The 60,948-nt window shown below is 32.0% G+C and overlaps 5 protein-coding genes across 6 annotated transcripts; 3 read left to right on the top strand and 2 right to left on the bottom strand.

Annotated features, from left to right (window-relative positions):
* Nucleotides 1-351: 351 nt before the first annotated feature.
* PRHA (pathogenesis related homeodomain protein A) lies at nt 352-5,873 on the bottom strand. 2 transcript variants are annotated; one of them, XM_020372760.2, is made up of 11 exons: nt 5,417-5,873; nt 4,271-4,795; nt 3,779-3,944; nt 3,444-3,567; nt 3,236-3,348; nt 2,651-2,986; nt 2,000-2,233; nt 1,819-1,908; nt 1,611-1,661; nt 957-1,187; nt 352-747 (listed from the first exon to the last, which is right to left on the bottom strand). In XM_020372760.2, exons 2-11 carry the CDS (start codon nt 4,771-4,773, stop codon nt 481-483), a joined length of 2,115 nt encoding a protein of 704 aa, XP_020228349.1. In that variant the 5' UTR covers nt 4,774-4,795; nt 5,417-5,873; the 3' UTR covers nt 352-480. The 2 variants fall into 2 exon arrangements, with proteins under 2 accessions (XP_020228349.1, XP_029129380.1); XM_029273547.2 differs by lacking the exon at nt 5,417-5,873 and adding an exon at nt 5,355-5,378.
* Nucleotides 5,874-11,085: 5,212 nt separating this feature from the next.
* LOC109809644 (putative clathrin assembly protein At5g57200) lies at nt 11,086-17,104 on the top strand. Its single transcript, XM_020373010.3, has 15 exons — nt 11,086-11,265; nt 11,365-11,434; nt 11,640-11,737; nt 12,258-12,396; nt 12,501-12,634; nt 12,732-12,824; nt 13,751-13,801; nt 14,464-14,529; nt 14,618-14,683; nt 14,809-14,889; nt 14,973-15,044; nt 15,402-15,605; nt 15,694-15,772; nt 16,175-16,287; nt 16,583-17,104. The coding sequence occupies exons 1-15, from the start codon at nt 11,176-11,178 to the stop codon at nt 16,979-16,981; spliced, it is 1,755 nt and encodes a 584-aa protein (XP_020228599.1). The 5' UTR covers nt 11,086-11,175; the 3' UTR covers nt 16,982-17,104.
* A 5,385-nt stretch (nt 17,105-22,489) lies between these two features.
* Nucleotides 22,490-27,680, bottom strand: LOC109808891 (uncharacterized). Its single transcript, XM_020372062.3, has 5 exons — nt 27,003-27,680; nt 25,996-26,099; nt 25,409-25,585; nt 23,133-24,964; nt 22,490-22,984 (listed from the first exon to the last, which is right to left on the bottom strand). Exons 1-5 carry the CDS (start codon nt 27,245-27,247, stop codon nt 22,856-22,858), a joined length of 2,487 nt encoding a protein of 828 aa, XP_020227651.2. The 5' UTR covers nt 27,248-27,680; the 3' UTR covers nt 22,490-22,855.
* A 9,809-nt stretch (nt 27,681-37,489) lies between these two features.
* Nucleotides 37,490-43,350, top strand: LOC109808611 (subtilisin-like protease SBT2.5). Its single transcript, XM_020371666.3, has 12 exons — nt 37,490-37,809; nt 37,984-38,035; nt 38,174-38,387; nt 38,916-39,060; nt 39,163-39,557; nt 39,847-39,942; nt 40,027-40,099; nt 40,389-40,674; nt 41,046-41,371; nt 41,580-41,847; nt 42,211-42,492; nt 42,574-43,350. Exons 3-12 carry the CDS (start codon nt 38,212-38,214, stop codon nt 42,978-42,980), a joined length of 2,454 nt encoding a protein of 817 aa, XP_020227255.1. The 5' UTR covers nt 37,490-37,809; nt 37,984-38,035; nt 38,174-38,211; the 3' UTR covers nt 42,981-43,350.
* A 5,924-nt stretch (nt 43,351-49,274) lies between these two features.
* On the top strand, nt 49,275-59,163 carry LOC109809849 (oxysterol-binding protein-related protein 4B). The gene is made up of 7 exons (XM_020373253.3): nt 49,275-49,529; nt 52,515-52,699; nt 52,979-53,224; nt 53,513-53,609; nt 57,658-57,952; nt 58,186-58,288; nt 58,735-59,163. The coding sequence occupies exons 2-7, from the start codon at nt 52,526-52,528 to the stop codon at nt 58,984-58,986; spliced, it is 1,167 nt and encodes a 388-aa protein (XP_020228842.1). The 5' UTR covers nt 49,275-49,529; nt 52,515-52,525; the 3' UTR covers nt 58,987-59,163.
* Nucleotides 59,164-60,948: the final 1,785 nt, after the last annotated feature.

The following is a 60,948-nucleotide window of genomic DNA, read 5'->3' as shown; positions in this document are numbered from 1 at the left end:
GCCTTAGTTACCAAAGTTCCATCTTTAAATGGTGCATTCTACAATGCATCCAAAAGGCTTAGTACTCGAGCCACATATGAGTGCATCCATATGACCATTCGTTTGATTCGAAGCTAAGCATGAGCAGTAGTCAGTGGAACATTTCTTGTTCTATTTTGCATCGTTGCATGTTACATTCCTTATTGACTACACGAAATGGCACAAGTCTGTTAGTCAAAACCAGCTCCGTACGGTTTTATAATTATTTTTGCTATGTATGAAGGATTTGATCAAGTCAAAACGAAATGTCCCGTTTCTATGGAATAACAATAATGCGGAGAAAGTATCACTCACATTGAAGATAGTATAAGGTGATGTGATAAAGTATTGATTAGATTAATAACGTGAACTCCAAAACATCTGCTTTCTTTCAATAATACAGGCTGAGACAGGAAGCAACTACAAATCATGTGTTCCCCTGCTCTTTCGTGTAGTTATCATTCAACCTTTTTCCCTTAACACAGCTGTTGGTACATATACAATGGATGGTTCATTAGAATTAGGGGGTTCATTTGAACCCTCTACTCTGTAATTTTGAATTGCAGCTAATTTTTGCTTCATACTATCTATTTTAATCTTCAATTTGCTTAGTCTTTCAAATTCCATCTCTGCCGCCTGAGAGTCTCCTTCAAATTTAAAATTTACCAACCTCTTTCTTTTCTTCAACAGTTTCTTCAAGCTCACATCATCACTGATCTCCATAAAGTCCTGAAGGATAAAAAAAAGTGAAAACTAGTTAACTGAGGTCCTTCCTAATCCAAAAGAATTACAAGTGCAACAAATTATATTAATAAAAACTGCAAACAACATGGATGTTATTTGCCTTGCTAGCTTTCATATCATCATATGGTGTTTTACTACTACTCAAGCACATAAAGCATAAAGCATGCAGAACGTGACACTAATAGGAAAAGCACCTTGTTGCCATTTTCTCCTGGCGGTGGAGGAATTTCTGGTTGTCTTTTCTTGCTAGATGATTTTATTTTCTTTCTTCCAGTGACATTTTTAACATTCTTCTGGGAATGTGTCATTGTAATTTTCAAGGTCTTTGGTTTCAAAAGATCAGCATTCTCCTGATTTTGTAATCTGGAGTTCTTAGTAGAAGTGATACTTTGAAGCTGATCTGCTGCTCCTTCTGCTGCTTGATGCTGAACAAAATCCACTCGAATTAGAGTTCATTGCAAATTCCAAGGACTAGACAATTTCTGACTGTTTGACCCAGAAAGGAAGTCTTATCTACCAAAAATACTAGAGATTATTTTGTCCTCTCATAAAGGTAAGGAATTTTCATCATATAAATTCCAAGGCATCTGTCTTATTTTAAACATCAGGCAATGCTTATTAAATGATGTTAGTTATTGCAATTTAAAATTGTTGTTATTATTCAAGTCCAAGATTGACACCTGTTCGAGTTCAAATTTTACAAGCACATAAAGTTAAATTTAAACATTTTTATAAACAACTAGATGATGCGTAGAGCTACACGTTGGAGAATTTCTATGAAAACAAGAAAATGGAAGACAAAATAAAGTTGCATAAATTGGACAACGAGAGATCAAAATGCGGTTTACCTTTCTGTTTTTAAGTGCTAAGTAACGTGCATTTTTGAACCATTTGCTGACCTGCATTTTCTAGCAGAGGTTAATAACTGGAAGTTGAACAGATAGAGTTTCTAGACATGCTAAAAGACCAAAAGTAATTGGAGTAACTATGGGACCAAGGTACATATACAACTCCTAGGCAAATTCAAGTGAAGATAGACAAGAAGTAAGTCATCACCTTCTCAGTGTCAAGTCCCAGCTCTTTAGAAAGACCCTCTCGGGTAGACCTTGGAGGAAGTTCATTCTCAGCAAAAACTTGGCGAAGCTTCTGGCTCATTCCGTAAGAAAATGAAAGGGAGATAAATTAAAGAACACACAACTCTTTTATAGAGAAAATGACCAAGTGTTTCTAGTAGTACCTCAACTGCATCACGTGGAATCCTAAAACAATGCCTTCTGATATTTGCACTTGAAGAATCTTTTCTTGTAATGTTGTTATGCTCATAATTAGGGTGCTTATTCTCACTTTCGTGCAAAGTCATAAGAGAATCAACAGCATCAGACTCCTTTTCTCTCCGCTTTCTTTTGCCAGGACCCCAGTCTTCATCTTCACTCAACTGTTCATATGCAGGAGCATCCTTCCCAAACATTTCCTGAGAGATAACTCAAGTGAAACTTCTTTTGCATGATCTAAAATATTCTCAGATTAGGATAGGAAAAAAAAATCAGGAACTCTACTTTTTAATAGTATTTCCATGCTTTAAGATTATTTGTTGACATCACATGATTCACATCCAAGGTAAGTGATTCATCTATTTGGCAATACATGTTTTAAATCAGTACACTAAAAGCCTACAAAGGAGACAAACCCAATTCATTAACATAGATATCAAGATAGTCTTTCAAGTGAGGAAGACAACAGTGTTTGTAAGAAGATTGTTAAAATCATGGCCTTAAAGTTGAAGATAATTGGGTCATTAACTTGTAACTTCCATACCACCACTTTATTTGTAGCTATTAAAATTGAGGACTGCAATTTGCTTTTCTGAAAGACAACTTCATATACTTACATCATAAAGTTTTTTGTAGTCAACAGCTTTTCGCTGCCGACGCCCACAGGCTTTTTCCTCAGACTCATCAGAATCTATGCTGCTATTGACAGAAAAATATTCATGACTAAAACCATCTACTGGATAACATTCACCATCAGAAGAACACAGACTTGTAGAACTGCTTAAATCATCAGATACACCATCATCAGTTCCTTCTGTGTGGATATAGTGGCTGTCTTCTTTCCTCTCTGGGTCATAATCATCATCTTCAGAATCATCTGATGGCCATTCTTCTTCAGGATTCAATAATGCAGTCTCACCATCAGGTATAGCAGCCTCTTCTTTGAATACATCCTTAATTTATGGCAGAAAGGAATTATTAGTTGAACCAATAGGATTATATGGATTTGGGTTCTTTAAAGCAAAGCATATACTTTTTAGAGAACAGCTGATGAGAAAATCAAGGGAGAACATTCTCATATATATAGATGTTTTGATATGTTATACATGCGCTTGTATGTTATAAAATTCTAAATTGAAGATATATAGAGAGGGGTGAAAACAGAAAAATAGAAGGAGTACAAGATTATTTGGTTTAAATACCTGCCAAGTACTATGTAAGGAGAAGTGAGTTCCAAGATGAGCATTCATTGCCTCCAGTATTTCCATCTTACAGTCACAAAATTTACAAAACCAGCCCTGCTCTCCAGGAGGAACTGCAATTTATACGTAAACAATTCATTTCCTGAATGAGGTCAACACACAAGAAGTTGCAAATTGCATAACTTGAAAAGCATATTAGGGAACTCACTATTTTCTGTGTCTAAAGGAGGGTCTAGACATTTTTGATGAAAAGCACGCTTGCATGTACCATCACAAAGTATAATATCGTTATCAGGATGTTCTTCATGCATCTTGCACTTTGCACAAAATATCTAGATGTAGAAAAAAAACAGAAAAGTGAGCATACATACAGTTTTTAAAACATTGAGCCTTAAATTCAGAAAACGCATGATAAATCACTCTCCAATAGCAAAATAAGATAAGCTATTGTGAAGCAGGCTTGCAAGTTGCAAGTATTAAAATGGAAAGAATACAGAAACATTTAAATGCAATGAAGTATTCAAAGTGTTGATACTTGCTCACATTTCCATGGTAAATAGATCCATCCGGAGCAATGGCAGAATCTTCGATGCTACTCAATGAACCAAGAGAATCCAATTGGCGAATGGCATCACGAATACCAAGTCTACATTTTAAAATCTGCTTCCTTGCTCTTTGTAACTCCTTTTCTGGCCTAATCTTTTCTCGACTGTGAAAAGAATTTCCATCAATGCAAAAAAAAGATAATGATAAGCAACGGTGCTATTTGTCAAGGGCTAATGTTGGGTCAAACATGCTAATAATTGCTTTCAGATAAGAGCATACTGCATTGCTGCAAGCAGTTTCCACGAAAAATGTGAGCATAACAAAACCGTTCCAGTTTATAATCAACCACATACTACTTAAATAACAATCACAAAAATCAATTAAAAGGTAACAGCTCCTAACTTAATCAACTAAAAGGAAAAATATGCATCTTATTCACCTAACACTTGAAAAAAATAAAATAAAACTATCGGATAAGTTATCCCATACCTCTGACCTTTCCAACCTTCTCCAGAGTAAGCATCAATCAGGTTCTGCTCTAGTTTCATTTTGATTAAAAGATACCTTGTTCTCCTCTGAAAGCGCAAAGGATCATCAAGATCTACATTATTCCTTTGCCTTTTCTTCTTTCTCTTTCTCTTCATTTTTTGAAGCTTTACCACCCCATCTGCATCTTTCCCCTCTTTTCTGGAGCTAAGAGAAGTTTTTTTGCCTTGTAACTTTGAGGATGGCTTCTGTGAAGATTTTCTGTTTTTTGCAGGCAAATTTTTTCCAGTAATCAATTTCTTATGTGAAGAATCCTTACGCGGCCCTTTGACCTTGGAGGAAGAGTCGGTAACTCTCTTCCTCGATATGTCAGTGCCAACATTTTTTGTGTGAGATTTTGATACTACTTTCACTTTATCCTTCTTCCCTTTGCACTTCGTACCTGCCTTCAAATGACTGGATTTTTTAGATCCTTTGTTGTTTAATTTCTTCTCACTGTCCCCCATAACAATATGTTATGTGCCAATCCTGAAAATTCAGCACAAAGTGGAAAAAGTGACATTCAAATTACTTGTAAATTAATAATCTAGATTGAACTATTCATACACAACCACGAATTTCGTATACAACGATAGGACAGAAATTACACATAACAGTACAGATTAATGCTGCTTCGTTCTAATATAATTACTCATTAACCTTCGTAATATACAAAGAAGAAAAATGCTATCAAGTAAAATAATGAGTTGAGCACTACAATTGATCAAATACTCGAGATCAAGCCAGGATGGAACAGTGCCAAACAAACAGTGAGCATTACAAGGATAGTACTCACAGAAAGACCAGAAAGAACATTGAATCAAGAATTACAAGAAGAATTTAGCAAAACACAAACACAGACAAGAAGAAAAGTCAGGGTACGATGTTTAAGACCCTGATCACTCCAAACGTTATAGAATCGCAAATAAGTCATAATTAGTTATTCAAATCTAGAAAACAAACAATTGTGATCAGAAGAAGAACATAGACCAAACACCCCAAGTTGTAAAGAAACCAAAATAGGCCAAAACACGATGAGTAAAAAGACCTTGACTTTGAATCCAAATGTGAAACCCCACAAGATTTTGAGGCAAGAGAAAGAAAACCAACCTGAAACGAAAGAGGAATAAGGTGAAAGATCAGAACTTTGTAAGGCCCTGAAGGTGTGTGAACATGGGGGGAGTGCAAAAGTTGGAAGGATTAAAAAAGTGAAGTGTTGATTGGTTTGAATTTGAAATTGGGTCTGAGATTCCCAATGTTGATGGAACCTGTCGCCGCCAAATAGCTACCCCAAGCGCCACCAACGGTCAGCTTCTTGTTATGCTGCCATTCCCATTCTATCAATCTCTTTCTCTCTCTCTCTCTCTTTCTGTGGTTTTATTTTACAAGTAACAAGTAATTGTGGCAGAAACTGAAACGTACAAGGAATAAGATTGGTTTGGTGTTTGGGAAAATCAGATTCCTTGGTGAATCATAGGCACTGTTGGGAATTGTTTTTAGGCCAATGTGTGTGTCTCAACTCGTCAATGCAACATAGGAACCAAAAATGCTCCTTTGGTTATATACAACACAACTACAAGGAGAATGAATGAATCTTTATGTGATCTCCGAATACATTTAATTTAGCTTACCACAAAATCATTTTGCTTATTTATTTTACTGTCAGCCTATGCCTATGCTTCCTACAAATTGGTAAGTCCTAATCATACAAAAATTAAAACAGGATTAGGTAATAACATTTTTATTTTTCTCAATAGCCTTTTCTTTTATTTCATTTCTCCCTATGTTTTTTTAATGCATTAAACTAAGGAGCATTGATATTTTGACATCTGATCGTCTTATATATCTTACTAATGCTCAATTTAGTATGTCTTGCTTTGGATGAGTTTCTTTAAAGGTTTTTTTTTATAACATTTTTAAATAATCTTTTATAAATTAAAAATAATATTTTAAAGAAATTAGAGAAATTCTACAAATTCACTTAAACTTATATTTAAATTAATTTTAATTTATGAATAAATTTATTTCATTTTTCCTTGTAATTTTTCACTTCTACAAGTGTTTAAAGATAATTTTATTAAAACAAATTCCTTTTTTTTTTACTTATTTTTCTATTACATCATATCACTTATATATTTATCTTTTTTTATCTTTTTTTTATAAGAGTTTAATAGATAGATTAAGTGTAAAAAACACAATTTTGTAAATTAATCTCATCTCATTTAATATGAAGCAATAACTAATTTAGTCAACAATCAAATTTTAATTAATTGATATATAATTTTTTTTTGTAAAGAGGTACAATTCCCTCTTATCAAGTAGGATAAATTTTGAACCATTATATTTGATACAAACTCTTTTGATAATTAATATTAATCCAATAATTATATTTTATGATTACACTCATATCATGCATGTCAAATTTAAAATGATTTAAACTCTAAATATGTTATTTAACTATTTTTTCATATATTTTGATTATCATTTTATACATTAAAATAGAATGATATAATAAACTATAAAATAATTTAAGAATTATGTTCAATGTTATGTATTTAATCTAATCAGTAATTTCATTCAATAATAGTTGGTACAATATATCAACAATACATATTGATTAACCAACACCATAATATTATTATTGCTATCTAATCTCTTATAAAATCTATTTTAAAAATAAAATTATACCCTGATTTATATAAAATATTATTATTAAGCTATGATAATGATTCATTCTTCATTATCAATCTAAAAATACAAAGTATGTTTAAAAATAGGAAACACGGTCAAATTGTACTACATAGATGTCATGTCTACCGATGATGCATAGGATATGTCATCAATTTTAAAATATATGCGCGTTCACGCCAATTTTAAAAGTAGCTATAAGTCAATTTTTTTATTTTAAAAAAAAAATCTTGTTAATTATAGAACATATTAAATAGATATGTCACTCTAATTCGGCCATGTGATATTCGCATGATTTGGCTAAACCCTAAACAAGAAAAATCGTAAATCGTGTTGATTAGATTTAACTTCAGGTTTTCTTTAATTAATAAAATTGAAAACGGAAGCGAGTACTAAAATGTTAATATCTGCTCCTACTCTTGCTTAATAATATAATTAAAAAATTATCTTTATATATATAAATTAAAGTTAAAAATTTTTATATATAAAAATTTATATTATTATTTTTTTAAAAATTTTCTATATTTATTAGAAGAAAAAGGGCTAGGATCAGGGATAGTGATAGGGCGGAAAAACCTAAATCTCGTTAAAAATAAGAATGAGTATTCAAATTTTATTCTCAAAAAATGTTGAGAACGGAGATAGAAGCAATTTAAATTTACAGAACGAGACAGATAACATAAAACCCGTTCCAACTACGCCGTTGCCATGCCTAATATTAAGGTTAAGGAGGAGAGAATATGTGCAACTGAGGTGAGTAGTTCAGTTGATAAAGATTGAGTTCAAATCTGATCGTGGACGTGAGAACTTTGTAGGTAAGTGGTATATACTCTGTAAGTATTGTTCTTTGAAGTTTGAGATTTGTCTTTGATAAACTTTGAAATTCAAGTCACCTAATTTTTTTTTAATTGGATGCTGGGATAATACTTCAATTCCACTAAGTTTAGTTATATAGATATATCATCTTCAGCATGAAGTGTAACAGTTGTGATTCTAAACTGAATGAAATCGTACGTGTTTGAAACTTGAAACATGGAATACAACATTCATATTTATATCTATTACAAAGAAATAGTAATATTTGTATATTGATATGTGTAATTATTTTTATTTTTTAGTAGACTATTATATCTCTTAAAATATTAAAAAAATAATAATTTTTTATATTCTTTCTCAATAACTATTCACAATCATCTATTTTATTATCTCTTATTTTATTTTATTTTATTTTTATTTTTTTAAAAATTTAAAAGTTACAATTGTCTCTTTTTCCATACCAGCCTATTATAAATGAATACCAATATGAATAACTATTTTTTTGTCTTAAGTTTTCAGTGCACTATTATATCTATCAAATATTTAAAAAAAAAAATAATTTTTCATGTATTTTTTTAATAACCACTATATTTCGTTATCTCTTTTTTATTTTATAAAAATTTAAGAGAAAGAGTCTCTTTTTTCTCGCATAATCTATACTAATATATAAAAAAATAATTTTTTCAGTAACTACCTTGGTTTCCATTTTTTTTTACTATTATACCCTTTTATTCTAAAAAATTTTTAAAAATATTTTTTAATCAAATTTAATAACTTAAAACTAATGAATTAATCATAATACTAATTAGATCAATATACTTTTATTATTATTATTATTATTTTTTATTTTAATAGAGACATGAAGTACTTCGACCCCATTAGTGTGAATAAACTGAATTCTTTTGCCACAACTACCCTAATAATCTAACTTTTGTATGATGAAAAAAAAAATGAAGCCATATGGATAATGTTTTAATCGATGGTGCTTTAAGAATAAGGATCTGGCATCCTATAAAATTTTGAAAAATTTCAATGTACATCAGATCAAATATAAATATCAAAAAGTACAAGAAAATAATGAGAAGAGAATGATTTTTTTTTCATTGACATGTTTAACTTGAATCATGATTCGGAAACAGTCATTGCAGAGGAGTTTGGAGGCCTGATTATTGAATTATCGAATCAACAATGGAGATAACACACGAGAATATTATTATTATTTTTAATCTGACTTTATTCATTTTTCGTGGATATTTGGTTTTATAAATTCAATCACTCGTTATTATAGAACCTAAATCTTATATTTAATATATTATTTTGTGTTTAAATTTTTAAAGAATCTTTTAATTAAATTTTTAAATTAAAAAGTATAATTAAATCTTCTATCTTTTTATTTTCAATTTAATTCTTAAAATTAGAAATTTATTTACAAATCCATGGTATTTCATAAAATATTCCTAATAAATATAAATTAGAAATAAAATACTAATCTAATGTGATTGTCAAAGTATCCAAATATTAAATAAATTTTATGAAATTTTACAAATTATAAATAAATTTCTAATTACAATAAATAAATAACAAAAACATGAAATATAAAAGACTTAATTGTATTTTTTAAATTTAAGAACGTAATTGAAAATTTAAAAAAAAAATTCAAAGACTCATGATGTATTAACTTATTTTTAAATTAGTTTGATTTTTTTTTGGTACAACTTAATCTATTATGCTTCAGGTATTAATTTTTTCTTTACAAAAAGTAGCATCCTTATCAAATGTATTTTTTTAGTTCAATAAATAAGTACAATACTACATTAAGTTTATGTCTCTGAAAATATAAATAATCTTATTTTTTATTTTTGAAAGGCATAAACTTTGAAATATGCCTCATTAGTTTTGAAAGGAAATATATATTTAAGATATATTAATTGATTTAACTAAAAAAACAAAATTTTCAGTAAATTAATTATTTAAATCTTATAATAATAACTTGAGGTAATAGTTAATATGCTACATTATGCATGTATGGTAATCTTCTAATAACGTTTCAATTTAAGTTGTGGAAAGAAAGTTAAGATATATATATATATATATTATATTTATTTATTTATTTAAAAAAAGAAGTAAAGTACAACTTACCGCGAAACATGTAAAGTTTTTTGTTGAAGATCTAATGATCTCAAATGTGTTGTTAAAAATATGAAAAGATATTAGTTTAATATGTTATATGTGTATGTTTACAGTTACATGTGATGCCCTTGGCTTCAACCTTCTTCTACTGACCCCACTTTTTATTTTAAATGTCAGAATTCTGTTTTTTTTTTTTTTTTAATCTAAATTTGCTTTACGCTACTTAATATGGACTTTCAATCCATTGGGCCGAGACATAATACCCATCCCAAATTTTTAATTCAATAAATACATTTTGTCATAAGATAAAAATAAAAATAAAAATGGAGCATGCTACCAAAGCCAAACTTTAATCCAAAACAAATTGAAAGGCTAGTCCTATAAATGGAGATAATTAAATATAAAAGTAAATACTCTATACACTCACTCAATAATTTAAATATATAAAAATTTATTAGTTTTTATAATAACCACATTAAAAGTAATTCTAATAATATTTTGTAATTGATTAATAATGTAAACATTTTATATTGACATTTGACAATAAATAAAAACTGAAATAATTCTAAATGCTTTTACGGCTTTCTTCTATTAATCTTCTTATTTCTTTTGTACCATAAATATTGAATATGTTTCATTTTTTTTCAAGACATGAAATTCTTTTATAATTTTTTTTGTAAGGTAACACGAGGATTTGTGAAAGAATTAATTTGAAGATATAAAATTATTGTAGAAATTAAACTCCAAATGTAATTATTCCTTTACCAACTTGATATCAAATAATGTATGATAACCCACGCACTTCCTCAACCAAACTCTAGATGTAATTATAAAGTTAACATAACATTCTTGAAAAAACTATTTTTAAACAACCAAAAGGAGCACTAATTTTTTTTTTGTTGAGAAAATAAAAATTAATAATTTAACGAACCATGATGAGACAACGAAGGCGTAGTTGGATCTCACGTGTAAACACGATGAAATATGAACATCAATTGTGGTATTTTCATTTTCATGCAAAACAAAACGGAACCCGCATTTTTCTGTTTTATTGAAACCGTGGTCAAATATTAGTTAAATCTCAAAAGATGAAAATACGAAAATACCCTTGGGTCGTTGGTTCCCTCTTTTTGTTGTTGGAGAATGAGAGAGTGAGACAAAGAAGAAGAAGAAGAAGAACATCACCATTGTTCTTTCTTCTTTCTCTCTTTCCATCAAATTCAATAATTTGGTGAATGGGAACGTTCCACACCTTAAGGAAGGCTTACGGTGCTCTCAAAGACTCCACCACGGTTGGCCTAGCCAAGGTCAATAGCGAATACAAGGTACGTACGCTCCTACGTTATTCTATTTTCATGCATGTTTGATGTATCAACCTATTTTCTATTATATCTTTTCATGTTGTTCCTTTTTTTTCTTTTAAGGATTTGGATATTGCAATTGTCAAGGCTACCAGTCACGTAGAGTATCCTCCTAAGGAACGTCATGTTCGAAGTGAGTCCTCAAATTTTGTTCAATATGATGCTTTTTTTCATCGTGAAATTTGTTTCATTAATTTTCAATCTGTTATGTTTGGTTTAATTCAATCGATCTCAATGCTTGCATTGAAAAAAAAATGGAAATGAGATCATTCCCAATACAATAATGCATGTGAAATTGGGGTGATATTGATAACTTGTCTCTTTGCTCTTGGTTGTAGAAATATTCTATGCAACTTCAGTACACCAACCAAGGGCAGATGTGGCTTACTGCATACATACACTTGCCAAGAGGCTTTTAAAGACTCGGAATTGGATAGTAAGTCCTCTTAATACTTGTTTCAATGCACACTAACAAGCTAAATAATCTGAGCTCTTTCTATATTTTTTTCTTATTCATTTAACATATGGTAAAATATTATGTTTCTGAACAGTGTTTGGTAAAGATGTTGTTATGCTTACTTTCTTCTTGAAAATAAACAAAATTCAGCATAGAAAGGAATGGGAATGACATAATTGTCATGAATATTCAACTACCCTAAAAGCTTAAAGTTGTTTAGTGAAAACATGTGAATGGTTTTTATATTATATTTCTAATAATAAAGGGGGAATTTACCTCTTAAATATGAAATATAAAACTACAAATTGTGGCTCTAAGACAGATATGAAATGTCCTGTGTACATCCCTTGTGGAAAGGAACATTCTGGGGATAAATAATGCTTAGCTTCACTCTATCATCCATAAAGAGATAGGGATTAGGATTTGCCCACAATTTTGCTTAATAAAGACAAATTTTCAGATGTTGTTTTTAACTAAATAATGTCCTGCTACATGACAGGTTGCTATAAAGACATTAATTGTCATTCATAGGATATTGAGAGAAGGTGATCCTACTTTCAAAGAAGACCTTATAAACTATGCGCGCAAGGGACGTTTTCTTCAAATATCCAATTTCAAAGATAACTCAAGCCCTTTAGGTAGATTAGTTCCACAGATTATTTGTTGTTCAACTCTATCATATATATATATATATAGAATGACTTAGACTTTTTGGTTATCTAAATTAGATTTCTTTATGCAGCATGGGATTGTTCTGCATGGGTTCGAACTTATGCATTATTTTTAGAAGAAAGGCTTGAATGTTACAGAGTCCTTAAATATGATATTGAGGGTGAACGTTTAATAAAATTGGGATCGGCCAAGGCTTTATCTCAGGTGTGTGCTTTTCCTTTTAATTTTATTCATACATTAATTGTTCCATGCAACTTTTTATTAATACTTTTGGAAAATTAGTAACTTTGAGCTTTGATAGTTACATAGCAAAACACGAACTTTGACAAGTGAAGAGCTTTTAGAGCAGTTGCCTACACTTCAACAACTTCTATACCGCCTTGTTGGTTGTCAGGTAAGAATTTATGGAAAAAAATTAGATTTGGTATTTACATGCTCTAGAGTGACCACAATAAAATTTGTTTTTAGTAATATTAAAAAAAATGTCAAATTATGAATAAATATTATTAATATACTTTTATGACATTATATCAAATGTAAGATAAAATCTATGTAACTACATATTTTTAGTAATATTTTAACATATTAATGACAATATTTTAAAATGTTATTAAAGTGATATTTTTGTAACATTTTAAAAATGTTGCTAAAGTTTTGCAAATTAAACTTTATAAAATGCTAATTAATTTTAATTTAGATTGTATTACAACTTATACTTTATGTCCCTATTTACAAATCCTTTAAAGTTAAAGACATCATAAGTTAATCACTTCCAAATCTATATTACATATAAAAGTTTATTTATTTTAAGTTTCATCTTATGATTATATATACTTTTTATTTGTCATCTTTTTATTCGATGAAAAACTTTAATTTTAAAAAATAATTAGAGATTGAAAAGGTATATTCTTTTATGAGTCAATATTTTATTCAATGTAAGATTTAATTTTGGAAAACAATTACAAAAAAATAATATTGAAATAAGAAAATGTTACTCTATTTATAATATTTTCTTAAAAAAATGTTGCAATAACGTATTACCTTAATTTATTAATAACATTTTAATAAATATAAGTAGACAAATATTACTAAAGATGTTAAATATAGTAGTGGGTATGTTTGGATAAAAAAAAGTACTTTAAAAAGCTTTTTGTATTTAGAAAAACTTTTTTTAAAATAATTCTTAAAAACTCTTTTATTCTTGTATTTATTGTCATTATTATACTCCTAATCTGTTATTATGTCGTATCTATTGTCATTGAAATGACTTCATTTTTTTATTCCCTTAGATAACATTTCATTTGCTTTAATATCTTGCAGCCTGATGGATTGGCTTTCAACAATTATCTAATACAGTATGCACTGGCCTTGGTATGCTTATTTAATTTGTACTTGTCACATAATATATAGCACTTTGAAGCACTAACATAATATGTTTTTTTATCAATTGTAGGACTGAATAAAATTTGTAAAACATTTTTTCAAAAAAAGAAATAAGAGTAACCTGTTCATGTCATAATTGTGGATACCATATCCTCGTGAAAATCATATCCTTGTGAAATGATATATGCAAATCAAACAGCTTTAGATTTTACGATAGTCCATATAATTTTTGCTATTGATAACAATGGTATTCATTAAAGCAATGGCTTCTGCACTCCAAGTTGAAGAATACAGTAACTTAGTAAATTAGATTTGTCGAATTGCTACACTAATGAATTTATTTCCTATGATGCAAAATTGTTTTGCCTAATTCATCCTTATCTTGTGTTTTTCTTTCATTAAAAAATGACTTCTTTAAAATAAACTCTCATTTTAGAGAGAAATTTCAATTGGTGAAAAAATTAAAGTTAGTATTATTTGCATGTGAATGAAAAATTACAGATTTGTTAAAATCTACTCTCCTAACTAAAATAATAATTATAAAAAAAAAAAAAAAAACATTTTGACTTTGTTCTCTTCTAGGATTCCATTTACTGAGCATTGTATTATTTCTCTAACTTTATTTTTCCGCTTCTGGGAATATCATTCAGGTATTGAAAGAGAGCTTCAAAATATATTGTGCCTTGAATGACGGAATCATAAATCTTGTGGATGGGGTAACTTAACTTCTATCTCAGTTTAACATGTTATTTTGATTAATACTCCACTTGAACTTCAATTTGTACTAACTAATGAAAGTTGCAGTTCTTTGATATGACAAAATATGATGCAATGAAGGCGTTACAGATCTATAAAAGAGCTGGCCAACAGGTTTATGATGATGCTTTCCTTCATACTCATTCCTTTTGTTGTCCAATTTGAATTGATTCTTTTGCTTAATGATGATTTCCGAAAGGATCATACTTGTTGAATTCACTATCATTCTTACTGTGCAGGCCGAATATCTTGCTGACTTCTATGAATACTGCAAGCGATTGGACCTTGCTAGGAATTTTCAATTTCCTACCTTGAAACATGTTATTTCTTGCTCACTATAATAACAATATTTATTTTGATATCATATACAGTTTCTCACTAAGATCTTTCCTGCAATAAACAGCCACCTGCTTCTTTTCTTGCCACAATGAAAGAATACATTAAAGAAGCACCCCTTACTGCTACTAAGAGATTGGTATGAAAAAGTGATATTTGGGTTGTTCATGATTTGAATTATTTACCAAATCCATCTATTTTATAAAATTAGTTTGGTTAACTAAACCTTATTTGATAAAGTGGATTGACTAGATTTTTTTCAAAAAAATTGATCGTATTTTTTTAAATGGATGAATTTGATTATTCACTTTATATTTTTATAGTTTTTTAAAAAAAATTTGAATCAAACTGAAGTAAATTTTTTTTTGTAAAAATAAATTTACTTAACCGAACCGTTTTACATAGTACATTGACTTGGATTTTCTCAAAATGGTGTGATTTTTATAATTTGGTATTTGTATGCGATGATTCGTTGATAAATGTCATGCAACATCAGGAGTATCACAAAGATGACCAATCAGCTCAAAAAGAAGAAACGAAACCCAAAGAATCTGAAGAGAAGGCAGAAGCCGAAGCAAATAACAAACTAGATGAAGAAGTCAATGAGGAAGAACGTGAAGATAAAGAAGAAACACAACCTAAGGAAGAGGAAGCTGAACTTCCTCCTCTTATATCAACTGATACTATTGATGATTTGTTGGTGAGTTTTTGGTTGTGATAATGGTATGCATGTTTTGTTTGATATGTTGGTTTGACTAAATGTACAATATATTGGTCAACTTTTTCAGGGTCTACATGAAATAAATCCAAAAGCTCTGGAACTAGAAGAAAACAATGCTTTGGCTCTTGCAATTGTACCAGCCAGCGGTAAGGCCTTGAGTAATATTTAAGACACATTTATAGTGCATGCTTTTCTAGAGAATGGTGATTGCAATTTGCTTCAATAAGATATTCCTCATCGAGATAGTCTTCCAGAGGTTCAAAGAATCACAATTTAAAAAATTATACATTGAATTCCCAAATATAAACTGGTGAAGAAAACTTGTCACTAGCACTTATTTCACACAGATAATTTTATTAAAAATTCATAAGGATACATGTGTCATTTCCCATCCTTGCTCACATTATCCCATATAATATTACCAGGACTTGATCCAAATGAACTTGTATCAATTAACTCCTTTTTAAACCTCAATCATGCCCAATCATTTGGCTAACCATCCTTGTTGTTTCATACTTGATTCATTCTAAACTTGCAATTTTGTGTAGGAAATAACTCGAGCAATATTGCTTTGGCTGACATGAGCGGAACTTCTGGTTGGGAACTAGCACTGGTTACAACACCAAGTAACCATACAAGCCAAGCGATAGATCGCAAAATGGTTAGATTTTACTTGCTTGTCATGCTTAGTTTGAAGCTCATCTGTTATAAGAGAGACATGCTAACCAATATATGTTATTTACACACACTACAACCAGTATGAATATGTCAACTTGCATATTTATGCTATAGATACAATTTCACACACGTCAATAACAGGAGAGGTCAATATGAAAATGCCTACAAATTACATGTATCTACTGCTTACAATCTCATAAATGAGGCTATGGTTTGTCCTTTAAATCTAAAAGATAACAACGTTATTGTTTTTTTTTTGTCCTCTTTTGTTGAGATAGGCCGGTGGATTTGACAAGTTATTACTAGACAGTTTGTACGAAGATGAAAATGCGAGGAGACAACTCCAACTCCGAAATGCAGGCTATGGATATGGGAAAATGGATACACATAATCCATTCGAACATCATAATCAGCATGATCCATTTGCAATGTCCAACAACATAGCACCTCCACCCAATGTGCAAATGACATTCATGACTCAGCAGCAACAACAACAACAACAAATGATGTTCCAACAACAACAATATAACATGATGGTCCCTTACCAGTATCCACAGAATCAATACCCTCAACAAATGCCAATGATGGGTTCTTCTAATCCATTCAGTGATCCGTTACCCATGCCTAGCTATCCTTATAGTTCCATGCACCATCAAGGAAACTACCATTTAATGTAGAGTTCATCTTCTTTCTATCTTAATCTTCGCCTCTCCCCCAGTCCCCTGCCCAAAATGGATATATTCTTTGTTATTTTGAGTAGGATAACACTAATTTCCTAATCGAAATCTCATTCATTATTAGCCGGTGAATGTGACATGTACATTTTTAGTTTTAGATATAAATGACTCGTTTTTCATCGGGCGTTCTTGGGTGCACCCTTACAAGGTGCATTTGAAAAATAAAGGTACCCGAGCGATGGTCCACATTTTGAAACCGATTAATCAGCGATAAAACGCACCTCATTGATTGAGAAATAATGACAATATTGTTTTGTACGAGAAAAAAAAAAAAAAAAAAAAAAAACGAAATGATCTACGAGTGTCCTATGACTTTCGTGAAACACTGAAATTTATCTTTACCGTTTTTAACATTCACATAACCAATAATAGAAGTACATGTGTATTAATTCTTATTACATTCATTTATCTTGCCAGAAAAAACCTGGAAAACTGAAGTCAAAGCAAAAAAAAATCGTGTAGAAGACTATAACTAGAAATATACATACGTATATGCCTGTACCCATGTAGTACAGTGCCGGGTTTATTGTGTTTACTATCCCTTGAAAAAAAAAAGATGACACTGATTTTATTGATAGCAATCTCCTTCATTATTGATAAGTGAATGCGACACGTACATTTTTATTTGTAAATTGTAACTAACCAGAATTCACTTTTCATCGGGCATTCTTGGGTGCACCCTCACATCAAATGGAGCATTTGAAAATTGAAGATATTTGAGCAATGGTCCAAAGTTTGAAACCGAGTAATCAAGCATAAAACACGCCTCATTGACTCTTATCCAAGTTTAGTGATTCATTTATCTTATCATAACAACCTGGCTGCCTGAAGTCAACATGACTGCACAGTTCAGTACCCATTTAAAGAACCTTATAATCAGAGTCACGCAAGAACAGGTTTTCTGCCCCGCATACCAAAACTAAAATAATGACAAGTGACCAAGATAATAAGAGCAGATTAAACTGTAAAAACAAACTGAAACTAAATTAGAAAACCAAACTTATTCTCTCTCTTTCCTCCCTGCAAGCATGATTAAACCCTAAACAATAGAAGTCTTACTCCAGTAGGTGAGATCGGCTACATGAATTGCATAGCACCATTAGACACTGTTAAGATCAAATTCTCAAGAATATTATTCGTCATGATATCTCTTTAAACAATTTCTACGATGTCCTTCGTAGTCTCTCCCTCCCTTCCCCTTTGGAAAGCATTAAAAATTAGGCAATCTACTTTCCTCTGCAGTGCTTTTAGTGACCTTTACACATATTCAAACTATCTTAACATGTCTTTTCTTGTATGTCCACGTATTCATCTTAACATTCTTATTTCTACCGCTCTCACATTTTTCTCTTCTCCCTCTTATACAAATATTAATACGTTACAGAGCCAGAACTTTTGAATATATTTGTGTCCTCTGTCACAAGACCTTCCTGTTGAGGAGAGATAAGATGCAAGTTTTTATTATGCAAAGACTCACGATGATAAGTTTAAAGATCTATTAGTTTATATAACTCGCAGATCTTAAGATCCATCATGATGAGCTCATGCCAAAGAAAAAAACTGTATCTATCTCATTTCAATTATAACATGAGAGAATCCAAAATCCTATATCAACCTAGAGAGGATTTGAAAAATGTCACCAGCAAGTCGTCTAATGCTAAAACTGGACAAGACGAGACAGATTTATAATTTATACCTATTCTTCCTGTGAGTCTACTCAGACAAAGTTCTAGCACTTCTTTTTCTGTATTATTTGAATAGATCTATGAAAAATCTACCGCATTTCTTCAATTAAACATAAATCACCCCAATTCCCTCCTCCGCTAAAAGAACTATCCCACTAACAATTGAAAAGGCATGCCAGTTAGCTCCTATGCAGCCTTTATCGATGCTTCAATTATAAAAACTGAACAGAAACTACACAATGCTAAAATTGAAGCAACAGCGCCAAACTTGTTCCTCCTTATAAATCCAACTACAGTTATATGTACATGAACCCATATATTCATTGAATCGAGCAAATGCTTGGTCGTTCAGAAGAATGGTCAAAGAAAGTTTTTCTTTATTAGTCACATAAATACAGAATACATACATCACCCAATGTAAAAGGTCGAACATGACAACGCTGAAAATATTGGACCTAGAGGGGGTTATTTTAAGCGCTTGGTGTGGAAGAGCCAAACTATAAACACAAATAACTTAGAGAGAGCGAAAAACGTGAGAAGGGTTAATCGGAAAACAAGCAGTAGTTGACCTGTGAAGGAATTGGCATGTTCAAAGCTTGTGTCCCCCCAACCCCAAGGCTCTGAATTCTGAAAATGAAAAGATATGAAATAAGCGGAATGGAAAGAGAAAGATGAAATGATATGATGCATTAGCATTACATACCATGAGGATATTGTTCAACCTTCGTCATCTTCAGAGAGAGTGACGTTTTGAGAGGGAGTGAGAACCTTGAGTTGCAGAGTGACCTCGGAAGCAGGAGGGGATTGAGATTGAAGGAAGATGGAGAATTTGTTGGGGAAAGAGGAGGAAGGAGGTGGGACCCAGAAGGAGGAACCGGGGCGGAAGGGGAGCCAATCGGGTGTGGACTTCTTGACCATAACGCCGTGGGCGTGCTCCTCAAAGAACTTGAGACCGTCGATCTCGACCCAGTTGGATTTGATCGGTTGGGAAGATCGGTGGCGGTGGATGAGTAGGGTTAGGGGTTTGGTCTTAGCGTTGGAGATGAACCTGCCCATCGTATGCCACCCAACAACGCACAAACCAATCTCATCTTTTTCTTAATATATATATGTTCACCATTATATTACCCCTAAATGCTAAATGTTTTGAGGTGAATCGGTAACAAAGGACAAGACACATACAAAAGGAAACATAACAAACAATCATACCTATTATCATAAATAAATTAAATGAAAGGGAATTATTATTCCATAAAAACTAGTCTAAATATTACTGCTTCTTTTCAATTTTTCTTTTTCTTTTTCCCGAGTAATTTTATTTTCCTTAAAATTACTTTCAAATCATTCTCTTTCACTATCCCCCTTTCCTCTCACTGTTTTCTTTATTCAACTTTTTCCTAATTATAAAATTTTCAACTAATCAATTATTTTATTAGTTTTTAAATAATAGAGGCTCATAGAGTATTTAAATTTCACTAGTTATATTTAAAATTATTATTTTTAGTCCTTTTAGTTTATAAAAATTTTGTTTTAATCATCAAATCATCAATAACATGTAAAAGTGACAAATTTAAATAGTTATGCTAGCTGAATTTAATAAGATATATATATTTTATGATTTAAGATTTAAATAGATTTTATGTAATAATATTTAATAAATTTTTTAGCAAAATTTGAATATAATAACTAAAATAAGAACTTTTGAAATTACAAGAAACAAAACAATTAGTTTTAAATTTGAGAAATTAAATATTTTAAAGATTAAAAATATATTTAAATAAAAAATTATTTATGATGAATCGACTGTGTATAACCATTTAATCCAAACTTATAATATAATATAAGGTTGAATTTGTTTATTAAATCATGACAATATTAGTATAAGTGATTGAATATTTATATTTTTAATTAAAAATAAATTTAATTTCCAACTTTTATCGCAATTAAAGATATTATAACCCTAAATGGTCCAACGGATAGGTGAAGTTACACTCTTATAACGTAAAACAAGGTTAATTTTAATTATTGAGATTTTCTTTCTAAAATAAGAGGAAAATTTAACTTAAAAATAAGAATGTGTTTACCAAACGTGAATTTTTTTTTAGTTAAGTGTAAAAAAATTTTACATTGACAACCAATTAAATCTTTTAATTGTGTCATGTCACTATAAACACATTTATTTTTAACAGTGACATGACACAATTAAAAAATTTAATTAATTATAAGTGTAAAAATACTTTACATTGACAGTATATAAGTGATTAACTCAATTTTTTTTAAGGATATCGATTAGTTCTAATGAATTCAATACATCAAATAAATCCAAACTAAATCAATTAAATGATTTCAATTATATTTTATCGGATCTGACTCAAATTCAATCTTCAATATCTCATGTATCAAGTTTAGGCTTTATAAACCCAATGTCTCAAAATCCAAACCACTACTCTTATGAGTTTTCTTGCTATTTTGTAAATAGCGTGTTATGATATAATCATTTTTTTTTGCTATTTTGTAAATAGCGTGTTATGATATACTTTTTTGTGTGTGATTTACGCTGTTCTTTTAGTTAGTGCAAACCAACTACAGTGTACATCATTCTAATGACAAATTTAAATTTACATTTGAGACAAAGTTATGTATTTTTTATTTTATTTTTTTATTAAATTATATTTTTAGTCTCTTTATTTTTATTAATTTACAATTATGGTCCTCTATTTTAAAATAGAGACATTTAATTTCCTATTTTTAAAATAAAAAACTTTAGTTTAATTATCAAATTGATATTTGTTGTTGATTAAATTTTAACATTGATATGACATTTAATAATAAAAATTAAAAATAACATAAAATACCTCCGTTTATATTTATCCTAATAAGTAATTGATATTTATTTTATTAAGAAATTTTATTTAAATATTTTTTTTATCTTTAAATGTTATGTTACTAAGTGTTTCATCACTTAAATATAAGTAAACATTAAAATTTAACTATTATTAGATGTCAACTAAATAAGAAAACCAAAATTTTGCATTTTTGAAATTAGACAAATTAAATGTTTCTATTTTTTTTATGGCCCATGCAAACCAATGTTTAATTTGTGTTTGTAAGACATGATTTTTTTTAGACTAAACATTATTTAATACAAACAAAAATTAAATCTGAAAGTATTAAATCAAACTCCCATGTCATAAGACAAACCTTACAACCATTTGGTTAAAAGGTTTGGTTATATATCTCTACTTTAAAATAATAATAAAAAAATCAAAATTGTGCATCACAAAAATTGAGAAACAAAAATACAATTTAATTTATTTTTTTGTTTCAAAAAACAATTTTTTGCTTTTTGTATATAAGAGTCCAATTAACCTAAATCCTAAACTCTAAAACTAATATGATTAGATTGGTTTAATCAAATTGTTAAAAAAAATTTAACAAATTCAAACCAAATGTAATAAATTTGAACATATACAATGCAAAGATTGGCTTGGTTTGAATTTAGAAATTCGAAGCAAATGGAGCCGTGAACAGTGAATACCCCTAATAAATCTTGCCATTATCAAACATGCTTTATTCGTTTTTTACATTCAAATTTCCGTTGTATAACTAGAAATGCATAGGGTGATGGAATAGGGAAATAAAAAATATAAAATTGACATCTAAACTTGAATAACTGAATTCAATATAGTCTGGGACTGCTTCTGCAAAGCTGTTTTAAAATGCAAAGCAAGGTAGACAATGTAGTCAAGTAAAATCGAAATCATAAACAAGAATGAATCATCATAATTTATTTTATGGTAACTTGAATATTATTATTTACACATTCATATCTACAAAACTATGGTACTCAAGAGGTATAATAGAATTGAAGCAGAAGAAACTTTTTTTTTTCTTTTAACTAAAAGCTTAGGTGACTTGAATTCCAAATACTCATCGAAGATAGGACAAGTCTCAAGACTCAAAGATGGCTTATAGTAATACTTACATATTATTCATCAGCAAGATCTTCATAAAGATAATGAAAATTGAACTTACGTCCTTGTAAGATATGAATCCGCTCCTTCCCAACTTGACACTAAAGAATTGTAATTACAATATATATACAAGACAGGTCAATGTAAGATTCGGCTCACATCTCAGACAAAAGACTGCTTATTTTGCGGAGCTCCTTGAGAGCTGACATGGCAGTAACCTGCCTTTCAATGTTATCCAATGATGCTCCCTGGCCCTGGTTTTGTTGGAGAGCACACTCAATCACCTGCCACACAAAAACAAGTTCTTATGATAACATGTTTGAAACATTTCATGTAAATAAAACAGTGTTTTCTTCAATCATCAGATTATAACTTCAGTTCACTCACTAACTCATCATTCAATTTGAGAGTGACAATTAGAAAGAAGTTTACCTGGATATGCTCAAGCATTGCTTGCCCAATATTCCTCACTGTGCTCATCACATTTTGGTCTGCAGATTCCCCGTCGCAACTAACAGAACTACAATGTCCATTGACTGTAGAACAGGGTATTGTGTTACCTTGATTATTACAATCACTGTCAGGTTTTACAGCCTCAGAAGCATTGCTTCCTTTCTCTGACATACACTCGTCATTACTCCACCCGAACCTCCGTAGCCACTGAAATTTGTTCAATTTTCTCTCATTCGAGTGTGTGGTTGAATTTCCTGCAGAATTATTAATATCATTGCTCCTTGGTGTCTGAGATACATTCTCAGGATCATCAGAGATTGGAAGAAGTGAACCCATAGGACTACTAAATGCACATTCATCAATTCCATCAAGGGATAAGTTAGACCCATCATTACTTATCTCGGAGTCAATTTTTTGATCATGGGCCTCATTAGGAGGACTAGATGGGCAAGAAATAACAGATGAGTTGTCCTCACTGCTACATCTATCTTCGGGAGAATACTTGTTGCTGCATTCGGAGTTATCACACAGTTGCTCCTCTTCAACTATTGCAGACATATTATCACGACAGTGCGGTTTTTCATTATCTTCCTCTAAGCCAAGTTCCTTAGAGAGATCTTCTAACAAACTGCGCCTACCCGATGCTATGGATTCCTTTTTACCACTTTTAATCTTTGATGAAGAGGGGTCAGATGCTGTTCTTTTCAAACTAAACTTTACCTTATCTGTCCATCCCTTCTTCCGAGTTGGCACCTGTTTTTCTACTCCATCTTGCTTGAGTTCTTCAGCCTTGTGGAGAACCCTCCACTTTTCTTCCCAGTAGCTATCAGGTACTAAATTCAGAGGAGTTTTTGGTGAACTTGATTCAGATGAGAGGGTCCGAGATCTTTGCAAAACTGTTTTACCCTGGTTATGATACTCAACAAGTGAAGGCATTGTGGATGAAATCTCAGTACTTAATGCAAGAGCCTGCAAGGATTTAGCCTTCCTTATTAGTTTTCCAATGTCAGTGTCCTCAGGGAAGTTTAATAATCTCTGGAGACAAGTTGTAGGATTTTCAGCTGCAAGTAGTGAAGATCTTAAATGAAGCATCATTGCTACAGCCATAGCTGTGATAAATGCTCCACGAGACGAATGAAAGATCCTAAAACCAGAGTCTGCATTGTCGTCAGCGTGTTTTTCCACTTTACTGTTATCTGATGAAAATATTTCATCCCAGATTATCAAGAGGTTGCTGAGTGAAAATTCCCGTCCAAATAAAACTCGCAACCAGCGGAGAGCAAAGTACTGGGGTTCAACCCCAAGATCAACGAGATGGCCATGCAGAGATGAATCCACATGAGACAACAAATGATACAATGCAGCAGAAGCTTCAATTACAGGAGGCAAGCCAGTATGGGACCCAGGCACAGGGGAATAGGAGAAGAAATCAGCCATTGCAATTGACCCACGAGACCCATTCATTAGAGCATCAAACATACAGTAAGCATCATGTTCGACGAATTTCTCAGATAAAACAATGCCCAATTCACCTTCAGCCCCATATGCGTCACTTAGCAATACAATCTTCTGTATCTTAGGATCAAGCTCATCAAGACTCTTGATTTTCATTGACTTTCCATTGGAGTCAATTTCGTCCTTCATCAAGTCTGATTTTTTAAAATCAAAGCTGTAAGAAAGATCATTCTCTTGACAAATGAGGTCATCAAATCTGTCTGTGAAGTGATCTTCATAAAGCTTTCGAACTTCTGAAAGACACTCCACATCACATTGGAGAACATAAAGCACCGGAGCAAGTAATTCATGCATTCCTACAAAATATTTGATGAAAGAAGCCCAATAGTATCAGATCAACTATTTGCATCACATATATGACTATATTTGTAAAAATATCATATTACCTTCATTATTCATTTAACGCGGTAAATAATCAAAGTTTTTGGTAAAGTTTTATTATAGCTAAACGTAAAAAAATTTGATTCCTAAGAAATATATATAAATATTTCCAAAAATATTTATGACTAATCAAACATATTCTAGTTATTCCTAAAGAATTATGTGTATTAAAAAATTTTCCTTCTGCCAAACACACCTTAAAGATGAGTGTATCGTAACCAAAGTTTCTTACAAGGAGTTGGAAGGAAAAATAAGACAACCATCCCAATATGAGAAAACATATTTTAGACAAAGGTAAATTATCTTATATTCAACATATTGGCTGCAAATGTTGCTTGAGAGCAAATTGAGCAATGTACCTTGTCTATAACCACACTCTGGGTGTCTGAGACACCATAGTAATAAAATTCGTCTCAATATGCCTTGGCATCCTGGAGTCTGGAAGTAGTTGCCATGTTCTGGGTATAGACGCGATAAATCCTGATCAACCATCCTCTCCATCTCTGCATTGCGAAAAAAGCGACTCCATGTACTGTCTGCATGTAGAGGCCAATTGATATTATTGTCAACACAGATAGAGTTCAATGGAATGAGACAGAATTAGATAGACTACCAAGATATCTACTAATATCAGTAATATGCATTTCAAGGTTTTGAGGCAACATTATGACAAAATATGCAACAATTTACTTGCTTGTCTTTCTTATCTGCTTCATTTTCACCTCAACAGTTTTTGATTGCCAATATTTCTTTGCTTAACCTTTTCATGCGTTTGGTTGCCACTAAATGAGAACGGAGCATTCAAAATATCTAACTTGCTCTCTAGTCACTTAAAAAGAATTTATGAAAGTATATTGGCTAAATCAGGGATCTTTAACCATATATAGACTTAATATCTACATGTACTGTGCAAGGAATAGGCGCAAGAAAATATGCTTAGATTTACCTGGATTTTGTGAAAGTGGGTTATCCATGACAAGATTGGGTGAACTACTTCCATCCTTTGTAATATGAGGATCAACCAGGAGGCGCCCTCTCAAACTGGCATACCTGACAATATTATAAACAGTTCGTGTTAAATAAGATACAGCCCCTCAAAAAATTGTAATTGGCTGAACAAATATGCAATTGTTTTTAATGCACTACAATGACAGACATCAAGAAACACGTGGATTTAACAACTCAGTCCTGGCAACACTACAGATGACGTGCAAATAACCCTCAATGCCAAACGAAGAAACAGCTTAATTTTCTTTTCAGTTTAGCCAACGAAACAATACTTTGATATACGATGATATTGGTCTAAAATAGGGAACAAAAAGAAGATAGTATCCATTTTGACTTGAAGAATTCATCCCCAAAACTCATATGTAAGCATTCCCGAATGAAAATTGCCATGAGCATGGTAGTAAGGGGTCTAACTCAATTGGTTGGGCAAGAATACTGAGTTATTATAAACCACTTGTACCGAGTTCAATTTTTATCGATAAAAAAAATGAAATTGTCAAAAAATTCCTGTATTTTCTGTATAATTTATCCCCCATTATTTAAAAATAAAATAAAATTGCAAGGTGTGCTTCCCTTGTTATTATTGAGAGTTGAGGGAAAAAGTTGCATACAAACAAAAACAGTTATGTTATATCGTTAAGTTCATCATAAAGACCAAGGAAGTAATCTAAAATTTGGTACAGACGTATAGTATATTTCAATGAATGCAATGCAACATTCTAATTGTAAAAGGAAAGAATAACGGCAGAGACTAGAGAGATGGTTAGAAAGCAACAAACAAGGTGGCTTTGGCTCTAACACCTATCTGTGTCTATCAACAAAACTCTGAATAAGGCACCAAATTTGAGGAATACAATTATACAATGACCACAAATTGAAATAAAACCCCCCAAAAAAAGCAATGAAATTGAAAATAATAAGGTGTGATTATTGAGCTGGCCTTACCTCCTTCTAGAATTAGCCGTGGCACGACGAAGATCATCAATGGAAGAAGAAGAAGAAGAAGAAGAAGAAGAAGAAGTAGAAGAAGAAGAAGATGGCAACACCCCAAGATTTATTCGCCACTGCAAACCTCTAAGATCCCCAAATGGCCGACTCTCCGGCGCCGATCCCGGAGAAACGGCGCCGGAGCTTAAAGACGGCACCGACGACAATTCCGGCAAAGGCGGATCCATCAGAGCCGGCGGCATGTGTATCCGGCGACCCCCCACCGACCCAGATGCTCAAAAGCAACGAAATTTGTCCCAATTGCTTTCTGGAAAGCGAAAAATTGAAAATTTGAGCGGCGCAAGGCAAATGTGTTGAAGGAGAAAAAGAATTTGCTTGTGGGGTGCTAATGAGGAGATGATAGTGTGAGAAGGGAAATGATTGGATGTGCTGTTGTTTGTACTGCTCAATCTTTCATTGTTCCTTTTATGGGAGGGGAGAGAAAGTGAGAAGACAGAGAAAAGGAGAAGAATGGTAGTTTGTTTTTGCCCAGAGGAAGAGGAAAGGAAATGGAATGGTGGATGTGTCATCTGTGCTGTGAGGAAGGGAAGATTGAGCTGTAAATTTTATATCCATTTTCATTTTCATTTTCTTCTCTTCCGGTGCAAAATTCACTACCTTTTTTTTGTTACCTTCTTGTCAATCATAATTAGATTCATTCTCACAAATTTATTGTTATTTCCGTTGTACTTTTTTTTTATATATAGGGAAAGTGTCAAAATAAGTGTTTATAATTCGCCTACCAATTTAAAAATTTATTAATAAAAAAATGGTTTAAATATTTATAATTCACCTACATTTTAATGATTAAAAATTGCCATAAATATCTTATTTGTTTTTTCTTTTTAAATAGAAAGATTATTTGATGTTTATCTAAATTCTAATGATTCTAATCCGGATCCAAGGTGAAGGCGTCCCAGACATTACCTTTTTAAAACCAAGAAAGTTACATGTCACCCATAACCAAATCATAGCCATTCATTTCCAAAGTTGGTTGCTCTTTTATTGATCGTAAAAATATAAACACACACGCCTCTGAAGTCTGAAGGAAGAATGGCATCTGAAAAAGGTAAATGGATGGCCCAAGTATTCATCGTACCACACAGTAGCTTTCTTTTGACCAGGCCTGCTCCATTTCTCAGTTTTTATTTCCTTTCATTTCACTTGCGGCCCACTCATGATCCATTTTGGACCCAAGAAGGAAAATAAATGGCTGATGATATATATACTTCCTATCTTTTATAAGTACACTTTCAATTTCTTTTTTTAAAATAAAATTTCTAAAATATTATTTTAACTAAATTTTTATTTTAAGTTTTATTTTTTAATTTTTTTTATCCACCCCTTTCTTTTATTATTTTTTTTTCTCATTCTCCTTTTTCATCACTCTAGTCATTTTTTTGATGATTTTATTCTTTTTCGTTTTTCATTATTGATTTTTCTTCTTTTACAATCAACATAATCATATTTTATCTTTCTATATTTTAAATTCTATTTTTCACTTTCTACTTTATTCTTTCTTAAACCCTAATTTTTCATTCAATCTTCATTATTATCTACATTCAATACAAGGTACAAATTAATATATTAAATTATATTTTATATTTATAATTTTTTTTAACTTATTTAACATTACTTATGGACAACAGGATTATAGACGACAGTGGTGGATGAGGAGATAAAGAAACACATAAATTAAATTTGTCATACCAAAAAATAAGATTCGAAATTTAATTTTAGTATTCCGGAAAGTACTTTCCGGAATAGTAAAATTATTGTTCCAGAAAGTATTTTTTGGAAGTGTGTTTCTTATATAATTCCGAAAAGAACTTTCCAGAACAGTAACTTTAGTATTTTGAAAAGTACTTTCCAAAATTATGTAAAAAAAACATTTCCAAAAAATACTTTCCGGAATAAGAATTTACTATTATGGAAAGTATTTTCTGGAATAAAAACTTTATTATTCCAAAAAGTAATTTTCAGAACAAAAACTTTACTATTCCAGAAAGAAAGAAATGTAGAGATGAGAGAGAGATGTTAACAAAACAGAGAAACAATGAACGATAATAAACTAGAAACAATAAGAACAAAAGAATATAGAAAAAGGTGGAGATAGTGAAAAGAATTACTTGGCGAAAAAATGCATATGGTCTCACACCTTTTCCTTTGACACTAAACCGCGAGCTTACAACTTATAACAAAACAGAAAAGGAAGAAGATATTACAAAAACTAAAAAGGGTAGAAGAGGAGGTAGAGAGATCAGAGAAGAAAGTGACGAAGAAGAGAAGAAGAAAGGGGTGGAAGAGAAAGAAGAAGGGAGGTGCGAGGAAAAAGAAAGAAGAAGAGGGGTGCGCGGAAGAGAAAGAACAGGAGTGCGGGGTGCGGGGTGCGGGAAAAATAAAGAAAGAAAAGGGGTGCGGGGAAGAGAAAGAAAAGGGGTGCGGGGTGCGGGAAAAATAAAGAAGAAAAGAGGTGCGGTGAAGAAAAAGAAGAGGGGTGCGGGTACAAATTTAGGAATTTTATATATATATAAAGGGAGTGTGTTTATATGAAAACGGAGGTGTGTTTATCATCACCCTAAGACCTAGAAAGGGAAAAAAAAAGTTGGGAGACTAATCATTTGAGAAAAAAACAAACTGTGAGAGAGCTAGTTTGGTTTGGACAAATTGTATAACGTGTTACATTTAAACATTTGTTTTAATTTGTTATAATGCAAAGCCACTAATTAGACATGTGCAAATGTATAACTATGCATTGGAATGATAGATTGATAGTGTTATTACCTTCCTAAAGAAAAAAAAGATACTTCTCTTGCCAAGTTTTTTATCTTCACATTCCTAAACCTCTTACAAATCCTTTCTCCATTCTATTATTAACGAGATAGTTCATTTTTTGTAACACACTGTTGAAGTGATTCCTATATTAGCATAATTCCTTTCAACTATGACAAATTTTATTTATAAACCCAAATAAGGTTACCACCACTTTAAGTTTTAACCAACTACTTCGAAGAAATATAAAACTCATAGTCATGAATTTATGGCTGAGTATAATCTAATGCATACCACAATTGTAGTCAAGCAAGTTTTTTTTCTTTTTTTTAAGTAGTGAAGCATGTTATTATCAACACTAAAACAGAGAATCACTATGTAACGTTGCCTATTTTAGTTTTGGTTTCTCAAATTGATCTATTTGCCATTGCATGTGTCATACCTCTGATCAATTTTCAATCACAACAAATTTTAGACCTTGAGCCACAATCATGTGCAAAACGCTACGAGACTCTATCTAACAAATGGGCCAACAGGCCCATTATAAAAGACATGTTTCCCTCACTTGACATGAAATGGTTGGAAATTATGCGTTTATTGGCCTGAAATTTGTTTGACCCTGACCCAAATGAATGATTGGGCTTACACCAAGTTTCATTACAGGGTCTTCTGTAAACACCTCTCACTATCCGAAATCAATGTCTCCGGGGATAAATAAATTCATTCCCATCACTGTGTAGAATGCCAGATGTAGGACTTCCTTAAATTTTAGCATTCAATTAATAAAAGGGAAAAAATAATGTGTATTTAAAATTATTACAAAGAATGGAGTTTTCTTTTAATATTTAATGTAATTGTATATTTAAATATGTGTATTTGGATAGTTCATTTTAGAAAAATAACTACTTTATCATAAAAAAAAACTTTAAAATAGTTGTTTTCTAAAAAATCAACTAAATTTTATCTTGTATTTTGATATTTAGCTACATATATAGTAATGATACTTGATAGAAGCACTTGTTATTAGAGGTATTAAAATTAGTTGAGCATGTCAAGTTAGTCAATTGGCCCTTTCGGTTAAATAAACTAGACTTTTTTATATTTAGAATGAAAACATTGAACCAATTTAACTTGACTTAGATGTGTCAAACAGACCAGAATGGGTCAGTAAAAATTAGACTAAAAAATTATCAAGTTTATTTTGTTCAAAGTTTTTTCTTTTAAATTATATATAAAATTATTAATAAAAATAAAGTGACTCAATCTAATATAAAGAAACATATTAGGTTGGGCTAGAAAAGAAATACGGTTCCTATAATAATTGGATTGAACTAAGTTTTTATTTTTTATATTAAAATGTCAGATAAGATTATTGTGAGTGAAAGAAAAGGCTGCCATCAACTTAGATTGGCTGGTTTTGATAATTCCACTCATTACAATATCTTTGTTTGATCTTTTCCTAGCTAATGAATGAGGGTAATTGGGATTTGATAGGCACTCAAAAGGAGTTTGGAAGTGGAGAATAAGGCCAAATGATAAACCCTAAAAATAAAGACATTACTACTCTCTCCGTGATTCTTTCAAATTAAAATAATGAAATTCAGAGCCCACCTCTCCCATGATGGATGGATTAATTATCACATCTCTCTAAGCATGGACCAAACATTAAAAAAGGATAAAAATCTGCGTAGGTCCTAGCTAGGGATTGCATTTAACTATTTAACTTTTATTCAGTGAATGATTCTTCAACAAATTGAATGAACAGTGATCGTGAAAATCCCTAAAAGGGGTAAATGTGTAGAAAAAAAGTGAGATGATTTGGGGTGATTATGTGTCCTTAACTGGCATCAAAAAGTCCAGTGACTTTTATCACACTGACAACCCCTTTTGTCCCCATTCATAGCAAATGAATGAATGCAAGTCCTTTTCAACGAATCCATCAAAGATGGGGATTGGGGACTCCTATTACACATGGGGGTAGAAACAAAATGCAAACTGTGAGGAAAAAAACACACTCTCTCACCAAAACGTTTTATCAACAACAGTTTCCAATATTGCACTTACATTTCTTAATCATACTACTTTGAATTCTAATCACTAATAATCCTTTCTTTTTTCTTCTTACCAGACAGCTATGAATCAACTCGCGACGTAGAATACTAAAAACTATACCTGTTTTTTTTTCTTCTTCTTCTTTGATTAATTCATATCTCTTCCCTTGACACTACACGAGTTCACGTATGATGATGATCCATATTTTGGAAGCGTCCAGTTTCATTTTCTGTGATGCATACGATAAGGGCATCTATGATCACATGTGGTGTATAAGCATAAGACAAGGCTCGTGGGTCTCCCAACATGTGCACTTCAGAAAAAAAAAACCTTCACTTCAACTCAACATTTCCCATTTTATCATTCCCTAGAACACAACACAACACAACAGAATCGAGTCTTTTATCTTAATTAATTTGTTCCCTTCCCTTACAAGTTCCACCACCTCATCACAACTACATTAAAAATTAGGAAAGTATTTCTGTGTGTGCGTGTACATCGTACATACCATGGGACCATGCTTGCTGATAACATGCAATACTGAAATGACTTTAACAACCTTATCCTAATCCCTTATACACATTGTTTGAACGGATAATGTATTATTTGAATTAACTTTTTAACAAATATTTATATCAAATAAAAATTATATAAAAAAAAACTTGTGTTGTATAAATTAAAATTTAATTTACGTGTAAATTAATTTATAAAATTTTCTTGTTTAAATTTATATATAAAAATTGATTAACTTATGCATAAAATTGTTTTGTTTTATGTTATTTTATTTTATTTTTCTCTTATAAATTGCAATGTTTATTTAAAGATTCTTGTATGAATGCAAAACAAGGAGTGATGATGATACAATTTTACTAATCTATTTGCACATCATTTCCTTTCTCGTTTTAAAAATTAATTTGCTGGAACAGAATTTGCTTTTATTTCATGTTTAATTAAGACGATTATATTTTATTATTTAAAGGACAATAATACTTATTGAGTGAGTTTTGGACTATATATCTTAAAACAAATCTAAATGCCAACATGACAACACCAACTAAATTTTACACGTTTGACACATGACATTTTGTCATTATTGAATCATGAATTAGATTGTTGACGATTATTATTTCATTAAGAAAATAATTTCCACGCAGATTCAAAAGATTCATAAGTAAGTGTTGAGAACTATGAATTAAAGTAGAGTATCTACGTGAGTCATAATCCCGTAAACTAATTTGGCTTATTGCAGGTTTAAGTCAAGTTACCAAACTCATTTACCTCAGATTAATTTAAGTTGAAAATATAAAAGAGATCATTACCCTTAATAAATTTTTTAAAAAACTTAGTCATATACATGAAGGTATTAATTACATTAATACTAATATTATAAAGTTATTAATTATAAGTAGTGTAAAAGATGAAAGAACATATATGTAGATATGGCGTATCCTATGCCTTGCTGAAAAAAATATTCAAACTTGTAACCGTCAACTATGAAAATTAACATAAAGCTTTCTTTCGGTCTTCTCACCTAAACTCTCCTTTTGACTCTCAAGATTATTAAATAAATCTTCATGAAACGTTCACATGGACAAAGTTAGATAATATACATAATATCGATAGTACCATAATGATTACACTTCTCATTGTTTAAATTGCAAAGTCACGATTCACGAACGTAATCAAAATCATATTATAGTTGTGCCATCAAAACTTAAAATGGCAAGAACTTTTTATTTTTATTTTTAAAATTAATGTTCCTGTCGATTTAAAGGTGGACTCACCTACGCGGCAATGAAAATGATGAAAGGGTGCCCCAAGTCAGTGACCGTGAGGTTATGACTGATTAAAGTAATATTAATAAACTAACACTAATAACATAATTATCAAAATAAAATAATCTTATTTGCTGGACAGAATAAATCTTAATGGATTCGATCTCAAATTCTTATAGAGTTTAATTCTTAAAGTAATTTAATTCACAAATAAATATTTCATATAGTTAGATCATTAAAAAAAATTGACCTTATACTATTATACATTATTTATTACACGCGCTTTCATGATTATATATATAATACTATCTTTAATTTATTTTTATGTACCTTTTAAGCTTTTTTTATTTTATCAGTTATTCAAAAAATACTTATAAATAATTAAATGCAAACTCATCCTTAAATTAAGGAAGTTTAACTTGATTAATAAATTCTTAATAACATTATAAAACATAGGAAAGATGATGATTATTACATAATATAGTTTTTGTCCTAAAAAATATAATATAGTTTTAATTATTAAAACCATTTACTTTTCATTAACAAACGAATAATTTCAAATCTTTTTTAAAAGTATTTTTACCTAGTGAATACCTTCTTCTTCTTCTTCTTCTTTTTTTAAATATTTTTATAATATCATGGGAAGCAAATATATTATTCTCACCAATATTAATATTATCAAAGTATATTTTCTATTTAAAAATTAGGCACATTATTTTTGGGTGTTTTTCTCAATAATTTTTTATCGTTTAAAAATTAATTGAATTTACACGTATACTGTATATTATAATGTCTATTTTGAAGAATGAAAATTTCAATATCTCCCATCATTCCCACTTTTTCACTCAAAGTTTATCAACATTCTTTCTCCTCCCTATAAAAGATGTATTTTTCATATGCTTTAGTTGTAATAAGTAAACAAAAACAAACAAAAAACAAAAAACAAAAAAAACTAAACTAAACTAATTATTTCAAACTATTATGTTTTTATTTTTATTTTTGTTCGAATGAATATTTTAACTACCAAGTTAGAGTGGATAAAAAATAATTCTAACTTAAAAACAATTAATTTTTGAGAGACTTTAATCTCCAAGTTAGATTTACTTTTGTAAGCCACTCCAACTTAGAGGACAATTGTTAACCTCTAAGTTAAAGTTGCTTTTATGGAGTAATATTGAGTTGCGGACAATTGTTTTAGATGATTTTTCAACCTAACTTTGAATCGTCCTTTCTAACCTAAACCGATATTTATAACATATAATGTAAACTAATATAACTTTAATGAACATGTCATGACTTATTTACCGTATAATGTTAAGTCTATTAAGATTATTAACATGTCTTAATGTCTTTTTTTCACTAAATGACAAGTATCGAAGAGTAATTACTCGTAAATATGATTCTTACTCTTGTTTTCCCTTCTCTCAAAATTAATTTAAACATGGAAGTCTTTATAGTTGACACAATCAAAACTTAAGTCTTACCTATGCAATTTCTTCATCTCAATATCCTACCATTTAGAGTTAATCTTGACATTTTGTAGACCCGGTACAATAAAATAGATAAGGGTCCTTTATATATAAATATATTCAAATTTAAATATGTATTATATAAAAAGATAACAATGTAATTTTAATAAAATAATATATTTTTTACCCTATGTGAACAATATTTGGACAAATCTTAAAAAATGTATTAAATTAACTCCTATGTTGTCTTCTATCACCAACAATATATGTTTTCTAAAGCTGTCATGATGCCTTTCACCAACAAAATAAAAGCACAATTTGTCATAAGAACTCCTTATATTTTGCTACATAGAAATTATAATTATTTTTTAAGTTTTATTTCTTTTATATTGAAAGAATTTTATATTTGTTACCACAAATTTTAAAAATGATGGATGTTTTTTTTTATAAATATTTTAGTAAAATTAAATGTTTAATTTTTAAAATTTGGAATTTGTAATGAATTAATTAAAAATTAAATAAGAGAAAAAACCAAAAAACTAATATTAAAGAGTTTTTTTATATAAAAAAATTATAACTGTACCTCTAATACATGACAGTTAGGATAGGCTCCCTTTTCTCAAATATTAAGTGCTACCATTTTAAATAAGGGTGACAAAATGATCGGGAGTTGTTAACCTGTAAAAATTGATGGGTTGGGCAAAGTATTATAGTTTGTCAGTCTATCAGATCAAATGACTGGTCGAGACAGGCTAACTCACCAATCCCCTTATTTATTTATTATTATTTTCAATCTAAATTTAATTAAATCATTTCAAACTTATTTTATGTATAACCTATTTATTGGATAACAAATATGATGTGCATTTGATTTATTTTATTATATGTAATTTTATATTTATTATTATTTATTTACATTAATTTATGTAGGTCCTTTAAGTATTCAAAATGAATACTCCCTCCGGTTTTTTTTCAGTCGTTTAAGGTTTTGCACGAGACTTAAGGAAATCATTGATATTTTAGTTTTCAAAAATATTTATTACTTACTTTATAATTTTACCTTTTATTTTTTTTTGCATTTTTTAGACTGTTGAACTACTTCATTAAATAGTTGTCCCTTTTTTGTTTTTTTATAGTATTTTGTTGGGAATATATTGTTCTTATAAATGCACATTAACTTTATATGAGTAGTTGGAGAAAAATTATGTAGACATTAAAAATAAATACACACATTGTACAGGAAACATGTATTAATTATCAAGGATAAAAATGGAAGAAAAAAATTAATAACTCATTGATTTTAGTAATATGACAATGAAAAAAACAACAAACTCTGACAAAACGACTATGAAAAAAAAATGGAGGGAGTACATGTTAAAGAAAAGTAACTCAAAATAAATATATATATTTTTCTATTTTTTTTGACGGGTTAGCCCTAGGCCACCTTTAGGTAGAATGAGTTAAGATTTGTAATACGTTTTCTTCTAATGAATCGATTTAATTTAACTCTTTTTAAGCATATCAATGGTAAGCTAGATTTTAATGAATTATATTAGCAAATTTTGTCATCTCTAATTTCAATTTTCTTGTGTTTTCATTGCAATAAAAAATAACTTTATAATACAAAAATATTTATTATTTCAACATATAATTTACAAGTCTTAAAAATATACATATTACGAATTACAATTATAATATAATTTATAAATTTAAAATATTTATTTAATACTAATTATAATTATATAAAATAAAATATTTATCAAATTCTACAAATAAGCTAAAGTACTTGTTATTAACATGTTAGAGACACTTATTTTTCACAAAATAAAATAGTCATACATTAATTTTTCTAGTACAATACAACATGTATTTTCTATGAAAAATAATTCGTCAAGTAGAATCTGTAAATAAAAGAAAAATAATTTTAATACACTAAACATCTATATATCTATTAATACTCAAATTTAAAATAACTAATTAGAATAAAATAATTTCATCCGGCTGGGTATACATTAATATGATAGAGTAAATGGGATAAAGAAATCTAAATTAACTCTGGAAAGTCCAAAATCAATAAATAGCATTGTCAGTTGTGACAGTAAGTGTAATAATAGAAATACAAAATTCAATAATAATAATAATAATAATAGTAGAACTAATAATGAGAGTTTCTGTCCCTTTTCCCGTCCCTGTGATTTCGGACACGCGTAAACGCCACCAAACCTCAAGGGCATTCTCGTCTTTTCCCCTCAACCGCCTCCGACAGCCTGCGCGCGAATGTCCCCTTTCCCACCTTTTATTTATTATTACTATTAATTTGCGAACAAAGCAGAAGAGCAACCTCAGAATTTTGCTAAAAGTAAAACACAACACTTAATTTTATTTAACAAACAAAATGATTCCAACAATAATGATAAACAATGGACCTTAATTATTAATAATATTAACACCATTATTAATATTACTTCCCTGCATCAAGATTCAAGATCAGCCATCATGCTCTTACTTCACTCCATTGACATTCAATTAAACAAACAAACCAAACCCTAACACTCTCACTCTTCACTCTTCACTCTTCACTTTCACTCACCACCTTCTCATTCCATGGCTTTCAGGTTCAACAGTGACCCTTAGATCACTGATCACCACCGCAATGTGAATGAGTGAGTGCACTTGCGTGTACGTGAATCAAGTCAAGTACGTGCAAACCATGCCCATTTCGCTTTACTCTTTCATACCATCTTCTTCTGCTTTTCCCCCCTCTCAATGATTCTTTGCTTCCTCTTCTTCATCACTCCTTATTCTTATTCTTATTGTGTTGTTTATTTTTAGCTTCACGTGTTTTGTTTTTTTTCTTCTTTTTTCTTCCAGTTGGTGTGAGTGAGCAACTGCTGGCTACTTGGATCAGAGGGAGTGGACATTGGTAAAGTTTATTGCTTTGAGCTAAAATTTCAGAAGGGTTGTTTCAGTTTTGGATATGGAACCACCTTGTGATTTTTATTTAGTATTTTTTGAGTTATCGTTTTGACTAACTGGTTGCCATTGACTGGACCTCACACAGATCTTGGAAGCTATTGGAGTTGGGTTTGATAAGTAAAAATGAGATTTTTGGAGTTTGGGTGTGTGTTGATTGTTTTCTTTGCACTTCTGGTTTCTGGGGATGCTGAGATTTACATAGTAACTGTTGAAGGTGAGCCTATCATTAGTTACACTGGAGGTATTGATGGGTTTGAAGCTACTGCAGCAGAATCTGATGAGAAGATTGATACCGCAAGGTACTTGCATACATTCCTCTCAACTCGTAGTACTACTTCTTAGAGATGCTCCTTTGACTAGTTTCTTCCTTCAATACGATTCTTAAATTGGAGTTGTTACGAGCTGAGGTGAACATGAGAATAGATTTGTGAAGAGTTTAATTTAATTTCTTCATGAGTTAGTTTAGTTTAGACCCTTTTAAGAAGTAGGATCGGTAAAGGTAATGTTATGATTTAACTGTTCAAATATCGCTCAATAAAGTTACTCTTCGGTACTTGAATTATGCGAGAAGTATAGATATTTATATTTCTTGTATAGGGTAACTTGTGAACAATTTGTTTACAGCTGGTGCCTTTTCTTTTCTTTTTGTTTTTAAGGAAAATGATTCAATGATCACCACCCCACTCTGTTTTTTAACAGAACTTTTCAGTTTGCAAAAATTATGGATTTTTTTTGGTTATTTTTTCTCCTCTACTATGTGATGAACCAATAATGGATATTGACAAGTGTGGTTGCTCACCTTTTATATTATTTTAAACTTCTTCCAGTGAACTGGTTACTTCTTACGCTCGCCATCTTGAAAAAAAACATGACATGCTTCTGGGATTACTGTTTGAGCAAGGAACATACCAGAAACTCTATAGCTATCGACATCTTATAAATGGGTTTGCTGTTCATATTTCACCTGAACAGGTGAAGTCTTCTTTTATCCTTTTATTATTCTTTAACTAACTAATATATTTTTAATTCATTTCCTCACTCTAATTTCCTTATGCTATCCCTTTATATTAGTAGGCAGAAACTCTAAGACGTGCTCCTGGAGTGAAATCAGTTGAGAGGGACTGGAAAGTTAAGAGACTTACAACTCATACCCCACAATTTTTAGGGCTTCCAACTGGGGTTTGGCCAACAGGTGGAGGCTTTGACCGGGCTGGAGAAGACATTGTGATTGGATTTGTGGACTCAGGGATATATCCTCATCACCCAAGTTTTGCTACTCAAAATACTGAGCCATATGGGCCAGTTCCTAAGTATAGAGGAAAATGTGAATCTGATCCAGATACTAAAAAAAATTTCTGTAATGGAAAGATCGTTGGAGCACAACACTTTGCTCATGCTGCAATAGCTGCTGGGTCATTTAACCCTTCAATTGACTTTGCCTCTCCTCTAGACGGGGATGGACATGGAAGGTTAGGCCCTGCCACCTTTTTTTATTTATTAACTTGTTCATTCGGAATTCTTCACATGTTCCCATGGCTACAAGATTGAGAGAAATTATAACATGTCATTTCCTTCTTTGAGCAAATTGTATGAACTTACAGAGCAACATTAGTTCTTCTTTCTTTGTCTTTGAAGCACTTGAAGTGATAGCTTAATTAGTCACTCACAGCACAGCATCATGCTTAAAGCCATATATCTCGTAATTTGATAGCATTTTTTTTAACAATCCTCTGATTTCCATGCATCGTCATCTGCCAGTCATACAGCCTCTATTGCAGCTGGAAATAATGGAATTCCTGTGAGGATGCATGGCCATGAATTTGGGAGAGCAAGTGGGATGGCTCCTCGAGCTAGGTGAGGAATAAGACCCTTATTTGTTTTAAAATTGGGAATTACAATTGTTTCTGTTGCATTAGACATTTGGTGTATCTTTTTCAGGATTGCTGTGTACAAGGCACTCTATAGACTGTTTGGAGGGTATGTTGCAGATGTAGTTGCTGCAATTGATCAGGTATACAACAAGTATAATATATTTATACATTGACTCGAGAATTCATTAAATAGTCCCATACTTCCCACCTGACACATACAACCACTCAAATTGCTTGCTCTCTCACCTAGGCAATATGTTCACACTAGATTGCTTATGAGTGGGTATTATTGCCGCAGATTTTGCTGTAAATCTCAGCAATCCACATAAAATTCAACAATTTGTCTCAATAATTTGTCACACAATCTCATTTTTTACTGTTGGTATACAGTTTCAAAATTTATAATTGACTAAATTTGAGTGTCTACAGGCTGTATATGATGGAGTGGATATACTCAGCCTTTCAGTTGGACCCAGCAGTCCTCCAGCAGCCACCAAAACTACATTTTTGAACCCTTTTGATGCTACACTTCTTGGAGCTGTGAAAGCTGGTGTATTTGTCGCACAGGCTGCTGGAAATGGTGGTCCTTTTCCTAAGACATTGGTTTCATATAGTCCATGGATAGCATCGATAGCAGCTGCAATTGATGATCGTAGATATAAAAACCATTTGATCCTTGGAAATGGAAAAACCTTAGCTGGAATTGGGTTATCACGTGAGTTTTCAAACTTCTGACAATGTTGCTTTCAGATATATTATTCTTTTAATGAATCGGTATTGAGACTTGGGAGATATACTGTGGAAGATTTTGGAAGAAATTTTTTTCGTAGTTGATGGAAACATGAAATTAAGTTTCCCCTCCCCAAATAGGGAAAGAAATAAAACTTAAATAAAATCTTCACTAGTCATGAATGCTGTGTTGGTTGCAAAATAATTGAGTTCTTCCTCAAGCAATAAGGTCTCTTCGTAAATATATGCTTACATGGCAAATCCTATATATGATGTCCACAGTTATATTATTGGTATTAGTTGTATACTTTATATACTCAGTCCGTTTTGCTAAAATATGCATAATGGCTTGTACAGCTTCCACACATTTAAACGAAACATACACATTGGTTGCTGCAAATGATGTGTTGCTAGATTCGTCAGTTATGAGGTACAACCCCACGGATTGCCAGAGACCAGAGCTTTTAAACAAGAACTTGATAAAGGGCAATATTCTTCTCTGTGGATACTCCTTCAACTTTGTCGTTGGCACTGCATCAGTCAAGAAAGTTTCAGAAACAGCAAAGGCCCTTGGTGCAGTTGGATTTGTTCTTTGTGTTGAAAATGTTTCTCCAGGAACAAAATTTGATCCAGTCCCTGTTGGCCTTCCTGGGATTCTCATCACAGATGTCAGCTATTCAAAGGTAATCAGACATCTGTACCAATATATCTAAGTTGAGGTAGATCAAGTTTGATACAAAATCCATTTTCTCTTGGCTCTTAAATTTATTCCACAGTCAAGTACTTATCTCTGTTACCACTGTTTTTATCTGTCATTCAGCAATAATTTTTGTTTACGATCATAAAGTATTTCTCATGTGATTTAGTACTTTCAAATTGTTATTTTTTCAGGAACTTATAGATTATTATAATATCACTACACCAAGAGACTGGACTGGGCGGGTAAAGAGTTTCAAAGGTACAGGTAAAATTGGCGACGGTTTGATGCCTATTCTGCATAAATCTGCACCACAGGTGGCATTATTCTCTGCTCGAGGGCCAAATATAAAGGACTTCAGCTTCCAAGAGGCAGATCTTCTGAAACCAGATATATTAGCTCCTGGTTCATTGATTTGGGCTGCTTGGTGTCCAAATGGAACCGATGAGCCAAATTATGTCGGTAAGTAATTGCATATACATTGTACAATAAAACCTATCTAATATATTTTTGACATTATCTATGTCTGTGTCCATGTCAATAACATGTACATTGTACTATGAAACCTGTCTAATATGCTCGAAGTAGCCTAATACGAACATTAGATATTTATGTTTAGGGTTTCTCTTTGTTTTGAGCTTACATGTAGATAAATTTAATTACTATTGATTGATGCTTTAAATTATGGGAAAATGTGTTGGGATTCCCTCACATTATTGAAAGAACAGTTACATGATTAAGGAAGGGAGGGACAAAAGTAGAAGAAAAACTTGCTGATATATTATATAATTGATTCATTTGTAAGCAGTTTTTTTGCTTGTACAGGTGAGGGGTTTGCCATGATATCTGGAACCAGCATGGCTGCACCACATATAGCTGGAATTGCTGCTCTCATAAAGCAGAAGCATCCTCATTGGAGCCCTGCAGCCATTAAATCAGCTTTGATGACAACATCAACAACTCTAGACAGAGCTGGGAATCCTCTTCTAGCCCAGCAAACTTCTGAATCAGAAGCTATGAAGCTGGTCAAAGCTACTCCTTTTGATTATGGAAGTGGACATGTTGATCCAACAGCTGCCTTGGACCCTGGACTCATCTTTGATGCAGGTTCATTTCTTCTTTATCAGTGTAACTTTTCTCGGAGTATTATAATTAAATTCTAATAAATTTGCTTCATCAATGTTGCAGGATACGAGGATTATCTAGGCTTCTTGTGCACAATACCCAACATTGATGTTCATGAGATAAATAACTATACTCACACACCATGTAACACCACCATCGGTAAGCCATCAAATTTAAACACCCCATCTATCACCATTTCCCATCTCGTGAGAACTCAAGTGGTGACGCGCACCGTCACAAATGTTGCCGAGGAAGAGACCTACGTGATGACAGCCAGAATGGAGCCAGCTGTTGCCATTGAAGTCAGCCCTCCTGCCATGACTATCAAAGCAGGCGCATCGCAGAAGTTTTCGGTGACACTCACAGTGCGGTCAGTCACAGGAACGTATAGTTTTGGGGAGGTTTTGATGAAAGGGAGCAGAGGGCACAAGGTGAGGATTCCAGTTCTGGCCAATGGATACCGACGGTAGATAACTTAGCTAATTTGGTCAGCAAAGGAAAGGAGTACGTGCTTGTAATATTCTTTGTAACTTGTGGGGAATAAGGTATGTATGGCGCTACATTTATTCGTCTAAATATAAAATATATATATAATGTTAAATTATGAATAGGTGTATAGGTAAGCAGGTGTAAGGGGTTTCTTCCACATATAAATTTTTGCTTATATTGTCTAGTGATAATTTGTTGGAATGCTTCATCACAAGTTTTTCTTTGTATCTGCCCCCATTCCCCAAAAGTTGCTTGCTTACTGCATGTGTAATACTAATACATGAAATAATTAGTATAAGGTATCGATGGCACATCGTAAATCTTACCAAAGCCATTGGCTAGTTAAATTCACTTGCTCTTGTTTCAGGGTTTTCCAGTCATAATTTGCTTTTAAATTACCACTTTTCTTTTTCTTCTCGTAACCATATTAATTATCTGTCAGTTTGGTCAATGTCAAGAATATAGTTAACCAGATTTAGTGGAATTTTGTATTTTAACCATTTTTTTATACAAAAGACTCGAATTTAAAACCTTATAAGACCAGTGATGTATGATGATCATGACTTTCTTTAAATACAAGGAACAGGGTTTTCGTGTGGAGGGCCTAAGTATAAATGTCGACCTTCGTTAAACAAAATGGTTCTTGACTTTGCATTCTTTTTTTCTTTTTATAGTATTGATACGTTTCACAAAGGATATGCAAATAGGGTCAGCTTTTTCCCTTTCATTTGCTTGCTTCCATTCTCGTGACATCTTTACTATATATTATTTCATGATGTGGTAATATCAGAAGCAATTATATTTGCTTGTGGTACACGGCACTGCTGCTTGTGGTATGTATGTGACGTACGGAGTTCCTTTGGAATTAATTAGATCGCTAGAAATAACAATTTGTGGTTAAAACCTGAAACCGAAAGACAAATTTGCTTAGTGGGTTGATCAGTGACCCAATAATGCTACTCCTAGCAGATCGATATATATGTTTAAGGAATATTTGGAAAACTAATTATAATAAGCTTTTCAGAAAAACATATTTAAATAAATTCCATGTTTTTAAGTTTATGATACGCGTTTCTATGCGATGAGTTCACTGAATATGCATTTAATGCAACTCCAAACAGATATATGTCTAAGGAATATTTGGAAAACTAATTATAATAAGCTTTTCAGAGAAATAAAATAAATAATTTTCATGTTTTTAAGTTTATGATGCAAATTTCTATGCGATCAGTTCACTGAATATGCATTTAATTAAAGAGGAATTTATTTATTTATTTTATCTTTTGTATAGCAATTTACTTATTTTATTTCCTTATAAACTTGGGCAGCAATACTAGGCGGTTACTGTTTAAAATAATGGCGATTAGCACAAAAATTTGATGCTCTAATTAATTGGTGAGCAACTAATTTCACTTGTCTCCTTATGAAACAAATTTTATGGTTTACTAATGAAATTAACAATTCCTTACGGTGGTATAATTTCTCCGAATTTAGATTGGTCACGAATATTGTTATAGATGTTAAACACTACTCTTTAGTTACTATTGTGTAAGGATATTCTATATTGGTTATTTTTTTTTTACATTCTATATTATCTTAAGATGTGGTATAGATTCAGATAATATAGAATGTCAAAATATTCTATGATTGACATTGATCATGTAACAAAATATTATACTTTTTATATCGGGTGAACAATGTCCATCAAAGTATGAGTATCAAATGTGATGATGTAATCACATTGACACCCATATTCTATGACGGGTGTAATAACATGCATCATAGAAATTGCATATTCTATGTTGCGTGTAGTTATTGATATCATGCATACTCCAATATATGACATCAAAAATAGGCTGAGTTAGTCATTTCAATGTTTCAAAAATTGTATTGTCATTCTTAATTTGGTGTTTGAATCATTTTGAGAATGTTCTATTATGCTCATTAATCAACCATTTTTCAGGCATTTGTACATGATTTTTCTTCATAATGTCTTTGTGAGTACTTAGATAAGGTATAACTTCATCGATGTTATTCAACATATACAAATGTGCCTATAACACTTCTTCTCGTGTGTAACTCACAATCTTTGCACTTTGTAAACCTTTACAAAAAATTCTTCTATGATGACAAGACTTAGGTACCCCATAGTTTCAACTTTCGATAAGTATTTGGTACAAAACTCAATAGCTTCCTCTACAATATATCTTTCATTAATGGATGCTTCTAGATGATGTTGGTTCTTTACATACCGTTTTAGTATCTTCATGTATCACTCAATGTACGTCCATCATAAGAACACCGAACCACAAAATCTAACTTTTCTGACTAAATGCACAATTAAGTGAACCATAATGTCAAAAAATGTTGGAGGAAAATACATCTCCAATTGACATAATATAAGAACTGTTTCATTCTCTAACTCATCCAATATTTTAGGATCAATCACTTTACTATAAATTGCGTTAAAAAAGAAGCACAATCTAATTATGACATTTATAATACTTTCAGTTAATATGTCACAAATCACCACTAGTATTAACTGTTGCATCGACACGTGACAATCATAAGACTTTAAACCTAGTAATTTAAGATTTTTCATTGAGACAAACCTATTAACATTAGAAGAATATCCATTTGGAACTTTCATATCTCGTGAACACTTACAAAAAATTTTCTTTTTTTAGACAATGTATGACATACTGGGGGCAAAAATGTCTGTTTACCATGAACCCGCATAACTAACTATTCTCTTATACCCATGTAAACCAAATATAAACAAACATTTACACCATCTTTTATCCTCCCTTAAATGTTAAGAAGCATTCTGATAACACTATATCACACATTTTTCTCCACGTGTATGACTTCTATACAATGTCTTACATCAAACATCTTCCAATATGACAAATAAAAAAATGCCGACCTTTTCTTCCATATGTTTTTCTCAGTTAATTATCCTTCTTTCTTCCCAAGTATCACACTTAAATACTGCACTCGTTCATAAACTTGGTCACTAGTTAAGGGCATTGGACCTACTTCATTTTCTTGAAGACCATTAACTATTTTCTTCATGTCAAGGATGATTATGAGTAAGAGTCTCCGATGCCCAAGGTAAATTGCTTTCCTTCCATGATGCAATTGATGATGATATGTGTCATTTTCACATATAGGGCAAACTTTGTGTCCTTTAACACTATAGTCACTTAAGTTGTCATATGTTGAAAAGTCATTGATTGTGCAAAACAACTTGACACACATCTTAAAAGTTTCGCTAGAAAAATTGTCAAACACATTAACTCTTTCCTTTCATAACATCCTCAAGTCCTCAACCAAAGGGTTTATATAAACATCAATATTGTTTCTTAGTTATCTTTGACTCGAAATCTTATAGATAGCATCACATTTTTATGCTTCATGTAAAACCACAAAGGTAAGTTGTAAATCACTACCAAGATAGGCCATGAATTATGTTTACTACTTAGGTTACATTATGGATTCATTCCATTTGTAGCAAGTCCAAGCCTAAGGTTTCTTGAATCATTGTCGAAATTTAGAAACATAGAATCTATTTTCTACCATTGCAAAAAATTAGTCGGATGCCTTAGTTGCCCATCTTTCTTTTGTTCATTTGTGTGTAACCTAATGTTTTTCGCATCATGGACATTAGCAAATAATCACTTTAATCTTGAAACAACAAGAAGATATCACAATACCTTCGTGAAAGGACCTTTGCTCATCCCACTTCCAGAGTCATTTTCCTTCTGTTTGTATCATGATACCTTACATTGTGGACACTCAGGTAACCTACCAAACTCTTTTGTATAAAATGCAATCGTTGAGTCATGCATGGATTTTTTTATAATTCATACCCATCAGACACAATATCTTCTTTGTATCATAATTACATGTCGGCAAAGTGTTACCTTCATGAAGCATTTCACTTAGCAACTCTAGCAATTTTGTGAAGCTTTTATCAGTCCATCCATTTTTTGCCTTAAAATTAAACAATTTTAACATTGCGAACAATCATGTAAAATTGGAGCAGTCTCGATACAAAGGTTTCTTTGCATAACTGCACAAACTATCATACACATATGTGCGCATTTGAAAGAATCAACCCCAACATCACGGATCATATCCTTCGATTGATCATCCATCTCTAAATTGACTTGTTCTTTTTGTGTTTGATGCACTTGTACGTGTGACATATTTAACAATTCATCATGCCATGTTCATACCGTGTAACTTTTGAGGAACCCATCACACAAAACATGCTCTCGTATAATGTCTATTAGCTTTGCAAATTGAAATAATTCATACAATGATAATAGAACCTTCCATTATAGTTTGTAACATTCTTTTATGCAAACTAAAGAAACTCTCACTCCATTCTAATATTCAACAATTGTGCATAAACAATTCATCCAACTACGACCTATTAGTGCATTTGTATGACATTAAATCATGCAACCTCACTTTTTAATATAAGGTGTGACCCTACCTATTCAAAAAGATAATTCTTTATACATTATTAATACGTAAAGGTAAAGTCTCATACATTAAATTTGACAAACTTTTGACAACTTTTGACAGCATTTCACACAGGTCTTTAGGTTCACAAGATGAAAGTGGTGACATTAAATTCACCACAATCAAGTATGAATTCAAATAATAACCAGAAATACAGTCAACCAAAATCTTATCAAATTTAAAATGAAACACACACACACACACACACACACACACACACACACACATATATATATATATATATATATATATATATTAATCAACTATAAAAATATATATATCTTTTCAAACGGACAATTGAAGATTCAATACAAACACTAATTGTGTAATCAATATATTTAATCTCAAACAAAAAACTAAGGTTCACTCACAATCAATCAACATTCCTAGCAAATATAATAGAACACTTTGAGATAACTAAGCATATAATTATGCTTGGTTAAAACCAATATATAGAATCAACAATATAATATACACATGTAATTAACCATGTCAACACAACAAAAATTAAGTTAGTAACATTATTAAAGTATCCATTTAGTTATTAATAATTTAATTGAAATCAAATTTGTAATTTAAATCTTTATCATTGCCTAACAATTTAATTATTTTAAATTTGTCTAACAATTTGTGTATTTTAATTATTTTAATTTAATAAACCTAGCATTCACTAAATATAATAAAGCCTAAATGAGGGATTGTTTTGGAATCCTCAATTCAACTAAACTAAATAAACACCCAAACCTCAATTCCACACCAAACTAGCAAACTAAACTAGCACCCAAGTACCAACAACATCATCAACCAAAAAAATCATACACAAAAAAACTCAAACAGGGCACCATCACCAACAATACCAACATCTCAACAACAACACCAACTAGACCCACAACATCAAATAACACCAAAGAGAACAAGAATGATGGACCTAGGAGTGCGAGAACGAATGAACAATCACAAGATTGAGAACAAAAAGAAGAAGTATAAAAACGAACAGAGGGTTTTGCTGGAAATCGTCTCAACAATTGTTAGTGTTGTCAAAAATTGACTCAATAGTGTACTAAAGCTTGTCGTCGAAATTGTCTTTATCATCTAAATAAAGAAGATGATGAAACAGTAGAGTGCGAATTGGGTTTACGCTTTCACTATACATAATAAAAAGATATTATATGGCAGATGATGATTTACCCGTCATAAAATATTTCTTTCATTGATAAGTATGTCAATACCTGTCATAGAAAGGTTGTAGTCAAAGCTTGATGAGCACATTATATAACTAGTGTTGACTTGTCATAAAAAAAACATTCTATAACAAGTAAGTCTGCAACTGTCATAAAATATTTTGACATATTTATAAGTATTTCATCGCATCATTTTCTATGTCGTGTGAATAACACCCAACATAGAAAATGCATCAAAAAATCTCATTTTTGCATTAGTAAGCAATTTATCAATATAACAATATTAGCAATATCTTGGTTCATAAACAATAATAGAGGAATGCTAACATCTTTCAAAAAATACTCTTTTAGCAACATCACAATTGATTTATTAAATAAAGAGTTAAAAGGAGACTAAGAAAATAATTATTTTAATAAATTTCATTCAATAATAGAAAATACATTTAAAAAGGTGTTAGAAAATGTATTGCTAACTCATTAGGTTATGGCTATTGTTATAGAATATTTATTCAATCTGTGTCTTCCAACTCCCAAGTTCCGAATCCTTGCATACAGCCAAATGCCATGGACTACAAGTACCGAGAAAAGTTTTCTCGAAAATGGGTAAAAAATTTAATGTGAAAACGCAACCCATATACTATATATATATACACATTGTTAGGCCCAAATGACGCAGTTTGTAATTTCCTTATTCTAAATCAATAAGTGGCAATAATTATTGATTAGAGTACATACACAATTTGTCTCACACCTCACTTCTCTCCAATTTGCTGCTTCAATTCTTCTTCTTGCTCAACTCGATCACAATCGTATAAGGTATGCCCTTTGCGTTTCTCAACTATTTCCATGTATGTGATCATGCTTGTGTTCTATGCACCCGATCCATATAGTTCATAGTTTTAATAATAACATCTACATGTTCTTGGTTCATATAAGTTTTGATTCGTTATAAGCTTTTGAATGGCTGTTTTCCGGCGACTTAAGAGGGTGGTTTTGCCAATAAGTGGTATTCTTACGAATGCACACTCTATATTTTGTTTTGTATACAGACATGCTAGCGAATCACGCACTATAATAATTTAATTAATATAATATTATATGCTCACCTTAAGCCACGTGAAAACGAAACGAGAAAAAGTTGATATTCTAATAGTAATGTCACACTCCACTATGCATAATGCCTTTCTTACAATATTGTTGACGCCAACTCTAGTTTAGGGTAACTGCTTTCTCTCTTTCCTTTTACTGCTTCCAAACTGATCAAAATAGATGACAAAGAAATAAAATAAAATATTCAATTTTTACGTTTTATTTATAAGAAAAAATAATTAGGAAGGTTTTTTCTTATAGAATCTAAAAATATTTCTCTCAAATTAGCGCAAGAGTGGAGGAATGACTACTCCTTTTTCCTTTTTTTTTTTAATAATGTTTTTCAAGTTAAATAATTTTATATTAAGAAAATTGATTTTTTTTTCTTCTTTATTTTCCTTTTATTTCTATCTTCGTATGTTTTTCCTTATTTTTTTCGCTTCTCGTTTCACTCGTGATCGGAATAAAATATCGTTCAATTGACGCTAAGGAAAAAGGTTGGATAAGAAGCATCCTTAGCTTATTGCCAAAATTACGCTAATGCCAGTGAATTTCTGAGACCTTTTTTGAAATGTTGTTCGCCTTTATACAAAACTCAACACGGTTCATTATCCGATTATGTTTCGTTTGTTTTCATCATTGTTGTTGAAAAACCTAAGCCTCAAGCTTAATTAAGTTCTATATGCAATAACCCCAAATCTGAATCACATTAATTCCATATATAAAAAATAAAAATAAAAAACTTACATTTTTTTCTTCCAATTTGTTTGGATATTGTTTCGTGCCAAATTTTGTGAATTTGGTAGAGGAAAGGGGACTAATTTATAAAGAGTTAAATATATTTTTAATTCTTATCAATATATAAAATTTCATTTTAGTCCTCTAAAAATGTTTTGTTAGTTTTATTCTTCATTTTTTATAATGATCTTTTATTATTATTTAATGATGCAATGACAAGTATATAAACTAGGGGTGAGCAACGAGTGGGTTCGGTCGGGTTCGGGTGAAAAATGTCCAACCCATTGTAAACTGACTTTGAAAAAATGTGACCCATATCCGACCGACTGAGCTTTCGATTTGAGGCGGTTGGGGTTGAAACGGATTTGGATTTGAGCGGGTGGGTACAATCGGGTTTGAATTTTTTTGTAGACCAATTTATCTTAATGAAGATGAAGCTTAAAACGATAAAAAAATATTTTTAAAATAATGTATAAAAATAGAATGAAAGTGACAATAGATGGTGTAAGTAGATTCGTAGATGAAACATTTACAAACTAAAGAAGCAAAAATAAAAGATAACAAAATTCATAGTTGTTACATGCAAAAGAAATCTAAAGTTAAATTACAAACCCATAAGAAATCACAGTCGCACAAGTTGTACTCAAAATGGAGATAAGAAGATGGAAAAGAAAAACAAAGAAAGAAGCAAAAAGATAACTCTAAAAATAGACCAGTGTGTTGAGAAGTTGAATGAGGAAAGAGAAGACAAAATAAATATCTAAGTTATGAGAAAAAAGAAAAAAAATAAGTTACAAATTGATGACTATATTATACTTGAAATAAAGACTTTTAAGTTTAGATCATTGTTGTTTAGTTATACAAAAGTAATAAAAATTTAAACTTATCTCATTTTCGGTTGGGTTCGGTTGTTTGCAGATTTAAAAATTTAAAACCAAATCCGCCCAATATAACCTATATAAAATCAAAATTTTAACCCGATTTATCTACAAGACCCACCCGAACCCACCCAAAAGCAATATTTTTTATCGGGTTTTTCAGGATCGGTCGGGTCTCGGTTTAATGCTCACCCCTAATATAAACACATTATGTTTATAGTTTTTTTTTTTATTTCGATGAAACAATAAAGAGAGAACTGAGAAGGCCCAAAAACCATGCGAGAAGGCCGCAAAAGCCTTATTTTCTAAAACAATGAAAGATAAAAAAAATTGAAATGAAGTAAAAAAGAATATTAAAAATGATTTTTTTTAGGTGTACAATGATAGTACTAAACATTAACTATTACGCCGATCCAATGATTTATGTTTATGAATATGTGACATGATATCACTAAGTAATATAGAAATTATTTTCAAGACTTTTTAAAGTTATAAGAACTAATGCAAACCTTTTCTTTTGAAGAATTAAAATTAAAATCTCTTATTTACATAAACAAAATATAATTAAGGAAATTATAAAAGGATCAATTCTCTTAGTTTTGTCACACACTACTACTGCCTACTACCTGACAATAGATGATTAAATTCTACAATTCAATTTTTATGAATGAAACAAAAATGATTTACAGAATCGATAACTATAGCAAAATATAAACAATTCATTTTATATATTAATTTTTAAGTACATGATAGACCTCCTTGTCTAATACTATATATATATATATAATAATAATAATAATAATAAGCTAATAAATTTACATTATTGGACATCTTTATATTGTTCACATGTAAAAGCTGAGGTTATTAAAGTATTTTACCCCTTTAATTTTTTTAATATTTTTTAATTTAAAAAATAAAATTTGTTTAAAATTCTAACTGAAATTATAATAATAAAAAAATATTTTGTTTTGTAACCATCATTCTTAAACTTTTTTTTTTGGTACATACGACGATTCTTAAATTAGTCATTATTGTTTAGTTTATATAACTAAATTTAGGGGTAAAAAAATGACAGAATATGTTTGATTGTGATTAGGTTAGGGCGATATGGAGGCAACGAAAGGAAAGAAGGAAAGTAAAATTGTTCTGACGAAACCCTTCTCATTGGAGGGTGAATCAGATTTAGAACCAGCTTATAGTTATAGAGCCCCTAATCTCCTACGTCGTTTGTTAAGTTTACTCAAAAATGTGAGGCCAGGATCAGATCTCACACACTTCCAGGTAACTTCTCTCTTTCACTCACTTTACTTTTTCCCTCCAATTCCACCTACCAATTTTATTTTTTCATCACAACCTCAATAAATATCAAATTTAAGTTTTTCTTGTATCTATTACTTACTAAGAAACAAATTACTTAAATAAAGCATACTATATCTTGTAAATAAGACTGCAATTTAAAATGTTGAATATATCCAAATACCATAGTTTTATTATGTATGGTTAATTAAGCTAATAGATTTAGTAGGCATTAGGTATGAGTGATGGATTGAATGTTTACAGCTGCCACCTGTGTTTAATTTCCCAAAATCTCAACTCCAATGCTATGGTGAATCGGTGTACTGCACATCTTCCAACTTGCTGAGCCAATGCAACAGTGGGCAGAGTCCACTGGAGAGGTTCACCTCTGTGGTAGCATGGAGCATATCTACCACACGCCCTACATCTTTTGGGGTAGCTCCCTACACTCCCACTCTTGGTGAGACTCACCATGTTTCTAAGGGCAATCTTAATGTGCTACTAGAGCAGGTACCACTTCTTTCTCAATTCATACTCAACACTTGCACACATATCTTATGCTAAATTTGGTAACCACTCTTAATTCAATATTTCAAATATCACTATTTTTGCCTAAGTTTTTCAAAATACACTTCTTTAAGTAAGAAAAATGAAATAAATTTGTTTATAAACTAAAATTTATTCTTATTAGTTTTTTTTTTTAAATCTTATTTTAACTTGTATTAATTTTAATCTTTGAAAAAGTCTATTTCAACTTTTTTTCCTCTTAAAAATGTTTCACTCACTTTGTATATGCAGGTTTCACTCAACCCTCCAGTATCGGCCCTCCATGCAACAGATGAGAAGGAAAACATTGAAATGATTTGGTGCCAGCAACCTGTTCCAAAGTTTCGTGGTATCTTCACTTTTTGTTAGGATCAGATCACTAGTTACTCAAATCCACACTAACACATAATTTAGAAGAAGAAAAAACGTGCCATTCCTATTGTACGGTCCAGGTCGGATTCCGACCTGCCTACTACATATGTCAGTTCGACTGTAGCTCTCGCCGATATGTCAGGCTGACTGTAGCTCTCACCGATATGTCAGGCCGACTGTAGCTCTCGCCGATATGTCAGGCCGACTGTAGCTCTCGCCGGTATGCCAGGCCGACTGTAGCTCTCGCCGATATGTCTGGCCGACTGTAGCTCTCGCCGATATGTCAGGCCGACTGTAGCTCTCGCCGATATGCAGAAAGTCCTTCAACGACTTCTCCCGCTGCTGTTTGAGATCGAACAAGTCCGACGTGATCAGTGGTTTCTTCTTGTTAGCGGCGAATTGTGTCATGAAAAGCCGACTAAAGACATCAAAGTCGGTGATTGATCGGTCAGGGAGACCACTAAACCAATCCAGTGCTGCTTTTTTGAGTGTACCCATGAATAGTTTGCAGCGGACTTCCATACTTCCTCCACAAATCAACATTTGAGCGCGGAAATTCGTCAAGTGCTGACTGGGATCCTGAGTTCCATCAAAAGGTTCGACTTGGGGAATCCGGTGATCCCTCGGGATGGTCTCGGCCTCTATGGCCTCCGAAAAAGGCCGAAAAGGAAATCCTTACATTCTCGGGGCCCATAAAGCCCGTAAAACTATAAAAGAAAAAACCCTAGAGTTGAGAAGGCAGATTACACTCTTGAATGCTCTGGCTTTGAGGTCTGACCTAGGAAAAAATCCTAGTGCACCTCGTGGCCGGAACATTTTGGCGCCCACCGTGGGACTACGGTGAAACTTTTCCTACGCCCCAAGTAACACAGGAGAACCCGCACTTTACCATGGCGAGAGGCGGCACATCCAACAACGAATCACAACACCCTACCATGGAGGAGATGATGGCATTAATCAACGGATTGAGGGAGGAGAATGCGCGATCCAGGGAGAGAAAGAAGGCTATTCAACGAGAAAACGAGGAGATTAGGAGGCGGGCGGACGAGATGCAAGCTATGATAACGGCCAACGCCAGGACGATGGAGGAAGATGTCATGATGGAAGTCCCCAGGGATTTTCGACCTTTTTCGGAGGCCATAGAGGCCGAGACCATCCCGAGGGATCATCGGATTCCCCAAGTCGAACCTTTTGATGGAACTCAGGATCCCAGTCAGCACTTGACGAATTTCCGCGCTCAAATGTTGATTTGTGGAGGAAGTATGGAAGTCCGCTGCAAACTATTCATGGGTACACTCAAAAAAGCAGCACTGGATTGGTTTAGTGGTCTCCCTGACCGATCAATCACCGACTTTGATGTCTTTAGTCGGCTCTTCATGACACAGTTTGCCGCTAACAAGAAGAAACTACCGATCACGTCGGACTTGTTCGATCTCAAACAGCAGCGGGAGGAGTCGTTGAAGGACTTTCTGCAAAGGTTCAATGAGGTCGCCTTGAGGATAGCGTCCTTGGATGAAAGGATGGCAGTCATCGCGTTCCAGAAGGGCTTAAGGTCTGGAGCTTTCGACATCGCGCTAGAGAAAGCGAGTTGTCAAACGATGTTGGAGGTGAGAGCTTTCGCCCTGAGTCACATCAAGACGAAGGAGGGACAAATCAACAAAAGGGCAGCTAAAAGCCGAGAAGCTGGGGTCGTCCCAAGAGATTTTTATTCCATATAAAAATGTGAAAAGGTTTTTTGCTGAGAAGGTTTTTAATGAGGCACCGCAAACCAATAATTCCTGAATCCTAATAAACATCATCCCTTATTTATCTTATATGATTTCTAACATGTGTTATTTTGAAGGCACCACAAACTCGTGATTGTCTGCAAAAGTCCGGCTGGGCAAGTATAAATAACTCGAAGACCAAACTCGTGATTGATCGGTAAAAATCCGACTGGGCGAGTATAAATAACTCGAAGACCAAACTCGTGATTGATCGGCAAAAATCCGACTGAGCGAGTATAAATAACTCGAAGACCAAACTCGTGATTGATCGGTAAAAATCCGACTGGGCGAGTATAAATAACTCGAAGACAAACTCGTGATTGATCGGTAAAAATCTGACTGGGCGAGTATAAATAACTCGAAGACCAAACTCGTGATTGATCGGTAAAAATCTGACTGGGCGAGTATAAATAACTCGAAGACCAAACCCGTGATTGATCGATAAAAATCCGACTGGGCGAGTATAAAATAACTCGAAGACACAAATTCATGATCGCTCGGTAAAAATCCGAACTAGGGAGAAGCAAAACTCATCAGAGAACACCCAAAATACTAAATCATTCTAGGGAGATCGGCATTTGTCTGACCCGTAGGCTTATCATGTCCCACACCTCGGCCAAAAACGCCACATCTTAGCTAGAAGAACATCTTTTTATTTCACTCTCGGAATGGTGGGCATGGGGGCTATTAGTTGGATTCATTTTAACTCGGAAAATTTTCCACTCATTTTGTGAGTTGGTATTTCGCCGATCGGATTGTCGAATTTCACTGTAACAAAAAAAATTTCTCATCATTTATAGTCGGAAATTAGGCGACTTGATTTTGGTGAATTTCGACTCGGTATTTCGGTGACCCAAGGTGACTGAGTCGGATAGTTAACCGACTACTCCATTTGAAACTTTTTAACTGGGTGAATTTTCTCACATCCCCTACCAGAGCCCGAGGAGCCACGAATTGAGATAACGAGTCAGTGAATCTTCTTGGTCTGTCCCTTGCCTTAGCCATAAAAGTGTGTTCAACAAGAATCTGACTGTATGTATCGGCTGAGGATAAGCCTTCTCGCCTTGCACGCTCAAGGCTGGAGGGCTAATGTACGGTCCAGGACGAAATCCGACTAGGGGCCTCCACGAGGGACATGTCGGCCATGGCTAAGCCGACCCCCTGTCTAGCAAAGCCCTTCCGCCTTATAGGCTCAGCGCTGGAGGGCCAGTGTACGGTCCAGGTCAGATTCCGACCTGCCAACTACGTATGTCAGGCCGACTGTAGCTCTCGCCAATATGCCAGGCCGACTGTAGCTCTCGCCGATATGCCAGGCCGACTGTAGTTCTCGCCGATCACCCCTCTAAGAGTGGTTCAATTATTATTCGACTTGGTTTCTCTACTTAACCTGGTCGGTATATTTCTGATTCCTTCCGCTTACAAGAACCAACTCGGCCAATACCCGACTGTAACCTCAGTACGGGTATGGTCGGTCGGGGGCCGACACAACTCTCGCATACAGGGACTACCCGATAGTAAGGGCAAGGTCCCACTGTCCCTCACCAAATATTAGCCAGATCAAAACGGTTAAGGAAATCCCTACATTCTCGGGACCCATAAAGTCCGTAAACAAAAAATTATAAAAGAAAAAACCCTAGAGTTGAGAAGGCAGATTACACTCTTGAATACTCTGGTTTTGAGGTCTGACCTAGGAAAAAATCCTAGTGCACCTCGTGGCCGGAACACCTATAAAATTAAATTCTTCTCCAACTTAGCAAACTAATTAAAACCTGTCCCAGCAATGAACTTCCAGATGTGAAAGGTCAATTAAAGTTGTGGAAGCTGTCAGATTATATCAGCAAATTTATGTGGTTCATGATAAACCAGTTACGAAATGTCAACAAAGAATTAATTAAGGGCCACACACACTTTTCACACCATGCATTTGCTTGCCTAACTAAAATCAGGTGTCATAAGTGAGACCTTGACAGAACTCGGTGTAAAAGTACATTTTATATGTGTGCTGCATTTCATAAAAATGTTACAATTTTACAGTCTTCCCCTAGGTGGTTAAATTGGTTGTAGAAACTTCACATGTTGTTCCTTTAATTGAATCCAGGCAAAGCATTGTTTATTAATAATTAAACTGAATTCATCACAATTTTGCATGATTGTCTTGGAGTCCTATATTTGTCCCCTATAATCATGAAGACGTGTTACTTTAGTTAACCTGTTTCAAGTCAATTTCATTTGAGCATTTCAAATTGAATATTTTTTCAGGTACATCTATCGAAGCTGAAGTGCACGGTAAACGGCTGGTGAAGCTCCTAAATCATGGAGAAACATATGAAATGAATTCTCCTCACCTTTCAATTAGAATTCTTCCTGTTCCTGGGATTGATTGGGTTGGGAATGTTAATATAAGGTGCCAAGAGACTGGTCTGGTGGCTGAAATATCATACAGATCAAGTCCTTCTTTTTTAGGATTTGGGGGAAATCGTAAATTGATCAAAGGGAAGATTCTTGACACATCATTGTTCAAAGTTCTATACGAAGTTGATGGTCATTGGGATAAGTATGTATTTATTGATTTTTCTTTGGTCATGAAGAGTATATACTTGCTACTATCAAATATTAAAATAAAATCCTTAAAAGAAAACAAGAAACCATTTAATGCTAAATAATTAGTCAAGTCATTAACTATATACATTCTAGTTAACCGTTTACTAGTGACGTGATTAAATTAGGGCCTACCTTGATTTTCAAAAATTAGACTACATTAATTGCTGATCAAATTAAATTATGCAGGACTGTTAAAGTGAAGGATACAAATAGTGGAGAAGTGAGAGTGATATATGATGCGAAAGAAGTCATTTCAGGGCTCAAAACTCCTATTGTTAAGGATGAGGAGGTAATTAACTCCTGTTCTCTTTCCATTCGCTTGTTATATTTACAGATACATGACCTACAGAAGAATGTGCTCGGATAATTCATCCCGTGTAGTGAAGAGAAAAAAGATGCTCCTTTTAATAAAAATAAAAATACAAACACATCAAATTATGAAACTATTAGAATTTTTTTAATACTTGATTTTCTAATTAAACACTGTTATTCTGTACTTAATGTTCTTAAATTATTAGATGAATTTAAGTTTTTTAATTAAATCGAAAAAAAATTAAGGGTCCTTAATCTCTCAAAGTTTCTCCTAAACATGATTGTCTCTACCATTATTTAAAGATTTTGGTATACTAGATGGGTAGTTAAGAAAGCATATTTAGGTACTCTTCCACTGTTTTGGTGTACTAGAGTAATGTGGGATGTTTTTTGGAACGTGACATGAGATTGTCTTGTAAACAGAGTGTGTGGCCAACAGAATCAGCCCTTGTTTGGAGTGAGTTGAGCCAAGCTATTATGAACAAAGACTGGGAGAAAGCAAGAGAAGCAAAGCAAAGTGTGGAGGAAAGACAGAGGAAGATGTTGACAGAAAGAGACATGAAAGGAGAAGGTTGGATTCCAAAGAATTTTAGGGTGTCTTACTGTAAGGAGAGGTGGGAATGGGATTGTTCACCCACTCATAAATGGGTCCCTACTGCCCCGATCATAGCATAGCTCAGTAATTTATTGTTATGTACCGTCTCATCTAAATCTTGAATAGCCAAAATCACGGTTAGACTGCCCAGGAATTGAAATATTATGCATTTATTTCTGGTTGGACACAAAGGGGTTTTTAAGATTCATTATTTTACTCATAAAATTCATTTAAACATAAGTTATTTATTATTTTAATATCTAGTCGTGTGAAGATATTATATTTTTTTAAAGCCTTTTTATTCCTATTAATTAAGATTTGAGATTGGATTTCACTTCTTTTATATTTTATCATTTCATATGAATTTGTATTAGAAATGAGATAAATAATTCATAATCTCTTTGAAAATTTTTAAAGAGAACAATAATTGTCTTTGTCTTATATAAGTTGTGTCTTATCTTTATATAAACTTATATATATATATATGTGGGGTATCTCAAGTGAAAATATAAAAATAATTAATAATAATTTGTATATTTAAATAAATGACTTAAATTAAAAGATGCTATTACGTATTATCATTATTGTAATTCTTTCTATTATTATTATTGTCATCCTTATTTTTAAAATTATCATCACCACCATTGATGTTGTTATTATCTCTATTATAGCCGCTATCACCACCGTTGCAGTCGCCACCACCATCAGTGTCACAATCATTGTCACTTCCATCACTATTAATACAATCATTACCATTACATGAGCTAACCATCAACAATAACGATGGTGGTGGTGGAGACGATGGTGATGACAACATTGATGATGGTGAAAGTGCAACAATTATGACAATGATAATGATAATGATGATGGTAGTAAAAATGGTAGTAACGACAGTAGTAGAAGTAATGATAACAATGATGATGATATAGTAAAAGTACGGTGAAAGTGGTAGTGGTACCAATTCTAATAACGAGAACGAGAACAATAATAACAAAGAGAACTACAACAACAATAATATGTAATAATATTTTTAATAATGATAGAAAAATTATGACAATAATAATACGTAATAATATTCATTAATCTAAACTATTTATTTTATTCTAAACGTTCTTACTATAAATTCTATGTTAACCATTTATATCCCTTTAGTCATCTTCTATATATGTCTCTGAATATATTTTTTACAGAGATAAATACTATAAATTAATTTTATAGAACATAAATAGTCATAACATATTTGTAGTGAGTGGATTTTTCTTGCCTAGTTCCTGTCCGTAAGATTGTAGGCGGGCTTCAGTTGCTTCATCACCCTCTATATGTCATGTCGGTGTCTTTTTCTTATCATGGACGAGGCTCCACGCGTTAGGTTTTCTAAGCTGTCATCTTTTTTATTCATAAGAATAGTTGTATGTATTTGTTTTAAGTTATACAAATCAATAACTAGAATATTTGTCATTGTTATTGTGAAGTTTCTCTCTCTTCATTGTTGAATTTTTTTGTATATATCATTTTTTTATTGTGAATATGCATTTCTTTTAGAGAAATTCTATTTTTTTCATAACCGCAATATTATTGCTAGAAGTAATGACTTAATGTTAGAAAAACTCTCTAACTTTTTTTTTTACACACTCTTTGGTTATTAATTAATTTTTATTTAAAATATAAAATTTGGCAAGTTTCAGTTTTTATTTTATTTTATGACTTTTATTCATGATTTTGTAATTTTTTTTCCAATAACAAGGTATACGTGTTATTACCGAAATACTCAAGTATTTAACCTTTTTTGTTTGTATATCTCTCCTAGAATGAAAAAAAAAACTGAATAAAAAAACTAATAAAGTTTAGATTTTTTGAATGTGTTTTTCAAAGAATCGTTGGATTTTTGATTTAATCAACTAGAATCGAACCGAAACCAATCGAACGATAGTGTTGTCCATAATTGCGTCTACGTGCGTGAGTGTAAGTTAAATTCTATGTTGTTCACTCTCATTCTCAAATTAGAAATGTTCTCTATCAATGTCACCTCTCTCTCTAATCTA

Source organism: Cajanus cajan, chromosome 5 (genome assembly GCF_000230855.2).
Source record: "Cajanus cajan strain Asha chromosome 5, NIPB_CcT2T_4, whole genome shotgun sequence".
Classification (NCBI taxonomy): Eukaryota; Viridiplantae; Streptophyta; class Magnoliopsida; order Fabales; family Fabaceae; genus Cajanus; species Cajanus cajan.
Note: the sequence above shows the minus strand (reverse complement) of the source record. Positions and strands in the feature narration are given on the sequence as shown.

Bases quoted from the DNA above. Each gene is read 5' to 3' on its own strand.
- PRHA (XM_020372760.2), bottom strand. From the start codon at position 4,773: ATGGGGGACAGTGAGAAGAAATTAAACAACAAAGGATCTAAAAAATCC. The intron at 3,945-4,270 runs GTATGGGATAAC...TTCTTTTCACAG, and splicing joins GAAGGTTGGAAAGGTCAGAG to TCGAGAAAAGATTAGGCCAG. The intron at 3,568-3,778 runs GTGAGCAAGTAT...TTCTACATCTAG, and splicing joins GATCTATTTACCATGGAAAT to ATATTTTGTGCAAAGTGCAA.
- LOC109809644 (XM_020373010.3), top strand. From the start codon at position 11,176: ATGGGAACGTTCCACACCTTAAGGAAGGCTTACGGTGCTCTCAAAGAC. The intron at 12,635-12,731 runs GTGTGTGCTTTT...GAGCTTTGATAG, and splicing joins CGGCCAAGGCTTTATCTCAG to TTACATAGCAAAACACGAAC. The intron at 14,684-14,808 runs GTTTATGATGAT...CTTACTGTGCAG, and splicing joins ATAAAAGAGCTGGCCAACAG to GCCGAATATCTTGCTGACTT.
- LOC109808891 (XM_020372062.3), bottom strand. From the start codon at position 27,247: ATGCCGCCGGCTCTGATGGATCCGCCTTTGCCGGAATTGTCGTCGGTG. The intron at 25,586-25,995 runs GTAAATCTAAGC...CTCTACATGCAG, and splicing joins CCCACTTTCACAAAATCCAG to ACAGTACATGGAGTCGCTTT. The intron at 22,985-23,132 runs GTAAACTTCTTT...TTTGTGTGGCAG, and splicing joins CAATGCTTGAGCATATCCAG to GTGATTGAGTGTGCTCTCCA.
- LOC109808611 (XM_020371666.3), top strand. From the start codon at position 38,212: ATGAGATTTTTGGAGTTTGGGTGTGTGTTGATTGTTTTCTTTGCACTT. The intron at 40,100-40,388 runs GTATACAACAAG...GAGTGTCTACAG, and splicing joins TAGTTGCTGCAATTGATCAG to GCTGTATATGATGGAGTGGA. The intron at 41,848-42,210 runs GTAAGTAATTGC...TTGCTTGTACAG, and splicing joins CGATGAGCCAAATTATGTCG to GTGAGGGGTTTGCCATGATA.
- LOC109809849 (XM_020373253.3), top strand. From the start codon at position 52,526: ATGGAGGCAACGAAAGGAAAGAAGGAAAGTAAAATTGTTCTGACGAAA. The intron at 57,953-58,185 runs GTATGTATTTAT...TAAATTATGCAG, and splicing joins GTTGATGGTCATTGGGATAA to GACTGTTAAAGTGAAGGATA. The intron at 58,289-58,734 runs GTAATTAACTCC...TCTTGTAAACAG, and splicing joins CTATTGTTAAGGATGAGGAG to AGTGTGTGGCCAACAGAATC.